Below are 72,089 nucleotides of genomic sequence, written 5' to 3'. Positions count from 1 at the left end.
GTGTTTACTTGAGAATTGCAGAGGATAATGGAGGCTATCCTAGAGGTCATTGAATCCGCGAATTTTTCCGGTCCCTAGGTATAACACTGAACGTCTTGATTATGTTTAATTCAACAGAGTTCTACAACAACTGCAAATTTTGTCACTGCAACAAAATTCTTTCATTGAAATAATTAGAGATTCCACAAAAAACTGTGAAAACTAAAGGTATTATCCCGAGTTATTTAAATTTTAATTATAATTCTTCAGTGACAAAATTTGTTTGGTTAAACATAATCCAGGAACTCGGAGTTCTATCTCAAATTCTTCCTCTATTATTTTACAATAAAAATATTGTTCATCTCAACTTCAAACACTTATAGGTACCATCCTTAGGCTGGGCTACCATATTATTTTGTCCTACCAAACCTGAAGCCTAAGTTTGACGGTCATATTTCAACTCACACTGTAGCTATGTTAAAAAAATATTTATAGTATAATTAAAAGAGACGCGGAAAATTTCTGTATTCGTCCCCTGTCAGGCTAATAACTTTATGTTTTGCTCTCCCAACGTATGCTTATTTTTATCCTCGTTAGTTAGCACTACCCTGAAACGCTTATTCTCTCCTAGTTAGCAATCGTTATCTCAAGCTCGCACAAAAGCCTGTCTAAATATCTACAGTCATAAATCTTCAACGTAGTGCATGAGTATAAAGACATGCCTTCTAGCTTGAACCAAATGAATATAAAATAACACATAATAAATCCATTTTTAACAACATTATTACATTTATGAATTGAAAATAATAAAATAATATATATTACAAAAATTATATATTATTTAACAAAAAAAAATCATTACGCGAAATTCCAAATCAAAACTATTTGAGGGTGAATTCGTACAAATATACTCGATTGAGTTTTCCAATACTAAAATCTACTACGAATCTTATTAAAATAAGTAAACTTTTATTAAAAATAATTATAAATCAACAATCATATTTTTTTCTTTTCGCCGTCTACTTGACGACCCTTATTTCAAGGGCCCGGAAAAATTCGTGTTTTCAAGACCTCTAGGATAGACACCATGATCCTCTATGTACTTGTGCAGATTACACCTGCTGATTGGCTACTGACTCGTTACACCTGTTAACCGGAAAGCTTGTGATTCGATTCTTCTTTTGTCGGACGTTTTTCATTGGTCCAGAGTCCTTTAGATAAACTGTGTCCCAATAACTGAAGCAGCATAAAAGGCAATAATTGTATTTGGATTCCAGCTTATCGCGAAATGAACCTGCGAATTTTTCAGGTCTGTACTTATTTCTGAACGTGGATAACCTGACATAACAAATAAACATTTTTTTTTTCAAAAGTGAAGACCGTAAAGCACGTGCATGCTGAGTGTGTCGATGAAGACCTCGAACAAGACTTGGCCACCCCTGCGAAGGCGGCCGGCTCGACCATCACTCATAACTTGTATCTGTCCCCATCGACCACGAGGCGTGTCGCGTCCAGGGGTGTCGCGTGCCATGCGCGCCCAAGGACGGCGATAGCGGCCCCCGCGCAGCTGTGGCGTGTACGACGAGCATGCAGATGAGGCCCGATACGGCCCGTAATTGTTTACAGCAACCGGGTATTACCCGCGATACAGCCGGACTCCCCCTCCCTTCGTTGTCGTCTTGCCGCAGAGACTCCAGCCCACCTCCTGTTAGCCGCAGTGACTCGGGTGTCACTACCCGTGGTCGCCTAGACAGCTCTACCACCTGGCCTCACCTCCTCCCTTGTCGTCTTGTCGCAGTGACTAGGGTGTCACTGGCCGTGGTCGCCTCGACAGCTCTACCACCTGGCCTCACCTCCTCCCTTGTCGTCTTGTCGCAGTGACTCGTGTGTCACTGGCCGTGGTCACCTCGACAGCTCTACCACCTGGCCTCACCTCCTCCCTTGTCGTCTTGTCGCAGTGACTCGGGTGTCACTGGCCGTGGTCGCCTCGACAGCTCTACCGCCTGGCCTCACCTCCTTCCTTGTCGTCTTGTCGCAGTGACTCGGGTGTCACTGGCCGTGGTCACCTCGACAGCTCTACCGCCTGGCCTCACCTCCTCCCTTGTCGTCTTGTCGCAGTGACTCGTGTGTCACTGGCCGTGGTCGCCTCGACAGCTCTACCACCTGGCCTCAACTCCTCCCTTGTCGTCTTGTCGCAGTGACTCGGGTATCACTGGCCGTGGTCGCCTCGACAGCTCTACCGCCTGGCCTCACCTCCTTCCTTGTCGTCTTGTCGCAGTGACTCGTGTGTCACTGGCCGTGGTCGCCTCGACAGCTCTACCGCCTGGCCTCACCTCCTCCCTTGTCGTCTTGTCGCAGTGACTCGTGTGTCACTGGCCGTGGTCGCCTCGACAGCTCTACCACCTGGCCTCAACTCCTCCCTTGTCGTCTTGTCGCAGTGACTAGGGTGTCACTGGCCGTGGTCGCCTCGACAGCTCTACCGCCTGGCCTCACCTCCTTCCTTGTCGTCTTGTCGCAGTGACTCGGGTGTCACTGGCCGTGGTCACCTCGACAGCTCTACCGCCTGGCCTCACCTCCTCCCTTGTCGTCTTGTCACAGTGAGTCGTGTGTCACTAGCCGTGGTCGCCTCGACAGCTCTACCACCTGGCCTCACCTCTTCCCTTGTCGTCTTGTCGCAGTGACTCGGGTGTCACTGGCCGTGGTCGCCTCGACAGCTCTACCACCTGGCCTCACCTCCTCCCTTGTCGTCTTGCCGCAGTGACTCGGGTGTCACTGGCCGTGGTCGCCTCGACAGCTCTACCACCTGGCCTCACCTCCTCCCTTGTCGTCTTGTCGCAGTGACTCGGGTGTCACTGGCCGTGGTCGCCTCGACAGCTCTACCACCTGGCCTCACCTCCTCCCTTGTCGTCTTGTCGCAGTGACTCGGGTATCACTGGCCGTGGTCGCCTCGACAGCTCTACCACCTGGCCTCACCTCCTCCCTTGTCGTCTTGTCGCAGTGACTCGGGTGTCACTGGCCGTGGTCGCCTCGACAGCTCTACCACCTGGCCTCACCTCCTCCCTTGTCGTCTTGTCGCAGTGACTCGGGTGTCACTGGCCGTGGTCGCCTCGACAGCTCTACCACCTGGCCTCACCTCCTCCCTTGTCGTCTTGTCGCAGTGACTCGGGTATCACTGGCCGTGGTCGCCTCGACAGCTCTACCACCTGGCCTCACCTCCTCCCTTGTCGTCTTGTCGCAGTGACTCGGGTATCACTGGCCGTGGTCGCCTCGACAGCTCTACCATATGGCCTCACCTCCTCCCTTGTCGTCTTGTCGCAGTGACTCGTGTGTCACTGGCCGTGGTCGCCTCGACAGCTCTACCACCTGGCCTCACCTCCTTCCTTGTCGTCTTGTCGCAGTGACTCGTGTGTCACTGGCCGTGGTCGCCTCGACAGCTCTACCACCTGGCCTCACCTCCTTCCTTGTCGTCTTGTCGCAGTGACTCGGGTGTCACTGGCCGTGGTCGCCTCGACAGCTCTACCACCTGGCCTCACCTCCTCCCTTGTCGTCTTGTCGCAGTGACTCGGGTGTCACTGGCCGTGGTCGCCTCGACAGCTCTACCACCTGGCCTCACCTCCTCCCTTGTCGTCTTGTCGCAGTGACTCGTGTGTCACTGGCCGTGGTCACCTCTACAGCTCTACCGCCTGGCCTCACCTCCTCCCTTGTCGTCTTGTCGCAGTGACTCGGGTGTCACTGGCCGTGGTCGCCTCGACAGCTCTACCACCTGGCCCCACCTACTCCCTTGTCGTCTTGTCGCAGTGACTCGTGTGTCACTGGCCGTGGTCGCCTCTACAGCTCTACCGCCTGGCCTCACCTCCTCCCTTGTCGTCTTGTCGCAGTGACTCGGGTGTCACTGGCCGTGGTCGCCTCGACAGCTCTACCACCTGGCCCCACCTACTCCCTTGTCGTCTTGTCGCAGTGACTCGTGTGTCACTGGCCGTGGTCACCTCTACAGCTCTACCGCCTGGCCTCACCTCCTCCCTTGTCGTCTTGTCGCAGTGACTCGGGTGTCACTGGCCGTGGTCGCCTCGACAGCTCTACCACCTGGCCTCACCTCCTCCCTTGTCGTCTTGTCGCAGTGACTCGTGTGTCACTGGCCGTGGTCACCTCTACAGCTCTACCGCCTGGCCTCACCTCCTCCCTTGTCGTCTTGTCGCAGTGACTCGGGTGTCACTGGCCGTGGTCGCCTCGACAGCTCTACCACCTGGCCTCACCTCCTCCCTTGTCGTCTTGTCGCAGTGACTCGGGTATCACTGGCCGTGGTCGCCTCGACAGCTCTACCACCTGGCCTCACCTCCTCCCTTGTCGTCTTGTCGCAGTGACTCGGGTATCACTGGCCGTGGTCGCCTCGACAGCTCTACCACCTGGCCTCACCTCCTCCCTTGTCGTCTTGTCGCAGTGACTCGGGTATCACTGGCCGTGGTCGCCTCGACAGCTCTACCACCTGGCCTCACCTCCTCCCTTGTCGTCTTGTCGCAGTGACTCGGGTATCACTGGCCGTGGTCGCCTCGACAGCTCTACCACCTGGCCTCACCTCCTCCCTTGTCGTCTTGTCGCAGTGACTCGGGTATCACTGGCCGTGGTCGCCTCGACAGCTCTACCACCTGGCCTCACCTCCTCCCTTGTCGTCTTGTCGCAGTGACTCGGGTGTCACTGGCCGTGGTCGCCTCGACAGCTCTACCACCTGGCCTCACCTCCTCCCTTGTCGTCTTGTCGCAGTGACTCGGGTATCACTGGCCGTGGTCGCCTCGACAGCTCTACCACCTGGCCTCACCTCTTCCCTTGTCGTCTTGTCGCAGTGACTCGGGTATCACTGGCCGTGGTCGCCTCGACAGCTCTACCACCTGGCCTCACCTCCTCCCTTGTCGTCTTGTCGCAGTGATTCGTGTGTCACTGGCCGTGGTCGCCTCTACAGCTCTACCGCCTGGCCTCACCTCCTCCCTTGTCGTCTTGTCGCAGTGACTCGGGTGTCACTGGCCGTGGTCGCCTCGACAGCTCTACCACCTGGCCTCACCTCCTCCCTTGTCGTCTTGTTGCAGTGACTCGGGTGTCACTGGCCGTGGTCGCCTCGACAGCTCTACCACCTGGCCTCACCTCCTCCCTTGTCGTCTTGTCGTAGTGACTCGTGTGTCACTGGCCGTGGTCGCCTCTACAGCTCTACCGCCTGGCCTCACCTCCTCCCTTGTCGTCTTGTCGCAGTGACTCGTGTGTCACAAGCTCAGACTGTTTTCGTGGCCAGACAACACCGTGACACAGAGTGTTGCTAACTGTGTTGTCATCATAGCGAATGCGGCCCTCATGGTGCGTATGTTCGAACTGGTCACCGAACTAAGCTGCCCGCGAAGAGTTACAGTCTGCGTAATGCCTCCTACTACCTCTATGTTCGAATATAAGATATTAGATTTAATTATTAAGTTTAATTATGTGACTGGTGGTTGCTCCCTGCATTTGGATACTAAGAGGAAAGTTTGGTTAGAGAGTCACATTGACAGAGTGTTGTGAGAAACACGCGAAAAATTGATTAAATTTGTTTACAAAGTCAAGTAAACCAGTAGTCTGTATTCTTAAAGTGACGCACATCTGCGCGTGTATACTGTGAGTACTATAAACAAAGAAATTTCAGACTTAACAGGTAGCAATTTTATCGTGAAAACAAACGGATTATTTAACTTATCATCATCATGAACGTATAATAATTATAATTACAATACTAAAGTGAAAAAAGTTAAAATACGATAGTAAAATAAGTACAAGTGACATAAAATTGTCTCATTCGAGCCTAAACACAACTTACTAAACATGGCTCCGAAATGGCAAAGGTTTTAACTACCCTAAATCTTAAATTAATAGTTGCTGGAAATTTTTTTTAAAATATTTAAGTTCATAACACCTGGCAACATCCTTAAGGTATGTTCGATGTGGGCACGATATGGACACATACAAAAGTCACACCCCTCGGGTTGGGCGGGCGATGGAAGAGCGCTTTAGAGGCGATAGCGCGCTAGAAGCGCCAGCGAGCGTCGCGCTTATCATCCAGCCTCACCAGCACATATGCACGGGTACCTTAACATCTTGTCACGTTTGTTTTATTTAAAGCTGAAAAAATGATTCGTTTGCTTTAAACGAGTAACAATCCTACCAGGATTTAAAAACAATTGGTTGTCTGTAAAGTCGGTTTACGGACGATAGTTTAACGTAAAACATCATAAAAAACATTGATGAAATGATTGCATGCTTTTATGAATAAAATTGTATCATTTTTATTTTAATAATAAAAGAATAAATACATGAAGTTTATACTAGTAATCAGATTTTTAAAATGCAAGAATAGTTAACCTTTATTGTCGATATTGTGGTTGTAATAAGCAATGAAAATCACATTTACTTTTCACTTCACTTTATAAACAGTCTCTATAAAGTTTAAATATGATTATGAACAATTTTTCATATAAACAAACAGTAATCAAATATCTATAATCAATTATATGAATCACCATAATTTTTTAGTCAATTGTAACATAACCTATTATTACTGCACTCGCCGACAGCGTAACGGAACACAGCGTAACGGAACAATGAGCGTAACGGGACACAGCGTAACGGGACACAGCCAAACGGAACAATGTGCGTAACGGGACACTTTTTCGTGCGTGTAGTCGGCGTTCATCGATTTATTAGACGTTGTCACGTCAAAAAAAAAAAAAACCGGGAGAGAAGTTGTCCAGTTGGATGACGAACGGTGATCTCGGATGGCACGCGGAGGACATGAGGGCAGTCGGGGAAGGGTGAACGCGCTCACCGAAGTTGTTCGGATCGCGTGACCCCGGGGGAAGGTTCGAAGGACCAGCTACGAGGAGGGCTGCAGGGATTTACGGTACCAATACACAGTCCCCCCGGAGCCGGGCAGCTGCGGACCCTGAGTGATAGGCCCGGCCAGGGCTGCAGCGGCCATTACCGCCCTTCCACCGCGGCGATGACCGGGCCTGTTATTGCAGGACATAACTTGCGGCCTGTGAACCCCCCCCCCCTCCCCCGGCTATCCGTCACGGCGGCACGTTGCGGCAATGTCCCCGCCCGAGCACCCTGGTGACATCCCACATCGGGCGCACTCACAACCCTCCGACACACCCGAGTCCGTCTCGAGTCCCAGAGACGTCGACACCCTGCGACCAGAGACCGTGAAAATAACTTTGTGCTTCTTCTGTACCTAATTGGTAGGGACCGGAAAAATTCGCGGATTCAATGACCTCTAGGATAGCCTCCATTATCCTCTGCACTTCTCAAGTAAACACGCGTGTTCATTGGTTACTAAATTGTGAGTCGTCTCCACTGGGTAGCTTGTGATTCGACGCTTCTTTGGTCGATAGTCTCTCATTGGCATAGAGAGCTCCAGTTAAACCGCGATCCAATAGCAGAACCAGCAGAATTATACACGTGTTTGAATTTCAGCCTATCACGAAATGAATCCGCGAATTTTTCCGGTTTCTAGTCATTGGTTCACGGTCAATCTGGAGGACTATGAACCAGGATTAAATAACTATCGAATCTCGAGTTAAACCAGTTGAGACGCCTCACAAGTCAGCGGCCGGAGAACAGGCGACGTTTGCCCGAGTGTGAAGTCCATACTGGAGGTCATTGAACCCGCGTTTTTTTATTTCTTCCAGTTCCTCCACGATCCTGTGCATACTTCGGCAAAAGGTCACCTGTTCATTGGCTCGAGGTCACGGTGATCGAGACCATGCGCTCCCGTGAGTGTCTGTTCTCACACCGAGTGTGACGTCTCGTCGACATCCGAGTGTGACGTCTCGTCGACATCCGAGTGTGACGTCTCGTCGACATCCGAGTGTGACGTCTCGCCGACATCCAAGTGTGACGTCTCGCCGACATCCAAGTGCGACGTCTCGCCGACATCCAAGTGTGACGTCTCGTCGACTTTTCAGTGTGACGTCTCGGCGACTTTTCAGTGTGACGTCTCGCCGACATCCAAGTGCGACGTCTCGCCGACATCCAAGTGTGACGTCTCGTCGACTTTTCAGTGTGACGTCTCGGCGACATCCAAGTGCGACGTCTCGCCGACATCCAAGTGCGACGTCTCGCCGACATCCAAGTGTGACGTCTCGTCGACTTTTCAGTGTGACGTCTCGGCGACTTTTCAGTGTGACGTCTCGCCGACATCCAAGTGCGACGTCTCGCCGACATCCAAGTGTGACGTCTCGTCGACTTTTCAGTGTGACGTCTCGGCGACTTTTCAGTGTGACGTCTCGCCGACATCCAAGTCCAAATGAGAACGATCAGAAACCCGTTTTTTTCCCCTTGTACTTTTGTTATTATGACGGAGTTCAATTATTATAGGTCGTTGCTGATTTTTCGTATTGTTTAGTAAAACTCAATACATTGTGGCAATTTTACGATTTCTCCACACCACCCCCCCCCCCCAACCCCTAACTTTTTAAAACTATTAAAAAAGCTTTTCGCTTTAACCTTAATGTAACTGAGGCATATTTTCTTAACCGAATTCTTGTTAAAGCCACTTTGCCATTTGTATTACATCCATGGTGGATAGCGATGAAGACAGAGTAATTAGTGCAGGAGGAGATATCCTAATTTGTGAGTAAAGTGATCCTCATCATCTACATATTGTAAAAAAAATTATTTGTTCAATATCGTGACGACAAACCTTACAGCTAAAATATGTTGCAGAACAATGAATAAAAATTTGCATTTGATAAGTATGCTTTGACGGTTGGATCACAGTTGTAATGACATGACCTGATGTATGTAAACTCCAGTCAGATCAGCTTCAGATAACTCGATGTAGGGACAAAAAAATTTGCTTCACACCGAAAAAAAAAAGTTAATTGTACTGAATATTCCGTTGGAAACTATTTTCCAAGAAATAGTTTCTAATACTACAAAAATACAATGTAACTTAGTACAACTCACGGCTGAGTATTTCTTTCGAAAATTGGCGTGCATCATTACATTTTAATTGTTGTTTCATTCAAGCATACTTTTTTTATCACGAAAAATGTAATTGAATATTCATTAAATTTTAAGATATTTTGTTATATATCACGTTTATTACGTGCGCAGTTAGTATTCAGATAACGGTTTACAAAGAAGGTACTGGTACAACTAGGGGTGAGCTGATGCCGATTGCCGATTTTGGTCATTTTGCCATTTGCATGATCGGCTTCATGCATGACGAACGATCCTTTTTGCCGATTACCGCTTACTAAAGACAAAAAAAATCTCTTTACGTAACACAAAAGCGCCGACATATTTTTTGCTTCAGAACTGTTGCTTGAAGTTTTTAAGTAACATTTACGTTACTTACGTGTTTTAATCTTTTCTGCAGAAAAAAAATTAAGTAAAGTTATTCTTAAAAAAATAAACATATTCATGAAGAGTACGTTTGTTTAAAAAGAGTAAAGAAAAGCACACCAAACCATTTAATAAGTCATGCAACAAAAACATTTTGTTTAATTTAAAATAGAAAAAAAGAAAACGCATTTCGTTGTTGTGTTGTCCATAGTAGCTACTTCTTATTTTCATCGTTGTGTTTGTATCGTACAACACTGCAAACACTATTTTGTAGCGATACAAATGTTTTCGTGTTAATTACAGGGCGGAGGTGTGTGTGGGCCGACGTGAAGTTCAGCCTGAGCCAAGACAGTCTGAGGAATGTCTGAGTTGAGGTCGGAGTGGGGGAAGCCTTCTTTTCACAGAGGAGAGAGCCAAACTCCCGATCGTGCATCTTCGGCTTCTTTTTGTTCATTGTAAATAAATATGGCGGTGTTGATAAAAGGAAACACCATAAACAAGGCAACGTTATTTATTTGTAATTGTTTTTAGAGGAAAATACCTAATTGAAGAAACGTACTTCGTGGATTCGTATATTTTTTCATACCGTATAAAATCTAGGAAGTCTTTGTCTTCCACAAATAATATTCTCGGGACGCCCCCTATTAAGTGAATGTTTATTTTTGACAACTCATGATAACTAATGGCCAATTAGGTTAGGTTAGCTACATTATAAATACTTTAAAACATTACGGACGGTTGATTCGGTTAGGATAGCTACATTAAAGATACTGTGAAATCATGTAAACGGTTTTCTAGCGCTGGATAGCTACATATTAAAAATTTATTTTCTAAGCAACCATAAAATGATTTTACAGTATTTTTAATGTAGCTATACTTACCTAATACAACCAACCATCCACAATGTTTTACAGTATTTATAACGTAGCCAACCTATCCTAATCGACCGCAAAATTTAATGCCACACCGGTTTGTACAATGAGATAGAACGAAGAGAAAAAAAAGGCGAGTATGAACTTCGGGGAACTTCGGGTGTGGCTCTCTCGTCTGTGAAATGACGGGTTTCCCTCGGAGTGGAAGGGGTTTCCTCCGCCCCGAGCGACTCGACGTCGGGAAAAGTTTTGATCGGCGGCGGGAGGTCGGGCCGCCGGTCCCGCGGAGGTCCCGCGATCAAAACTTGCTCCGAGCGGCGGCGGCCACCCCCTCTCACCCCCGCCCGCACCCTGAAGGCCCGTCGACGGGTGCCGACGAGGGCTCTCCTGTGACTCCGGGTCACGTGGCGTAATTACCGACCGCGACGGCAGCGCCGCTTTTCCGACCGGCTGCGCTTCTTTGTCGCGGGCCGGGCGCGCGCTTGTTCAGACGCGCGCCCGGCGCCGCGGGCAACAACCGACCATGTCCCTCCAGGCCGCGGAGCTTACGTGAAGCTGCTGGTTCTGCTATTGGCTCGCGGTTTAACTGGAGCTCTCTGGGCCAATGGGAGACTATCGACCACAGATGCGTCGAATCACAAGCTACCCAGTGGAGACGACTCACAATTTAGTAACCAATGAACACGCGTGTTTACTTGAGAAGTGCAGAGGATAATGGAGGCTATCCCAGAGGTCATTGAATCCGCGAATTTTTCCGGTTCCTAAGCATAGGTCATAGACACACAAACAGTGGGTGTGTTTAATCTATCTGTGTACGCCACACGGTCATACAGTAAGGTCTGACAACTTCCTATCCTTCTCCTTGGCGAGATCTCCGTTCAGTAGAGCTCGCGGTGGCTAGCGAACTAACGGCGCTAATAACAGTTTAGTTTTGAACTTTGTTAATGAATGGCCCGGGCAACGCCGGGTACTGCAGTTACTAGAGAAAAAACTCGCTTTTGGCTCATCCTACAGGCGTAGACAGATTTCGAAGTACCTATTTATTCTGGAAATATTTTGGAAACCTCTATAACCTCTGTAAATTTTTAAGAAATTATCGTACATAACATATTTACGTTCTCCAATATTGCAAAATGATTTGATTAAATATTTGCTCATTTTTCATGCAGTGAAAATATTACGAATATTTTTAACTATACGTATCCAGCATTGAATAAATTAGAACAAATTTCATATTATATGCCAACTAAGGTAATTATTTAATGCTTTGACCTAAAATCACTACTCTTCATCCCTTGCTCCAATAAGTTTGTCGTATAAAAATACCAAAACTCTTAAGATAATATTAAGATGGTTTAGAATAAATTTTAACCAATTCGATAATAAAAAAAGTTTTGATTTTTTTTTAATTTCAACCCCTGGTTTTCGGTGAAAATTATTTTCATCGAAAATTATTTCAGCCAAAGATTTAGATTAATTTTATGATTCATACAATAAATTATAACGGATTTGATAGTATTTCTATTTAAATTGTAATTATTATATATTTATTTACTTTCTTACCTTGTTATTTCCACTCCTTGCAGTAATAGTTGGTTACATAAAAATTTATATCAACAAAAGTTTTAATCAATATTTGGAAAGTTAAACGAATATAAGAATGGATTCAATAGTGAACATGGTAGGGAAGTTTTATTTGTTTTCTTATTCCAAACGCAGGTTTTTCAACTCTTTGTTATAATGGTTTGTATTATCAAAAATTGTTACGGATAAAAGTTTTAGATAAAAATTATAAGATTTACAATCAATTGGAACGAATTTGATAGTGTGCCTACTAGCGGAGTTATGCATTTTTTGTTATTCATCCCCTATTTATTCCACCCCTGCAGTCATTGGAGGACGTATAAAAAATAATTCAGACAATAGTTGTTGATAATAATTCAAGGTTTTACAGTAACATAGAACGAATTTGTTAGTGTTCATGGTTCGGAAATTCTGATTTTTTTTTTTTAATTTACACTTTTTTCAACCCCCTGCAGCAATGGCTCATCATATCAAAAATTGTTTCAGACAAAAGTTTTAGATAATATTTATATGTTTTACAAACAATTTCAATTGATTTAATAGCTTGCACATTAAGAGTGTTTATGATTTATTTGTCTTTTAACCCCTGTTATATTCCACCTCTTTCAGTTGTGGTTAGTCAAATAAAATATATTTTCGGACGAAAGTTGTAGACAGTATTTTTAGTTTTTACAATAAAATTAATGGATATAATAGTGTAGAAGGTACGAAAATGTGAATTCTTTGTTATTTTAAAACCATTTTTTTCAACCCCTTGCAGCAATGGTCGTATTATTAAAAATTATTTTAGACAAAAGTTTTAGATAAAAATTATGAGATGTGCAAACACTTTGAACGAATTCGATGGTGTGCCTACGAACAGAGTTATGATTTTTTTTTCCTCCAACCCTTGTTTTTTTCCACTCTTTGTAGTTATGGTTGATCGTATCGAAAAAGATTTTAGACTAAAGTTTTTGGTATTACTCCTACGAGTTTTAATACGTTCAAAAGTGTGGATTATTAATTATATTATGGGAGTTATAGCAATTTTTCCGTTTTTCAAAAATCTTCCCCATAAACGAGCTCGACCGAGAGTTTCCATGTTTATATTTTATGTATCAGTTTGAAGGCGATTTGTAAAAAATTACGATAGTTCTCGTGTTTCTAAAAAAAGTGATACACACACAAAGTTTTGAGTTGACGGTTTCAGGAACTAGGGACCATGAAACAAAAACTATATTAAAATTGTGCGGAATTCACACAATGGTAAGGCTACAATAGGTAGTATTTCTTCGAAATCTACCTAAAAGAGCGCGTGTAACTCAGTACACGTGATAGAAATGAAACTTCTTTGGCAATCCAAACCTCGACTTGTAAGGATATCGTAAGGGGTAAAACGGCAGAGATAAAGGAAGAAAGGAAGAAAGAAAGAGAGAAAGAAGATAATTTTTTTAATAAATATGAATTAACAAAATCATTATTCACTTCAAAATAACGGCTCAGGATATCAATATTATTATTATTAATCAGTCAATCCTGAATAAATAATAATAAAAAAATTCTCACTGTTGAGACTAAACTTCAGACTATGTTTTGGGCGTCTAGCCAATATGGTGCAACAGTTAGATGAAGAAAAATAATGGCTCGCACACTTACCAAGTAATCAGGCAGACGTGGTCATTCCCTGTGGAAAAATAACTCTAGGTTTACATTCATTCTAGTGAAGCAGTCTCAAATATTTGGAATTTAGAATGCGTGGACAGGTAACACATTCACTATCATTATCACATTTTCACCATCATTGACATACATTTCAACAGACATTGACACTGTTTGACACAAACATATACATCATGTCCAACAACCTTTTAACATTTTTGATGCAAAATTTGACACACATTCACAATAATTGGATCAAAGGCGCCATAATATTGAAATGCAGTTTTTGCACACAATCACCTTCATAGATACAAAATTGGACAAAACATTTTTGCTCACACTCGGGAATAAGTCCCTGTTATACATAGAAAAAAACAATTAGCAGAGAAAATTCTACAGAAGAAAAAACATGCAAAGAGTTTCAATGTATTTTTTATTCTTGAAGGCAAGTGGTCAGAAATTTTTATTCGCTTAGCAAATTTTATTTTTCACCCCGTCCCTACGTAATAGGTTTGAGACGGGGTTGCAAGTGATTCCTGTTTATCTTTTACGGTGAATTTTTGAAAGAGATTGGAAAACTCCAAAGTATGTCATCTGACAAGTTATCTAGTGAATATATATATATATATATATATATATATATATATATATGAGCGAGTCTTTCAATACTCATCAGAGTCGTGTAACATCTAACAACGTTAACGAGCGAATCCATGTGTTCTCATGTTGCAAATACACTTATTTTATGAAACTCTGACACTAAATTTAACGTACAATTCTTCAAAATAGTGCCGAGAATTACAAATACCCGAAAATTGTGTTTTCAACTGAATTTCTAGACGCGAATCACACGTAGTTTTGACGCTAGAGTTCGCTGCCGGAGCAGCTACGTCATCTATCGAATCATTCAATTCGCAGATCGAATCATTCGATTCTCAGAGCGAAAGGCTCCGAGATAAATCCGAAAAAAAAGAGTGAAAAAAAACTTCACCCCGGCTTAGGACCTGATTTACGACACAGGAATTTTATTAAAATACCGCACATCGTGTTCAAATTCACTAAGCACAGATGGCAGCACCTTGGTTAGACATTTCCGTTCCATTCGTCTTCCATTCCATTCCACGAGATTACTCTCACCAAAAACCGCCTCGTACCGAGAGCTAAGAATGTCACAGATACGATTTCACAGTCCCGTCGATGGGACTTTGCATGGCTGAGCATCAGCGAAACCGTGACTCAGATCATCTTCAGCATCATTTTGCGGGAAGGCAGGCGACATCTGGGCAAGACGCGACGGACATGCGTTACAAATTGGAGGTAGGATTTATTTTTAAATAATCGAACTGAGGAGTTAAGTATTTGGGCTGTATATATGGATTATTTATAGGGACCGGAAAAATTCGCGGATTCAATGACCTCAAGGATAGCCTCAATTATCCTCTGCACTTCTTAAGTAAACACGCGTGTTCATTGGTTACTAAATTGTGAGTCGTCTCCACTGGGTAGCTTGTGATTCGACGCTTCTTTGGTCGATAGTCTCTCATTGGCCCAGAGAGCTCCAGTTAAACCGCGAGCCAATAGCAGAACCAGCAGAATTATACACATGTTTGAATTTCAGCCTATCACAAAATGAATCCACGAATTTTTTCGGTCTCTAATTATTTAGAATTTTTAAAAGTATTTTTTTATTAATATTATATTAAATTATGGTTGCCGGGGTCGATGACGTACAAAATATCAATTTTTACAAATTCAAGGAAACGCCATCTGTTGACGGAATTTCCAAAACTGTAAATAAATAAAAATCCGCTTGTGCCGTTTTCGCCCCGACAAGCCGGCCCCGACTCGTGAAATGTTAAAGCATTCCCTGAGAGGAGAAATATATATACGAGGCGGGTAGTCTGCGGTGGATGACTGGCAATCCCGTTGAACGCATCGCCGGTCGCATTGAGAGATGTGCACTGCGCGCACGAGTCCCCCCTCCCTCCTCCCCTCACCAAGGGTGGGACTACCCCCTCCTCGTGGGGAAACCACCTCCCCTCCCCTCAGCAACCCCCTGCTGTCCCCGCATCCACGGCCATTTTGCGAGCAGGTCTGTTTGCCCGCAAGCCCTCGCTGCGAATATACATACACATATTTTTTTTATTTGTAAATGAAACAAATAAATACTCATGTGAAATTACAGATATTTGTAAATTCGGTACACTTACATGAAAAAAAAACCTTCTGTCACTGCCGAAATGGTGTACCGCAGCAGTTACTGGGTTCAGGAATTTTTTGTCCCAGTATCTCCAGTAGTAAAAAGTTATTTGTTAATCTGTCCCTGAGTATAATTCCAATATTAACTGCGCACATTAAAAAAGGCTTATTAAAATAAAACTAAAGTCAGATTATTAAATATTTGATTATATTTTCCGTGGTTTAAAACTTATTCATGCTTTAATGAAACGTCAATTTAAAATGTAAAATTATGAGCCGATGTTCGTGCATAAACAACCACAAGTTCGCAGTATCTTCCTTGTGGTATCACGAACTATTTCTTTGCGATTGGTTTGCCAAAAGGAATCGTTTGTGAAAGTAGAGAAAAAAATATTTCTGTGCTCTCGTTCCGACGACTGTGTCTCGGTTGGTCTCGCTCAAGTCGACCGCGAACCAACCACGACTTGAGACGATGCACAGGAGCATTCAGAGACGCGCTTCGACAATAGCATGACGTCAAAACACCTGTCACTGCGCGTTCAGAATTTGACCAAAGAATATTTTTTTGACGTGACAACGTCTAATAAATCGATGAACGCCTGCTGCACGCACGAAAAAGTGTCCCGTTACGCACATTGTCCAGTTACACTGTGTCCCGTTACGCTCATTGTACGCTTGTGCCGCATCTATCTCTCTATCTCTCTTCCACTCGATTGGAACAACCATCGATTTGACTTTTTCGAGGCACATTAAACTTGAAACAATCCCATTCGTTTCCTACTTTCCTATCATCGTCCTATCCTTAACAGAATAACACAGATTGGAAGAAGTTAAATAGCAAACATGTATAAAAGTTATTGTTAATATAATCTCTTCGTTAAAGTAATAAACATATTTGAATTAGTGAGTGCAAATAAAAGTAAATTTATCAATTAAATTGTAGATTTAATTTCACTCCTTCTTTGTATCCATACGGAATAGTGATAATTCAATAAAAATGATTCAATTTTATTCATACAAGTATGCAATCATTTCATCAATGTTTTGTTACGACGTTGTCACGTTAAACTATCGTCCGTAAACCGACTTTACAGACAACCAATTTTTTTATAAGCACCAAGAGTCCCGTTTAGCTTTGAGCCAGTCGGGCCTGGGTTCTCTTCGAGTCTGGGTCCTCTGGAACACAAGTCCGGTGTCGCAACTCGGAGACAACCCGCTCCATCAAAGTAGCAACTTCTGTACCAGCAATAGGACGATCCGCATGCAGAAAATGCTACGCCATAGATTTTAACATTTCCAAGGTTTTAAACAGCAATTGTGTGGAATCTCCAGCTGTTCGTATTGTTTTCTTTGCACTGATATACTGGAGGGTTGTGGGCACAGATTGTTCAATTCTACACCACTTATTTTTCTATAAATCTTGTACGGATTAAATGACTCTGTCTCCTCTGAGTTGGCGCGCAGTCTTCTCGTCGTGCACAGGACAAGGAAAAATTAGATTTTAATGGTAATCATAGCATTTCGTGTCGGAGAAATGAAAGATAATGATGATTCTGTAACGTCAGTTACATGCCTGAAACATTTTTTCTGAAAACACGCAATAAAAGTTTAAAAAACGAAACACGGAAACATGACTCCTCTTTTCCCTCGGCGTATTCCTAAAAGCTGTTCGTAAACGTACACCACAGGCTGATTTTTCTGAAACTCTGTATAACTAGAGACCGGAAAAATTCGCGGATTCATTTCGTGATAGGCTGAAATTCAAACATGTGTATAATTCTGCTGGTTCTGCTATTGGCTCGCGGTTTAACTGGAGCTCTATGGGCCAATGAGAGACTATCGACCAAAGAAGCGTCGAATCACAAGCTACCCAGTGGAGACGACTCACAATTTAGTAACCAATGAACACGCGTGTTTTACTAGTAAGTGCAGAGGATAATGGAGGCTATCCTAGAGGTCATTGAATCCGCGAATTTTTCCGGTCCCTATGTATAACGTATGGTGGTGCTCAGGTAGGCGGGGACTTTAATGATTTCATTTGACGCAGAGCTGAAGTAATTTCTGAGGGGGGAAATGTTTTTTTTTCCTGAAACAGTTTTAACATACTGATTGTTAAATGTATTCGTTTTGCTCAGTTTTATTTAATTATTAGTTTAAGTTATTGATAGAAGAAGCTCCTTTTTTTCCACGTTTTCCATGTCGTTGCTGCGGAAGGCAAACAGCCCGGCCACGTCGTGTGAGGCGCGGCAGGCCTCCCCCCGCGCGCGAGTGTGTGGCGGGCTGCGTCCTGCCCCCAGCCAATGCGGGCGGCCTGCTCATCAGGCGCCGCGATGCGCACGCGCCGCTGTCCTTCCCCCCTTCCCCCTCGCCCAGCAGCAGACAGCAGGGAGCATCTCCGGCGTCGGGGCGCATGCGCGAGGGAGGCGTCCCTGCGGGGTCGCGTCATTGGCGCTATCTCCTCCCCTCCCGCTCTCGTCCCCCGGGCTGCTCATCTGCCGCCGACAAGATGGCGGCCGGGCTCGAGGTCTCCATGTTTCACGTGCGTGCGGCCGGCGCGTGCGTGTGGAACCAATCAAATAAACCTTAAGTTAGTGCGCTATGTTTGTTATTGTTCTTTTAAACCTTTTTATAACACGTTGATTAACAACTAAACCTTTTTTTTCTCAGGGGAAGGGGTTAAACCTAACGAATATTTCAATATTTATTTTTTATTTGTAAATGAAACAACAAATGTTCATTTAAAATTACAGATATATGTAAATACGTACACTTACGTGAAAACAACCCTGTGTCATTGCCAAAATGGTGTTCCGAGCAGTACTGGGTTCAGGAATTATTGTTCCAGTATCTCCAGTAGTTAAAGTTATTTGTAAACCATTCCAATATTAACTGCGCACATTAAAAAGGCAAAATATAATAAAACTAAAGTCAAATCATTAAATATATATATTTATATTTTCCGTGATTTAAAACAAATTCATGCTTTAATGAAACATCAATTAAAAATATAAAATTATGAGCCAATGTTCGTAAGAAATACTAGGTGTGTTAAAGTAAAAAAATGTATTTCATATGTGCATAAACAACCACAAGTTTGGAGTATCTGCAAGAGAATTTTCAACTACTAGTTCAAACTCAAGTAGTACCACGGGATCAAGTTTCCATCGTCTGCAAGACGCTTATATTGGGAGGCTGAAATTATCTAAGGGCTTAAATCAATTTAAATCAACTCGGTTACACTCCCCAGCGGACTGCCGGCCATGCTATCACGCCGTCACGTGACCTCGCCGCTTGCTTGTGTCCGGCGAGCGGCTACTTTCTCGCTGATCCCTTATGCATTGTCGTCGACACGGCCAGTTCATTGTGTTCTTTCTGAAAACTCCTTTTTTTCATCCAAAACTGGGTTCTTATAAGTGTCATTCATTGTATTTGTTCAGAGCACACTAATGTTCCCTTTCAAAGGCTGAGTGGCTAATGAGTATGGACCGGAAAAATTCGCGGATTAAATGACCTCTAGGATAGCCTCCATTATCCTCTGCACTTCTCAAGTAAACACGCGTGTTCATTGGTTAGTAAATTGTGAGTCGTCTCCACTGGGTAGCTTGTGATTACGACGCTTCTTTGGTCGACGGTCTCTCATTGGCCCAGAGAGCTCCAGTTAAACCGCGATCCAATAGCAGAACCAGCAGAATTGTACACATGTTTGAAATTTCAGCCCGTCACGAAATGAATCCGCGAATTTTTCCGGTCTCTACGGCATCAGGCCTCCGTGGCTGCTCCCGGGTGCGTCTGCGCTGCGCCTATCAGCGCACTCGGAGCCGGCTCTGTGCCTCGCCGCGCGGCTAATCGCTCGCGGAAGAGCTACGGCCGTGCTATCGGACCGGGCCGGACGCTCCGAGGGGGAGGGGGGTAGACGGTGCAGAGGGGCGTGTAGAGGAGGGGTAGAGGCAGTTTCCGCTCGATACGAAGATGGCGGAAGCGGGGCCGATGACGAGAGGAGAGCGCGCCGGGGTTAAAGCCGCACCTCGGCTCCCCGAACCCAAGGACTCGTCCGACGACAGACCGCACGGCGTCGCGTGACGCGTTCCGTAACAACCTCCTGAAGAGATCCTCCTCATTGTCCTCCACGCACGTTTCACGGGAGATTCCTTCAAAGATTAGTTGTCAGGAGATTTGGTTATATTGCACATGCCAAATACGTTTTTAAATTATTAAAAAAAAAAGGGTTGTCTGTAAAGTCGGTTTACCGGCGATAATTTTACGTAATAACGTCTTAAGAAAACATTGATGAAAATTTGCATACTTTTTTTTAATTTTCAAATATTATTTTAAGTTTTTTTTTCAAATTTAATTAAAAAATATTGTTTAAATATAATACCACGAACAATTAAGTTAAAAAGCACGCCTTTAACCTGTTTAATATTATGGAAGAAATTTCTCGCACGGTGGTTGGCCGGTTCTTGCACTATAAGGCTCAGCCGGAACGTGACAATTTTTCGTGCGTGCAGCCGGCGTTCATCGATTTGTAAGACGTTATCACGTCAAAAAAAATAATTAAAAACCAGCATGTAGTTTCCCTCCCTAGGCAAGAGCCGCACCTGAGCACCAGCCTAGTGGATCCACTAGAAGCGCATCGTAGATTATACTGAAAAATATAATAATTAAATTAAATAGTATAATTTAAATTTTTATACAATTACAGGAACGAGGCTTCCGGATGTTCATTATTATAAGTTTATCGCACATTGATGTATTAAGTATGTCTTATAATTAGGGGCCGGAAAAATTCGCGTTTTCAATGACCTCTAGGATAGACACTACGATCCTCTATGTACTTGTTAAGATTACACCTGCTGATTGGCTACTGACTCGTGACACGTGTTAAATGGGAAGCTTGTGATTCGATACTTCTTTCGTTGAACGTTTTTCATTGGTCCAGACTCCTTCAGATAAACTGTGGTCCGATCATGGAAGCAGCAAAAAAAGGCAAATGCATTTGGATTCTAGCCTATCGCGAAATGAACCCGCGAATTTTTCAGCTCTCTACTTATAATAGGCACTTTCTACATAAGAACTTCATAAAACACGTTAGGATTAATTAAAACATTGTTTCGACCACCCGGAAAGTTAGCGCCGCCTGTTCTCGAAACAGACGCCAACGTCGGTGAGTCGAAGTATTAGCTCGAACTTCGCTTCCAAGATAGGGGCGAGACACGGCGTGGCTCCCAGCTCGACGCGGCTTGAAGTGGCGATAAGGGCGAGTCTGGCTGGATCGCCAGGCGCCACGTCGCCTCTTGAGAGCAAGATGGTCGACAGGACCTCAAGAGGATGTATGAAATAATTGTTTAAATACATTATTACCATAGTCATTTTAAATTTAAAAAAACACGCCCCTTCAAGTTTCCATAAGGGATGAACTGACTCAACACATGCTCTGTCGTCTCGAACTGCCTGCACCACCGGCGGATGTTCTTGCCACGCGGGGGATAATCACAATTAAAACTTTTAAACGAAACGCACGTTTAATTGAAATAAGAGATTCGTTCTTAGCAAACTGCAGAACCACAAAACGCTTTACGCTCAAGAGTCGAGAAAAAAAAGCAATAAGCGCTATTGCGCTCATCTAAAACCATCTGAGTTAATCTCTAATTGTGACCTTTAACCAGCACTGAAACATTTACAATTACCAGAGTTACGCTGTGTGTGTGTGTCTTGTTTTCAGCAGGAGTGAATGTTGTATGCCTGGAGATGTGTGACGGGGGGGGGGGGGGGGGGTTGGGGTCGTGATGGCACCGCCGAGCTCTGAGTGCGTGCGACGGAGAGAGAGAGAGAGAGTCGATGGAACAGTCGCTGTGCGGTTGGACCCCGAGAAGAACGTGTGCGTGTGTGTGTGCGGGACTCCGGGCCGCAGCGAGAAACACATCCCCCTCCCCCCCCCAGCCCCGGGAGCCTCGTCTTGTCCCGGTGTATCGATCCCTCCGCTCTCCGCCCCAAGGAGGCGAGGTCTCGTCTGCCTGCAGCTTCCCGCCGCCGCTGCTGTCCCGGGCCGTGCCCCTGCGAGGTGCGCAGCCCGCCGCGCGCGCCTGCCGCGCGGGTGGCCGCGCCCGCCCCTGGCGCTCCCCCGGCTACACCCGTGCCGACATGTGTGTAGGTCAACATAGTCGACTCAGACTTGATGTAAGTTTTTGGACATACGCCATTGCTAAACACTTTTATGTTGAATAAAACTAAAAACTAAAAAATAAATAAAAAAAATACCCAAAAGACAAACAAAAAAAACACAAATTAAGCAAAAATTGCTGTTGTCAACAGGATATAAACACCACAAAATATTCCGTAACAGGAATATGGTCAGAAAACAAAGAAAAATGTACTAAGAGAACGAAAGAAAACCCACAAATGATAACGACACAAAAATATTGAACCCAAAAAAATTCAGCACAATGGTTGAATAGTTAACTCAGCCATTTTTAACATGGTGAACATTGGAGACACCCCGACTGCAGCGATCCTGGCGGCTCAGCTCTTCAGCTCCTGTTATGTCCATAAAAAAGTATGTCCCAGCAATAAAATTTTAATAGTACCAACTGTAAACATCCCAGTGCTGGTTCAAGGTCACAATTAAAGATTAACTCAGACAGTTTTAGATAAGCACACAAGAGATTATTGCTTCTTGTTTTGTTGTTGTTTTCTCAAATCTTGAGCGTAAACTTTTTTTTTTGTGTTCTGCAATTTTCTAAGAGTGAACCTCTAAATTTCAGTTAAACGTGCGTTTCGTTTAAAAGTTTAATTGTGATTACCTCCGCGTGGCGAAAACATCCACCGATGGTGCAGGCAGTTCGAGACGACAGAGCATGTTTTGAGTCAGTTTATCCCTTTTGGAAACTTTTAAGAGGCATGTTAAAGTATTTAAAATGACTAGCCGCACGTTCATCAGGACATAACTGTACCCTCTGTGGCAAGGTCTGTACGATCATGTTCGATGAATAATGTCATGAAATATCCCACTGTCAATTTAACTCTCCTCTGTTTAAAAAAAAAACAACATACGTGTATTTGTAGTATCAAGTTGTCGTTCTTATCACTTCAAAAAAACATGGAAAAACTGAAAAGTTGAAGTAGCTCGGCTTCTGGGTTGTAGCCGTGTCCTTGACAGATAATTCACCGACGTTTCGGTCGACATTGCAGTCGCCATCTTCAGGGAGCAGTTTACCTACCCTGATGATGGCGACTGCAATGTCGACCGAAGCGTCGGTTAATTATTCGCCAAGGACGCGGCTACGACCCAGAAGCCGAGCTACTTCAGACAATGGCCTTGAAAGCCTGCGCACATTATAAAATGAAAAAGTTATCGGCACCACAATGTCACGCAGCTTTACGGTTTGCCTTCAGTGTTACTCTCAGTTCACCCTTGTTTGCAGAAGAACACCGGTAGACTCTTCCGACAGTAATTCTGCATGTTTGTTCCATCACCGGTCTTCATGGTGACGAAGACGTCAGGGGCATCCGCACCATCGGAGGTTGCAACTTCTTCGCTCCAGTCTGACCTAGCATCCACAACCTCGCTGGCTAGACGTGACCTCGATGGCTACGACGTCGACGACAGTGGAGATTCCGGTGGTCGGTGTGCCATCTTCACCGACGACGCCTGAGGAGACCTCTACCGGCGCAGTTACGCCAGTTCTGCAGTACCGACAACAGTACCGACCTCATTAGGTATCTACCAGTGCCGTTGCGCTATCACCACGTGGACTTGTGTACTGATGCATCTGCTGCGATAGTACTTTTGAACACTGTAGCGAGTGTAATAACCATGGACCTTATTTCTTAGGGACCGGAAAAATTCGCGGATTCAATTACCTCTAGGATAGCCTCCATTATCATCTCCACTTCTCAAGTCAACACGCGTGTTCATTGGGTACCAAATTCTGAGTCCTCTCCACTGGGTAGCTTGTGATTCGACGCTTCTTTGGTCGATAGTCTCTCATTGTCCCAGAGAGCTCCAGTTAAACCGCGAGCCAATAGCAGAACCAGCAAAATTATACACATGTTTGAATTTCAGCCTATCACGAAATGAAACCGCGAATTTTTTTTTTTTCCGGTCTCTATTAGTTCTTGAGAAATCGTGCTCCAGAGCAGTGTAAGTGTGGTACTCAAGTGTCGCGAAAAGATGTTTTGAAAAGAAATGCGAAGGCATACAAAGGACGAGTATAAAAAATCACGTGAAAATGAATGTATTATTTTGATGATGTGTATGATTTGTTTTTTTTTAATTAGAGTAGAATTTATGTAATAAATATATTTTTGATGAACGTGTTTTGTTTTTAATTTCTTTTACATGGAACCTAGGTTTTTATTTATTGTAAGATGTTAAATTGGGGCGATATTATATAAAATAAATGTGGTTATAGCCTAAATTATTTTTAAACGTCGACCTAGGATCGAACCAAGGACGGTTACCTATCGAATCAATCAATATATTAATAAATAATATATTATTTAAATGATTTCTGAAATCTATTCAAAATGTTTTGAGTGAGAGTTACGAATTTTTAAAGATGGATGCCAAGATGACCAACAAGATTGCGGACAGTACAATAGTTGACGATCTGGTGATTGAAGTTAGTGGGCTCCAAAGATTAAAAAAATTGATCAATATGGCAGTAATAATGCACTCTAAAAGACGAAAACATAATGGCTGATTAAATATGGCCATCATGAGTTCATAATGGCTGTAATAATGTATTAATTGGTGAAAGTGGTTGGGGAGAGACACCTAGTAAATAATGTGGGGGATAGGATTTATTTTTAAATAATAATTTTAACTGAGGAATTAAGTAATTCAGTATTTGGAATATATATTTTTGGAACTTTTTAAATTATTATTTTTATTAATATTATGTTAAACTATGGTTGCCGTGGTCAATGACGTACAAAACATCATTTTATAAAAAGATTCAGAATTTTTTTAATAAAATATTTTTTTCTGTTTTTTGTTGGTAAAACTGGAATTGAGGTGTCAAGTTACACAGGTGTCATATTTCAATCTTTATGAGTGTCAAAAGTTCACTATTCACGTTTAGCAGCTTCATTAAAAAAAAAATTAAAGTCTTAAGCTCCGTTTAGAACTTTTGAAGCTTTTAGTATATTAAAACGGTAAACTTTTCCTTAAAACCGGGTTTTTCTCTCCATTTAAATAGGGCAATTTCAGGAAATTTTGAGGATATTTTAGTCATTTTTGAAGAATTTTGTGGAAAAATACTCTAAACTTCCAAGATGGTGACCGCTAATTAACCTGCTCCGCGCTCTACAGCCTAAATCATGTCCCAGAATTCTTTATTCCTGACTACTGAACTCACTGTTCAACACCGATGATTTTGGCGGGAAAGGGCAGTGGTTTCTTGTGGCTTTGAATATATATACTGTATAGAAGTCGCCAGCCCAGGTTAAAATTTCTAATACGGTTTTGAGGTAGTTGGTTAATTCACCGCCGCAATCGCCACCATCTCTAGGGCATCGACTCGTGGTGGTCCCTAGCGGACAAGTGTCGAACTCTTCAAACACCCCTTCCCCCTCCCGTTGAACGAACTTGAGCTGCAGTGAATGATAGGTGGGGGGTGCGGGGGAATGACAGCGGGCGACAGAGCTGCGCTCTAACGTGTAAATAACAACTAAGACGATACAGGGCGTTACGGCAGCGCACTGCAGCGGTGAAGTTCCCAAGCTGCTCATCATACGCTTCTGAAAAACGTAGAGTAAATCCTATCCACTCGCGACTTCCATACAGTATATATATTCAAAGCTTGTGGTATGAGAACCTGGAACAGATTTCAGCGACTCATCTTCGTGACTACTGCGAGAAGATGGCCACCGCTGCTAGTTGGCCGCCTGCCTGCTAGATGGCAGCGCGCGCCGCTCGACCCACGAGCTCCGTATCGATCAATCGATAGTCATCTCTTCCTGTCCTGTGCCTTCCTCCCCCCACTCCACCCACTCCAACCGTTTTTTTTATTCCAAATACTAATTAAGATGGGTTCACATTAAAAAAATATTGGTTGTCTGTAAAGTCGGTTTACGGATGATAGTTTAATGTGACAACGTCATAACAAAACATTGATGAAATGATTGCATACTTTTATAAATAAAATTGAACAATTTTTATTGAATTATCCCTATTTTGTGTGGATACAAAAAAGGAGTGAAATGAAATCTACAATTTAAAAGATAAATTTACTTTTATTTGCACTCATTAATTCAAATATGTTTATAACTTTAACGAAGAGATTATTTTAACTATAACTTTTATACATGTTTGCTATTTAACTTCTTCCAATTTGTGTTATTCTGTTAAAGATAGGACGATGATAGGAAAAGTAGGAAACAAATGGGAGTGTTTCAAGTTGAATGTGCCTCGAAAAAGTCAAATCGATGGTTGTTCCAATCGAGTGGAAGAGAGATAGATGCGGCGCAAGCGTACAATGAGCGTAACGGGACACAGCGTAACGGGACAATGTGCGTTACGGGACACTTTTTCGTGAGTGCGATTAATTAGACGTTGTCACGTTAAAAAATAATAATAATGGTAAAAGTAACGGTAGGTCGTGTGCACAAGCTTTGACCGCCATGTTTTCGAACCTACTGACTCACAAATGCGAATAGGTCGTGCGCGAAGGAGGAAAATGAATATAGTTTATTTATAATACGGACGCACGATGCAACAATCAGTGAGAGAGGATTAGGGTTCCATTTTGGTAGGAATTTTGTTGAAAACTGTTTATATTTATCAAGCATGTCGAGATATTACAATACTGAGGGAATTCTTACTTAAAAATATATATTATCGCAATGAACGGTGACGTCCTAACTGGAACGCCACATGAAAATCTATGGTTTAAATAATATAGAATATTGTGTATTTGATCAGAAAATTATTATTAATAGTTCTCAAAACAGGAGAAATTCGTTCTGATATGAGACACGAACTAACTTATTAATTTATTAAAGATAAACTGTACTATACATTTCCGTTTAAACACTTTCAATTATAATACAATACACTGTTCCACGAGACAAAAACAATATACATAACATTTAACTCTAGTGTCGGATTCGACCTTACTTAAGTTAGTAGTGTGTCTTGGAAAGAAACGTAATAAATAAAATAAATAGTTCTGGTTGTTCTTCTACCAATATAATAAATTACGTAGTTCAATATTAGACATAAAATTTAACTGGGCGCTATGCTACAAACGTTTGGTTGGTGGGGGGGGGGGGGGGGTTAATTCCAGCAAACAAAGATCTGACTAAATAGGTCAAAAATCGCCAGTAAATTGCTTTGTCGCGGGTTTTACTAAGGACAAAGGAAAACCCTAACAAGGAGGAAAAAGGGACGTTTGCGGGTGGTTATGAAATTAGTTGCTAAGTTAAATTCGATCCAATAACAATTTATTGACAAACTTAATAACACCAAAAGGAATTGCATTGATTCTCAAACTGACACAACACTTAAACAAGTCGGGTTCTCGTGGAGACGAACTGCTGTGGTAAGTTCCCACTAGGACACAAAACGCAAGAATTTACGCTACGTGCTCGATTCCTAAACAATTAAAACAAAACAAAACAATACCCTTAATTGTGGCGAGCCGTGCGCTCGTCACAGCTAACGATCAAAACGCCGCCGATTTCAACTACTAAGGCTATACCATTTACAAAGTTACAAGGAACATACCTAATCTTAATATTACTCAATGTTACACGTAACATAAATACAGATAGTTAATACCAGAGGTTACAATTATATACACGCAACTAGTCGTGTAACGCTGTCAATATTTATAGGGAGGTTTTCGTTACTCTTCCCCCGGTACCGTGTGAAGCTCTCTCCGCATTCCCGTAGTAACGCCTAAGTTCGTTATCTTGTTCACTGTCTCTTGGGGCTACGATTCTTCGTTACCGGCGGTAGAGTTAGAGTCCAAACTGTGTAGCGATCTGTCGCGATAGTGTCCTGATAGTGTCGTGATTGTGTCAATGCTTCCGCTCGCTCGGCCCTCACGGAGTTTGCTAATGCCCGCCCTCTTTGCCCGTGTGGCTGAACCGTCGTTTTTAGTTAATGTTCGTTCTGAAAGATTTTATGCTTACTTCAACGACGCTTCCACTAGAACTGTTTATATCCTGGGTTACAACTCGGAGAGGTCTCACCCAGTCGATGTCTTGTCGGTCCTCGGGCGGCAGCAACTCCGCGGCGATTGACGGTGTAGGCCGGCGAGCGGTGTCGGAGCAGCGAGGCAGCCTGCCCGCTGATGTCCCAGTTGTTCTGCTTGTTGATAGTCTGGGCGCATGCCCTTTTATACTCGCAGGCTTCCCAGACGAGCTGGAAGAAGAATAGTCTCGTCTATTCGAGGTAAAATACAGTCAACTTAATTTCTAAAGTGGTAGTGTGAGTTAGTAACTTTCACGCATTTCTTGATTAGTATTGGGAGCGAATTAATTAGTTAGATATTTAAATTATGGGTTTGAATTTTCAATATTTTTTTCTTTATAATTTACATACTGTAAATTTTTCTCATATAATGTGTCTAATTCGAAGTGTGACGTCATGTGTGACCTCTAGATTAAACATCATTAGTGATCCTGTCATCGTATTCTAAACACTTACCAATAAAATTAAAAATATATTCTTAAATAGTCCTTTATATGAAGGAATGCCAACCTCAGTTTTTTTTAAAAGATATTTACGTACATAATTATTAAATTTGGATTTAAAGGTGTTCAGTGGACAAGTTCTAAAAATAAGTTCATTCCCTCTTCAAAAATCATTCACAAGAGTAAAGTGATTAAAATACTATCTTACATGAGTGAATATAATTCAAATATACTAAATTGAATAAACGTAACATATTCGCAGCATTCCCTAAATAAATTAATATACTAAATTTTGGCCAATATAGTGGTTAAATTAAAAAAAAAAGTATAATGTTTGAAGTTTGGACTGCCCAAAATTCAATGCGCGAAATTTTTCAGTCATGATATAGCCTTCACATTTCAGGCAGTTAAACTTAACTTACCTTTAATTTTCTAAGACTTCAGACATATTTAACGAGCAAGAAGAACGGAGTTAAATGAAAATTTTGCAAAACACCTCGAATTATATTTTTCTCTAATACACGTAGGACTGCAGAGTCCATCTGAAACAGTGACTGATTCAAGGGGCCTGAATAATATCTTCCCCCTTTTTTTTTTGTTTTTTTTTTTTTTACCCCTGATCGCATCTGACGCTGAATAAAATTACATTTTTCTGGGGGAAGAGGGAAGGGGGGAATACAAAAAAAAACTCTGTTTCTGAACAAGAGCTCCCCCTCATTGCAAGGAATCTCTTTATCCGCCACATGGAGGGTCATTTCCCAGTCCCTGCATACGTAGTTTTGGAAATCTTTCGCCGCGGTTGGGAATTAGCACCAGCGGAGGCGAGGCTGTTATTTACCCCCCCCCCCCCACAACCCCCTCGGCATGCGCTGCTTCTGCCAGCACTTCCGGTAACTTCTGCTGATCGACGGCGCGAGGGAAGACAAGCAAGCCACCCCCCCCCCTACTCCGCCCCAACAAGCGCGTGATGGAAGGAAAAGGGGGGGGGGGAGGCGGCGACGGGTGTGTTCCGACGAACTCCCCGCGCCCATAAATAACCGTTAACACCCGGGCGGAGCGCGCCGAGGTGGCAAGGTAACTAGCCAGCTCCCACGAGCTGCGCCCGTGTTGGAGATGGAGAGAGGGGGGGAGGTGTCGAATTACAGCGTTCCGAGAGAAGGTTCCCCCCCCCCTCCCGGACGATCGTAAATCCTCGTACGTTCTCGGCTGCGCTCGTGCGGCCAGGGTCCCTCGCGTGTCCGCGCGCTATGCTAATACTCCGGCCGCAACTTTAATTTCCGCCCCGCCGCGCCAGGGGGGAATTTGTCCGTGTCGCTTCTGCGCCACATTCAATTTTCGCCCCCGAGCTCGCCGTTGCGCCCCGGCGTGATTTATTCCACGGTCGTCATTAACATTCATTTAAACACTCCCGTTCTTCCTCGGACTTCGTTCGTCTTCCATCTCTCCCGCGCGCGATACTGGCGCGGACCGCTGCTTCCGGTCGTCCTTGGCAGTCGGCCGCCGGCTCTCGAGTGATTCATTCGCGGCCAGGGTTCCCCAGGCCGCGTTCCGTTACCTGCACAGCGGCGCGTGAACCACGCTCGCCTGGGGGACGCGACTGAACAGGGCCGTGCTGCTGAGACATGCCATCAAAAATTAAGATTCAAATATAGACAACTTTGAAATTTTTTTAACACACTTGTAAGTTTACAAAACAATATTAGTTCAGATTTTATGGAATGTTGTATTAACAGAATGACATATTGTGTTTAACTGCAAAATACTATGCTTTGGAATTTTTTTTTTTTGCAGTGTTGATTTATCTTGGCAGCAATGAAATAAACACAGACATGTGCAGAAGTGTGCACGTGTGTATTATTTTTTTTTTTTTTTGCAATTGAAACTGGAGTTATGATTTTCAACACTCATACTTTGCGGCTATGCAGTTTTTTTTAAGTTTTGGACCAAAAGATAAATCACTTTAACATAGTGTTCTGGTTGTTTCGTATTGGAAAATAGATAGTCTGAAACAGTTATGGTAAGATTCCCAGCAACGGACGACAAAAAAATAATAAATCAAGTTAGCCAACATTTTCTTTTCGAAAAGTTAAGGAATTTTAGTGTTGTTAGATAGCTGATTTCCAAAGAAAATAAGAGCGTTAGTTATAGTGTTGAGTTGCGACTCTTTTATCTTCCTTGCTTTGTGGTCCTGACATATCTCAGGATTCGGAACCGTTCCACGTGTCCCTTGCTTTTGATTCAACATTTTAGAGCGGTATTCCAAGACGTTTGGGTTAGGTAGCGAATAAGCACTACCTTGTTGGGATTCCACCATAACCTAACTCGCAGACCCCAATTCCTGTTAGTTAACGAAAAAAGCAACCGTTTTAATAAACTCTGCCCTGAAACGAGGCTAGAAGCTGGTTCCAACACATTCTACCAGATATTACGCAACCATCGATCCTATTGTTAGGGAAAACATACTAGAGATGGCAGCACTGTCGCACGAATTAAATGGTGTTATTGTAATATTCTCAAGTATTTTTAAGTAGAAACAATTTATCATTATAATCGTTAAAATGTAAAATAATAATGTATTCCAGGATAGTTTCGCTACCATAAAGTTTCATTTGGAACACCAATATGTTTGGTATATTCAAATTAATGTTGCCAAACTTGAGTCCGCCATTTGCACGAAATCACCGAAAAAGTGAGCTCTACGCATGCGAGGAATTTGGGCAACAGATAGGTCATGGATAGGACACAGAAATCCGTTCCCTAAAAATAACAGACTGGCCGTGTCCTAGCATGCACTAGGAATACGGCTAGGGTACAAGTGTAGCATATTCAACATCTAAAACCTTATCTTTGTGTAATAGAATACCGGCTACACACACTCTGATTCAAAGGAGTTCCTGTCACCGAAATCTTGAGGTCGATTTTAAACACACAAATCTTCCCACCAGAGGCCCGGCCCAGCAGTTTCTTCCATGTGAATGGCGGTCATCTTCGAGAAAATTCGTTGCCTTATTTGACTGAGCCACTCTGGACGCGTTTGCTTCCGCACTGAATCACTGTGATTGGTGTTGTAACATTCGACATAGAAAACTTACCCAATCACGAAAAACAGACGATGCTACACTATTAGACTATCAGCTAGTCTGAGAATCTTTTCGCAATATATATATGCATGCCCCTACTTAAAGGTTTGTGGAGTCAAACCTGATGGTCAAATATACCTCGAAATCTTAGAGCCTCTAGCTATATGTAAGGAATGGAAAATGTCAGTGGATTCAATTTTCTCGAGGGTAGGCTTCACAGTACCATGCATATGCAGGCAGCGTATCACTTTATCACTGGCTGTTACCTGCGAGACGACCTCCTGTGATTCGGCGCTTCTCTGGTTGAGGGTTTGTCATCCCCCAGGAGAACTGGTGGTGCAATGGTAAAGTGGGGGTTCGAGTTAAAGTCTGTCATGAAGACGATACTCGATTTTTCTGGTCCTGGAGAATGCAATGATCTGTGTCCTGCAGGCCGGAGCTCGTAGCCATGAATATAGTTGAGCTGGCTTGCTTCACTCGTTGCTCCTTTGTTTATTGGTTACCAGCCAGAGTACCCGCGCTTTTTAAAGACCTATTAGGTACTGTAAAAACTGGGGTTGAAATTTAAAATAAATACTAGCGACCCGCCCCGGCTTCGCACGGGTGTAATGCTGATACTAAATACCACTTACTAATTATAAATTTAAATATAGACTAAAAACAAAAGATAATCAACAAATATCAACAACAAAAGGTACATATTCTATTCAGTTCTTTTTTGAACTTAAATACCTTACCTCAAACTCGATTTTCGATAGTTGAATAAAAAATATTTTACTTACTATTCGTTCGACTAAAAACAAAAGATAATCAACAATTATCAACAACATGTAAGCGCAAAAAAATGTTTATTTACGACATCACATTAGAAACCTCTAAAATTATAAGTGTTTCTCTACTATATTATGCATATATTATACATATAAACCTTCCTCTTCAATCACTCTATATATTAAATAAAACCGCATCAAAATCTGTTGCGTAGGTAGTTATAAAAATCTAAGTATTCATAGAGACAGACAGACAGCGGGAAGCGACTTTGTTTTGTACTATGTAGTGATATATACAAGTTTGTTCCAATTTATTTTATACCATTTTAATGATATCCATAGCCTTGATAAAAAGCAAATTTTTTTATACGACCACGAATTAGTGCTGCGAACGGATTCGATGGTGTGCCTACTATCTACTCTTGTTTTTTTTCCACCCCTTGTAGTTATTTTGGTCGTATCAAGAATATATTTAGACAAAATCTTTTGGTATTACTCCAACAAGATATAATACGTTCAATTGGAGGCGATATTTGTCATATCATTGGAGTTATAGCTATTTTTATGTTTTTTTTCTTTCAAAAAACCTTTCCTATTTCTCTTTTTTTTGTTGTTGTGTTATGTCCATTAACGAACTCGTCAATCTTTTGAGTTGACGTTGGTTATGTGATATGACCATGAGACGAAAAACTGTATAAATATTTTCCGGAAGTAGCGGCATGGAAACGTCTACAATAGATAGTATCTCTTCGAAAAATACCTAAAAGGATTAGCAAGAAATGCTTTGTACGTACTACATACATTTAAAATCACGAACATATTTTACATACTTTATATGTTTGTTTATTAAATGGGATTCAACACCTAATTTTAGAACCTATTCATTTTGTTCATCCCTATGCGACATGCAGCCCGCACGAAGAACAACTCCACTAGCTCAGAAGGTTCCACGCTCTTAACGATGACCCGTGACCCATGAACCGGATCTCAGACGGTTCCGAATGAGGTTAGGATGGAATGACCGAGAAACGCGTAGTCGTTAGAGTAGGGGCGTATATAAACCTCTTGGCAGCTCTGAGCTGCACGGCTCTCTAACCGACCGACTGCCTACTCGCGACAGGTCAAATTGCAGCTCTATCCCTTCCTGAGTGTGGCCTGAGCCACCAACTTACGGTTAGTCATTTTAAATTAATTAACTCGTGTAGCTCCTGAAGCATAGATGCTGGAGCTAGGATTTTGCAAAGACAGACTGGATAATTTCACAAACTACCGACAGCATTTTACTGGCGACAAGCAACCTGATGCTCTATCTCATCTAGTGTGAGATTCGACGACCCAGCTAGCGATTTATTAACATAATCAAACTAATACTAGTATTTTATACTCGCTGAACACATTCTTACTTTCTAGCTATAAGCACATGCGCTGACTAGCAGCTTGCAGCGCGACGAGTACTGTTACTCGACACCAGGGACGCACATGTCACTGGTACACATCCAGATTCGCACAAGCAAAGCTCTAATAGCCTCCCGACCCCAACATGGTAGAAAGATTCTGCCCCAACCAACTATCTTCTTCCTGGACCATCCTTATCGTCCTGAACCGACCTGCTGAGTGCTTGCACTGTTTAACACCGCACACATGAGGCCAGGGCTTTCCCTGTGTCTATGCAGGTTTTACCTGGGCACAACCTAAATAGTTATAGACTAAAGTTCAATTGCTGCCATGGCTGGCCAATCTCCGAGCACAGCACATGATACATGCTACTCTTTCTGCAGGGATGAAACCCACCATGATTAGGCATAAAAGCTTCGACCTGGGATGCACCTAGAGTCTTCCCTAACCCTGTTATCTCCAAAAAATACACTTAGGTAGTTTAAGTTAGGTTAGGAAAAAAAATTAGCTGCACAGCACAATTACTACGAAACTGACTGAATGCAAAACCTTCACACTGCCGCTGTTACCTGTTCCTGTGATGTCATGCTGCCGAAGCTTTCGCCACCGCCCAAGGCTGACATCATGTAGCTGCAGTGGTAAGAAGCACCGCTCCCTAGGTAGAAAATTTACGTAATACTGGGGGTGTGTTTTTACCCCGGAAGGTTAGACTCGCGGGGCGAGTAAGCTGAGACGACACTTGGTGTTTTTGGAGTCTATGGACCATGAAAACAAACCTATATAAAAATTTTCCAGAAGTCGCACCATGGTAATGGCTACAATTGATAGTATTTCTTTGAGATATACCTAATTAACATAAACAAATAAACACACAAACAAATTAAGACTTAAGCATCTGAGGCCAGTGATATTGTTGGCAGGCGCATGCCGCCAACATGGGACATGGCGGACATTACTTGAACCTGAGCTTTAATACTACCCAAGGTAGTGGGATGTATTGTTTAAGCAATAATGCAGTTAAATTAAACATTCAATTACATTATACGTTCAATTAAAATTATACAATGAAAGCTTCTAATGTATGTAAAAATAACTTTAAATACTCGAAAAGCACTGTGAACATTACTTGAAATGGTTCAACTTTGTTATTGTCTGTGAACCTTTTATTACTTCATTTATCTAGACTTTTTCATTGTTTATTATATTTTCTTAATATTACAACAAAAATTTGTAATTCTATATTAATATATTTGAGTATGACTTATGTGATTTCGGAAAACAGCCAAAGTTTTATTTCCGGTTAGTCACTATTACCTTTCCTATTTGTTGATATTTCATCAAGGCGTAAGGTCGGCACATTTCTTGCAACATGGTAATTTGAACATTTTAAGATTATTTTTCATTTAAATGTAGATTGTTGTAGTTTAAGAATTACAATATATTTTTTTTAACTCTTAAGTGTCAATGTGCATTTTAAGTTCTGTCATACTGAAGCACGTGTATTTTGTTTAAAGATGGTTTCATTTTCACTTGAAATTTGATTTCGCTTGAGAAAAACTCAATACATGGGAGACATTTAAAAATTGACTTACAATATAGTTATATCTTATTCGTAACTTTTGAATGTAGATATTGAATGTTGGGTGTTTTATGTTTTTGAGGTTAGGTTACTTCATTGGAAATTTTCTTTGTGTTAAGTACTCATTCTACGACACTTATCCCTAATTACGGGTAATTCTGAAGTGGAGCTACTTTTCTGAATTGAAAGAACTGAAATGTTTGTTTTCTAACATGTTTTTCAAACATTCTCCAAGATGACATGATACTCAAGTAGTTTATCATCTAACAATTTGTTAGTTCACATATTAGAAATATTGTTAAATTGTGAGAATGACCGGTTAGGTAAGGTTCACTAAAAATATTTTACTATAGTTTGGACGGTGGATAGGTTAGCAATTTTTAAATATATTTTAAATTGTAGCTAACTTAATGTATCCAACCATCATTTTTAATTAAAACTCAATCATAATACGCTATACTGGGAAACGAGGAAACTTATTACAAGAAGAAAAAAGTAAGGGAAATAGTGACTTCATAGGGAGGACAATGAGGTTGGAATAGAGTGGGATTTCATATTAAGGAAAAAATTGACTTTACAGTGTTGTGTGGTTGTTTCTATGTTTGGGAAGTAGTTATTTTCGTATTATAAGTGTTTTTGGAACATATAATCACACAAATTTGCTTGTTACTTGTTAATCATCACTGGTAAGTACTGAAAGCATTGCTATAAAAAATTATTTTTCTGCTTGTTTGCCGTTTTTGCGGAAAATTACACCTCTTCTTTGCTTTTTGAGTTTGTGGCAGTAATTGAAGTTACAGTCTGTGTGTAATATGTAATGTTTGTTGTTTGAATAAAGAAAGGTTATGGAAAATTAAGAAATATCTGCAATGAATAAATACATTTAAATTGTTTATAAACTATGTTGTGATTTGATTGAAGAGGAACAATTAGAGGTGAAATTACTTCCAAATATAGGTCAGTCGGATATGTACAATCTTATGCATGGAAGAATCAAGCATGTATGTTGAGTGGACGTGTTGTAAGGGTTAGGTCAATTGTGAAATTTAATACGTTAGGTTAGTACTTGTTTGAATAATGAAAATTAGGTATGTATAAGTTTTGGGCATTTGATGTATAAAACAACCATACGAGAAGCATGGTTTTGGTTTTCAAAAATATACTTTATTAAATGAGGATAGTTTACAGAGGCCGTGGCCAAGAATATATACAATAAGAATAGTAATAACAAGAATAACAATAACAATGAAAAGCAGCAACACGAACCTTGCGTAGCACCTACAAACAGCAATACCAAACTATAAAGTCTCTTGCCAAAGGAAAAGTAGAATCAAGCAGGAAGAATACACAAGCAAAAAAAAACACTATACAGGGACATAAACACTAGGGGAAACATAGAGTAATAAACCCCCCAAAGCAAAAAAAAAAAACCAAAGTAAAAAACCTCCGGAATAAGCATGGAGTGCCCAAAGAATTCCTGCCACTTTCAGTGTTTGACCCTGGGACTTAATGCCATTTTAAATGTTAACTTTAGCAGGAATTGCAGCTTCTTGAATTGTAATGGCTATTAATTGGGAATTATCAGGGAATTGACAGGCTCTTTATCCTTATCTTCTCTGGTCGTGGAGAATATAGTGTTTCTCCCCAGCTTTGAGATGCTCAGCCTGGTACCATTACACAATCACGGTGCATCAAGGTTACGTTTCAGCAAAACTGTGACACCAACCTGGCCATCTTAGTGAGGTCAGGGTTAAATATCAGACAAGTGTCATTACCAAAACTTTCAGGAACAAAAAATCTATTTTTTCAATTTTTCCATACTTGCATCCCTATATTTCTCGTTATATTATCTTTAGGGGAAAGCCCTTTTCATTAAGTATTACCGTCTAAGATTGGCTGGCGTGTATTCACATACTGGCTTTTTCAAACACGTTCTAAGTTTGCTTCTTGCTCGTGCATCATATTTAAAAAAAGTAATTTCTGCAAGTGTGAATAGTGTAAACAATTTTAAAGTGTTTTAAATGTTATTCTTAACATTGCAATTTGTTTCACTTTATTTGTGATTGTGTAGTTATGTGGGGAAAAAAATGCTTACAAATTTTATTATTATTTCAATTTTTAAAAAATAAAAGAAGCCATTTGACCACATGTTTACATTTTTCAAAATGAACTTTTTAACTATGTATACAATTACTGTTGTTAACCTGTAGCAGCAAATTAATGTTGCTCTTTTTCTAGGACTTTGAACAGTTAGCTTGTAGAAGTACCCCTTTGCCTGTTACCCCTTGTACACGCTTGTTTAATGCAAATAATAAAATGCAGGTAGATGGATGTGTCCTCTGCAATTGCTTTGCTTATGCTCCTTAAGCAAAATGGCACAAAACAGGTCTTACTATATGGTTAATCAGGTAGATTTTTTTTTTATTTCCCTCCCCCCTCCCCCACCTAATGAATATTGTTTAAAAATTTAAATTTTTTTCTTAATTTAATTTTTAATGCCTAATAGGTGATGTTAAACACTTTCAGCTACTTGTGTTTTAATTTTTACAATTTTTTATTCATGGTAATATTTTGTTTAATGTAAGTTTATTCTCATTTTCTTTTGTTGTTGTTTGCATTTAGGATTTACTATCAATTTACTTTGTCATGTCAAATAAATAATATATGTTAAAAATGAGATAATGTTAAAAAAAATTTGTATGATTCCTGCCTTGTTTAGTGATTACTTTGTGAGGAAGGCTTGTCGAGGTTTTGCTGGCTGTGTTGGTCGTGTGCAAGGGAAAGTGCTAGTGTTGCGTTGGCAATGGGTAGGGACCGGAAAAATTCGCGGATTCAATGACCTCTAGGATAGCCTCCATTATCCTCTGCACTTCTCAAGTAAAACACGCGTGTTCATTGGTTACTAAATTGTGAGTCGTTTCCACTGGGTGATTCGACGCTTCTTTGGTCGATAGTCACTCATTGGCCCAGAGAGCTCCAGTTAAACTGCGAGCTAATAGCAGAACCAGCAGAATTATACACATGTTTAAATTTCAGCCTATCACGAAATGAATCCGCGAATTTTTCCGGTCTCTAGCAATGGGACCGGGAGTGGGAGGGTCTGAGTGTCCGGTGTGTCGCAGGCCAAGCGCACCAAGAAGGTCGGGATCGTGGGGAAGTACGGCACCCGCTATGGAGCCTCCCTCAGGAAGATGGTGAAGAAGATGGAGATCACACAGCACTCCAAGTACACCTGCTCCTTCTGCGGCAAGGTGGGTCCGTGCCGGAGCACTCTGGTCGGGGCGTCCAAGCCCCTAACTAAACTGTAACGGTAACGTGGGTCACAAAACTGTTATTCACGACATTCTGAAAATTTTAACAGCGCTATTTATTATTTTAAAGATTTTCGTGGAACTACCCCATTGCTGGTTTGTCACTATCCATCACCTCTGGCTAGCTCAAATTAGGTTATGAGTGGAACATACAGAATGCAGGTCACGAAGGAAGAAGAAATTTATAAACGGTGTTCGATGTATTGCCTGTTTTATTTATTTATGTAAATTTTATACTATATTCCGGACAGAGCGCACAAAAAAAGTTGAACTGTTCATCAAAAATATATATGACACTGAGCCATTGCCACGGCCTGCTTGGTCCGCCGCCCGAACAACGACCGCTCGGCCTGGCATTCGGACAATGACTGAATTTTACAACCTTCCTCTCCCTTGTGCGGGCATTTGTCCTGGGCTCGCCGACGAAATTTTCAGCCAATCACGGCACATGGTAACAGAGGCTTCCACTAAATGCTTACTTCTGTTCCCACGAGACAGAGATTTTGTATCTTTCTTGCACTCCCATGACCGTGACTCACACGCCTAGCATGTGAAACAAAGCCTCGGTCGTGGAAAATATGAAGGAAAATCACGTCAGCGTGCCTTCCCACACAAAGAAGCCAGCAAAAAAATACTTGAAATATAAATTTACGAAATTTAAAAATAAAAATAGTAAACCCGATGAAACACCTTACGTCTAACTTTGAAAAAGAAAAAAAAAACTTTACATCATTTGAAAACCTAACCTGAAATTTGACAAAAAAATTTATAATAAAAAATTATTACTGGATTGCATTAGGAAGGCTGTAATCTGGGTTGTTACAGGTTTTACTGTAATTGGCTGTCATAGAGAAACGCAAGAATGAACAAGAAAGGTGAACACGCGAACCCTCGGAAAACCAGCTGAAATCAGCCAAAGTCAAATGTTTAACACACAGATAACAGAGAAGTCAGTGGAAGAAATTAGTTTGAAAAAAATATCTGGGCTGATGCTATTTACTTTATAGATGATTAATTTTTTATTAGAATTATAATATCTATTGAAAAAAAATCATTAATATTAGTAGCATTCGGGATAATAGTCTAATACATTTCTAACAAAAATGAAATTTATTTGTGCGGTTAGAACCTGCACTACATAAGTATTCTCCAATGTAAGTCGGACACACTGTCGGCTACGCCACTGTGCACCAAACGCTGTCACAGTGGCTTGTGAGCACACGGGTTCGTCCCTGCTGCACACCTGAGACACCTGCTGTGGTCCGCCAGGCGAGCAGCAGAAGCTCACGGACAATATGATACATTGACACATAGGAAAACCGTTCAGCATGTGGCAGGATTTACAACCGAGTTAAGTGCAATCTAGCTTATCAAGTTGGAAATGGGACACAAAAGCACTGCTTTATCAACCATTGCTTAATCAAGTAGTAGATGTTTAAGGATTCATTGTGCGTGTAAATACGCTTGATAATTGATAATATTTATTGTCATTAGACACAGGGTGCAATAGACATTGTCATTGAAAATACATAATAATATATAAATACACATTTTTAAGTTTAAAGAAAAAACATCTTAACAATAATAGTATAATTTTACACAAACTTAAGGTCATTAAAATTTTAATTGTTCCATTCCTCTAGTGAGTATAAAGGATTGGATATGAACCATTGTTCTAAAGATTAGAATAGATTAGATAGATTAGAATAGATTAGGATTAGATTAGAATAGAATAAACACTACTCAATGTAGTAGTATCTGCCAAATAAGTCCCCAATTGTATTTTCTATTGGTGTCTATCAGTAATCAGGAAATGAGTAAACTTTTAATTACTTCATAATAAGTTTTGCAATATATATCACTCCTTATGTTACTTTTCACAGATTATTCACTTAATTTTTTTTTTTACTTTATATTTTTGTCCCTTGCAAATTAATATTTACAGATATTTAATTTAGATAAATATTTTTATATTGTGATAACTTTAATTTTCTCTTCATTGTAACATATCACAAAACATAGTCGAACAAACATGTGGTCGAGAAATGTTAAATGGCAGACAGTTCAAGTAAAGGGTATGCCATGGCATTTCTGACCTTTCAATATACCAAACTCATTTACCTGTAGGCTGTAACTTATGTAATTGCATGAAATAATGCCCTAGGATATTTTTTTGATCTGTTCATTAAAAGCTCTGATGTGTCGTTTCGCCATACATAATGTGTGGTGTTTGCCGTAGGATGTCCTTAATTAGTTTATTAGTGAAGTGTAATATATATGGAAACATCACTAACTATTTATTAATGTTTTTTTATATTTCATTATTAGGACTATAATTATACAATTTTAGTGGTATTTACTAGAGGAGTTTTTTGATGCATGAGATAGTGTTTCTGTTCACATACTAATGCTTTGTAAGGGCAAGAGATAGGGACTGAAAAAGGTTACTTTATTTCAACGGCTGGTAAAGACTTAACAATTTTTTGTAGCTTGTTGCAAATTTGCTTTCAACTATTCAGAGCACACACAATAGATTTTTCAACACTGTAATGAGTGACTTATCTCAATGGTTCTAAATTGATTTGTAGTCATTCTTTGAAACCGATGGTTTCACTAGAAAAAAATAATATGTTTATTCACTCATGTAAACCTAAAGCTTTCAGTTAAATTATTAACTGTGACTGGCGAAGAAAATTTTCAATTATGTGCAATAGAAAATGGTTACGACTTGAAAAATAATTTGTAAAGTGTAAGCGAGCAGTTTAGTAATCAATTTTTGGGTCCATAGTTCGAGTGTATTTGGCTAATCGAACTATAAACATTTACTCAATTTTTTTTGATGTGACGTCTAATAAATTGATGAACGCCGGCTGCACCGCATGAAAAAGTGTCCCATTAAGCTCATTGTACGCTTGTGCCGCATCTATCTCTCTTCTACTCAATTTGTAAAGTGTAAGCGAGCAGTTTAGTAATCAATTTTTGGGTCTATAGTTCAAGTGTATTTGGCTACTCGAACTATAAACATATGGCTCAATTTTTTTTGATGTGACAATGTCTAATAAATCGAACGCCGGCTGCACCGCACGAAAAAGTGTCCCGTTACGCTGTGTCCCATTACGCTCATTGTACGCTTGTGCCGCATCTATCTCTCTTCTACTCAATTGGAACAACCATCGATTTGACTTTTTCGAGGCACATTAAACTTGAAACACTCCCATTCGTTTCCTACTTTTCCTATCATTGTCCTATCCTTAACAGAATAACACAGATTGGAGGAAGTTAAATAGCAAACATGTATAAAAGTTATATTTAAAATACTCTTCGTTAAAGTAATAAACATATTTGAATTAATGAGTGCAAATAAAAGTAAATTTATCAATTAAATTGTAGATATCATTTCACTCCATCTTTGTATCCATAAAAAATTGTGATAATTCAATAAAAGTGATTCAATTTTATTCATAAAAGTATGCAATCATTTCATCAATGTTTTGTTATGACGTTGCCACGTTAAACTATCGTCCGTAAACCAATTTTACAGACAACCAATTTATTATTATTATTTTTTTAGTTATTAAAATGTTAGTGTTTTTTTGTCTGTCATTTGTGTATAAGTTATGGATTGTGGCCTAAAAAATGATTAGGTAGTTGGCATGGAAGCAGGGTTTGGCGAGTTCTGTCTGTCGTGAGCCACGGATGTTGCAGGACGCGATGAAGCGCAGCTGTGTGGGCATCTGGTCGTGCAAGAGGTGCAAGCGCACGGTGGCGGGGGGAGCCTGGGTCTACAGCACGACGGCCGCGGCGTCCGTGAGGTCGGCCGTGCGTCGCCTGCGCGAGGTCAAGGAGCAGTAGGCTCGCCCGCTCCATGTTCAATAAACGCCGTTGTTCACATCACGCTCTTGTTTGTCTGTCACTTGATTTCGAACCTGCGGCCGCCTCCGATCCTTCAAAGTGGGCAGCCTGGCATGCCCCTCTGCCATATCTACTGTAACTTGTGATACTAAAAGCAGATTTGAAGCTGCAAAAAAAAAGTCTTGGCTATTTATTGGAGAAAAAATGGTTTTGTTTGCTGAAACGTTTATAAAACTTAGATTTCCCTGGGGCGTGCAGTTTATTACGATTGAGTTGGAGAATCTAATATGTTCTGGTTTTCATATATTAAAGTGTTTATCATTAATTAAGTTTACATAATTATAAACATTTCAATCTGTGTAATTAATAATTGCCAGTAGTTACAGTTAGAAAAAAGAGAACACACATTATTTTTAAATTAATCAGTTATTTTTAATTATTCTGTGCTTAATATTCGAAATCGGATTCACATCTCAAATATTGCCAGGGATTCGAATTGAATTTGAACCGAACTGAAAATCAAGGATTCGCACATCCCTAAATATTATAATAACCCAGATGTTGGGCATATTACCCTCTTTATGAAAAGTGGTGTATAGTTCTGGTTTGGTTAGCAAAATGTATTTTCTGAAGGGATGAAAAATTTTAATTTTTATTCATGAAGAAATTTTGGTGGGAGAATCTGAGATGGAACACTATTACTCCGACTGACATAATGCACTGTGCCAATGAGACTTCAGCGTTCTGAGATAGTGGAGACCTCGTCGTTAAGTGCACATCACAGAGGAAGGCCTGCAAGGAGTGACAGATATGATGTGTCCACGGTTCCACTGCGAAATAACGAACTAGCCAGCATAAGAGCACATGGTGAGACCGTTTTTATAGCATCGTTCTCTCCAGCATTTTTAATTTAATATTATATTTCTGCTGGCTGACAGACATGGCACATTAGTAGTGCGTGCAAAACCAAACCAAGTTTTAGTTTGGTTTCACTTGTTAATAGGGTTTGTAGCTTCAGTTGAATTGCTTTGGTCACTTATTTTCTGCATTTTACATAACCCAGATGATATGTAAGTTTTCTCAGATAAAAAATCTAAGATCAAACTTTTGATTTACGGGTACTGCCTACTGAACTTCATACTTGTAATAAAATACAGTGGAATCCCGTAATTTAAATTTAAGTCCCAATTAGGTACCATTGAATGTAATGCAGTACTTTCCATCAAATTGCATTGGGGAAATTACTATCTTACAACTATTCACGTCTCGTATAGGTTGTAAAAACTTGTTTTTATTGATGTAAAACTCATTTAAGACGTTCTCACACAGTACAATTTCCCATTAAAAATCTTCAAATGTTTCATTCTTGCAATTTTCTTCATGAGATCTTTATTATTATTTCTCAGGTTGAAGTTACCTGAAAACTTTTTTTTTACATTGAAATCTATTATTTGTTACAAAATTACACGAAATTTATTTAATTAACAAATGATGAAGTCTTATGTGTCAACTCTCTTTCAGACATGTTTTCAATTACAGTCAAACCTCTATCTATCGAACTCGCATGTATCGATTGTCCGTGTTTATCGTATACTTTCTACGGTCCCTGCAAAATTGCCATACAACTAAGGTTTAAAAAGTCAGCTTGTACCGATGTTCGAATTATCGTTTTGTCCACATTGATCGTAAAAAATATGTGGTCCCGTCAATATAAATTATAATAGATGATCGTTTAACCACAAAGATTTTGCAGAAATAACCATTTCTTAGACAGAAACAGTCATAAAAACAGTAACGATTGTATACAGAAGTAGTAAAAATCACCTTAAATCTGCAGCCAAGTAATGGAGCACGTAAACATGAAGAAAAGACAAATGAACAAACACTTACCATGAAATATGTATGTACCATAACTACAGTACAAACCCAATTGTTATCTTACGATAATTACCATAAAAAGAACTATAGATTCTTTGTAGATACCATAATACTACAGAAGCACGATAGCTACCACATTTGCACTATAGTTACCGTAACAACCGAGATGTATATTTACCGTGATGGTAATGTATTTATTTATGACAAATTAAAATTAAAGAATATTATTGAAAAAAAAAAACATGTTAAGTTTTTATATGTACGGTTGGCACTTGTTGCGAAGAAATAATGCGATCTAAAAGAATGCAGTACTACTACGAAAAGTGAAAAAGGTACTCGTGGATTTTTAGGTTATGGCAGTCTTTCGTTTTTTCAGTAATATCTGCCGAAAATTAACAAGCATATCGGAAGTCGGCAGAAATGCTGATTCAACTAAATATTGGCAAAATCGGCTTCTTCAGTACAGCTCTACATTTGATGACATGAGTAAACATATTTCAGACTTCAGGATATTGAAAAATACTTTAATTTCCACGTAGGTTTATTGTGCGTATGTTTTTTTTTTTTTTTTGCAAGTGTAAATTGAATTAAGTAAAATGCTTCCATTTTTTTTTTTTCAGCTGATTAAACTTTAATGACAAGTAACTGATATATTTCTGACACTAATTTTGAGGTTGAAATATTTTTTTTCAAAATCTAAGAGTGAAGTCCACATCTATTGAATGTCTGCATCTACTGAATTTTTTTGTTGGTCCCCTGAAAAACGATAGAGGTTTGACTGTACCTGTTCTGTTACAACTGGTTGGCATCTTGTATAGTGTGTGCACATGTAGTTGAGTATCAATATTGATAGCTCGCCGATTAACATCAGCACGCTCACGGTTTCTCTTGCCAAGAAAACTATTTTTGATAGCCTGCAGCATGGTTGGAGTAGTTATCAGTAGGGACTGGAAAAATTCGCGGTTTCAATGACCACTAGGATAGACTCCACGATTCTCTATATGTACTCGGGCAACTATCCTATCACCTGGTCATTGGCTACCGACTTGGGACACCTGTTTACTGCGATTCTTATTATTCGATACTTCTTTTGTCTAGTGTTTGCCATTGACTCAGAGTCCTTCAGGTAAATTGAGGTCCAATCACTGACGCAGCATTAAGCTAAACGAGTTTGGCTTTCTGCCTGTCTCTAAAGGAATCAGCGAATTTTTCCGGTCTCTAGTTATCAGTACACTACGTTATTTCCATCTTGCATTTGGGTCACTTTTTTTTGGTGTCATTTTATTTCGATACAAAATTATTTTAAATTTTCGTAATAAATTATTTAATGTGTAAATTTTCTTTTGGAAATGTTTGAAAGTTCTCAATATTTTTATAGTTTTTGTTCAACCTTATAATACAAGTAATTATTTTTTTCAGTTAGAAATTTAAAACTATTTTTTTTGTGATCTGTTTTAGGTATGGCTTGAGTATTGAGGTGTATTTAGGCTAGTATACATTTAATTTTTCTTTATTGTAAAGTTAAATTATTTTTGAAGGAAAATTTTCTTGAAATGAGGTACATATATATTAGATGAGTTTTCCCCCAGTTTATACTTTCCTGAAATTTACATTTTTTCCTTCGTACCCCCCGAAAGGTGTAAATAGGGATTTTGCTGTTTTGTTTAGTCAAATTAGGTATATAATGCAATCATGACGAAGTACAAATTTTTCTTTGATTTCTATAACAAAGTTTTTTTTTTTTTTAAATAACATTGTTTCATAGGAAATTATTAAAATATAAAATGGAATGAAAATCACAGTGAACACAGAGTACCTCTTTAATGTTTGAATAACTGCATGGACTTTTACATAACAGTCTGCTTCTATATTTCATAATTTTTCTTAAAGATAATAGGATGTCAGTTGTATTTGAATTCAGTGAACTGCTATATCTATATTCTCTTAAAATATCCACCAATTTCTTCATAAGTTGTTCAGGAGTAATACATTCATGCGCATCTCTATTTTTTGGTATCAGTCTGGGGAACTGGTGAAAATGCCAACCAACCACTGAAAATTTTGGTTGATATTCATTCTAGAAAACATTTTGCTCTTGCCACCTCATGAGCTAGCTAACTTGAGAATAACACTTAGGTTCTGTGTTTTCAAAGCATGATTTGTAAACACCACAGTGCAAAAGTTAACAAATCGTAATAACCAAATGTGTTAACTAGGACACTGTTTAACTAGAATTATTGTAAATTTTTTTATAAGGGTCTAGTTTTATTCAACAAACACATGACACCAAAATGTTTGGTATGCTTCACCAAAAATTTAATTTTGATATGATACATGAAGTATTTACACAATAAATAAGCATATCCAGGACAGAATAACTAAAAAAAAAAAAAAAAAAAACATCAGAAATACAAATGGAGTTGATAATGTGAAAAGAAAATAAAAGTAAAAAAAAATGTTATGTTCATTTGGTCCATACACACAAATTACATTAATTTAATATAATATATTAAAAGATAACATTCTTATAATATGAGCTTGTGAGGTAAGTTTTATTAAAATTCTGATTAATTTCACAATTTCGATTGTTTTTCAGTGTTATGGTGTATTGATGTACTTTTGCTGTTAATTTGGTTTTGTCACAGTTCACCACAAAATCTTGTACCCAACAATTATAACATAAGTTTTAAACATGTCAGAATGCTGAGATTTGTTTGCTGCTGATGATTCTTCGATCCCACTAAGAAAAATGAACTCATGGGGGAGGAAAAAAATTTTTCTACAAAAACACTACCACAGTTTTCTACATGTTTTCTCCCCAAGCACTTGTAGGTCATGAACCTATCTAAGTGTTTTTATGATTACCTGTATTAAACCTGCTAATTTTTATTGGCATCTCACCCGTCATTTAGATATGTAATGCAGTCTTGGAAACTTTTAAGTTCTACATTGAATATGTATAACTTTTAATAGGTTAATTACACTAATAAGCTCCTGCAATTTCCTGCCGATACAAGCCATTGCATTAACTGTGCTTGCTGCTTTTGTTAACACATGTTCATGTAATAGGTACAGTGTTCTGCAGTTGTCTGGCGCTGCACACATTTGTGTTACTCATTGTAAAAGGAAGTCAATATGAAGTACACTGTGAGGAATATTCAAAACCATTATTAGTTAACATTTTTTATTTTCAATGAAAATCATTCCTTTAAAGCTGTGTCGTTATTCAATACTGACGGTCTCCTTAATTTCTATCTGTAGAAATCATCTCTTTGACAACTTATTTGTGAAGTTCAGACTTATTAAAAGATTGCGTAAGTGATGCTATCAAAGAGAATAATGAGACAAGGGCCTCTTTGCAGGGCAAGAGCCAGATGGCTAAAAGGAGCGTGAAGAATTGAGGTGGATAAAGCAGAGGAGAAACTGTAAAAGATGGACCTAAGGGGAATGGGAGAGGCTACGATCTAACCTTCAGACTGGAAACAGTTGTGAATGAGCAGTTTTTATACCAGGCATCTCTGAGAGAGCTTTGCACCCACAGACACTTTGCCCATAGTTTCTGTAAATTAAAAAAAAAGGATGGAGAGAAAAAAAACATTTTGTTGTGCATTACATTAGAATACTATGGAAATATATAACTTAAACCACTATTCTGCTTATTTTAAGGGTATTGGTGGATGAAATGTAAGGAGCCAAGTAATGCGCCCTGCAAGTGAAAATTCACCCCCTCTGAGAGCTAAGTGGAAGAAGCACTGATGGGGAATATCAAGGCAGCACCTGACCTTTGTGCACGCGAGAGTGTGGGCACGGATAATGTGTGGCAGTCGCAGGCCTAGCTACAAATTAAGAGGAGGGCAGATGACTAGGATTCTGAGTGTTTGGATGGAGTGTCTGCAATGTTAAATAATAGTACTCTGTTAAAATGTGTATCTAATGTATAGGGACCGGAAAAATTCGCGGATTCAATGACCTCTAGGATAGCCTCCATTATCCTCTGCACTTCTCAAGTAAACACCCGTGTTCATTGGTTACTAAATTGTGAGTCGTCTCCACTGGGTAGCTTGTGATTCAACGCTTCTTTGGTCGATAGTCTCTCATTGGCCCAGAGAACTCCAGTTAAACCGCGATCATATAGCAGAACCAGCAGAATTATACACATGTTTGAATTTCAGCCTATAACGAAATGAATTCGCAAATTTTTCCGGTCTCTACTAACTCTTTTAATATTTGTGAATTTAACGAATGTGGACTGCGTTTAAAAAAAAAAATAGAACTGATTAGGTATGTCAGGTGTGAACTGCAGTAGGTTATTTTATCGTTACAGTTATTATTTGTGTTGTCAAAAGTTGGGGTGAGTGGTTGGGGTAGCGTGTCACTCCTGTAGAACGGCCGACAATGTGTTGGGACTCGTGAGCCGCGCGGCGGGGCAGCTGCGAGCGTCGCGCTGGGCGTGCCGTGGCGACGACCACGTGGTGATTGTGGTTGTGGTGGTGAGGAGACCGGTCTCGTGGCGACCCAGCTTCCCCGTGGCGCGTCTACGCTGTCCGCATCGCAGGTACCTGCACAGATGCCGCACCGGTGCACTGATTCTGCCATTAGAGCTGTCCTTGTCTGGGTGTCAGGTTTGAGAAAACTTAGTAATGAAATGACATCGGAATCATTAAGAAATTTAAAAATTGAAATTTTTTTTAGAAAAAACATTGTACACTGAAGTGTAGCATGATCATAATCAGCAAATTTGCAAGAGCATCTGTATGGAGCGAGTGACTCGTGAAATTAGGTAGCTTTCCAAATCAGGTAACCTTAATTTAACTTGTGAATCTGGCAACTCCATCTAAACACACAATAAATATAGTTTATATTATTTTTAATTTAAATTACATAACTATTTTGGTTATACTAATTTTTATATTGAGTGGTGCCTACTTCACTACTGTAGATTTTTCATTTCAACATCAAATTTTGCAGTTAAGTAGGTTAGGTTAGCTATGATAGGTAATTCATAACCAATTGTTCAAATGCATTCAAAGTATTTTTAATGTAGTTAACCTAGCCTAACCGTCTACACTATTAAAAATATTTTGAATGTAGCCAACCTATTCCAACTGATAATTATTATAATTGCAATATAAAAAAGCTGTCTAACTACTCAAGAGTGGTACCAAACAACTTGAATGAGTAGAAATTGTCAGGGAGTAAAAATGCTACTTACAACTTTTTTTCAGAAAATATTTTCCTTTAGAATTACCAATAATTAATTTGAATGGGGTGAGTTTTACAGAGGAAAAACATGTAAGTGCAGGTGAAGTCGTTTGCTAGTGTTTCCTTCCGAGAAGAGAGTTAATCATGTAATTATTAATTTACTTTGGTATGAATATGTTTAAAGATTAAAATGGGACATTTGAAAGGCTTCAATTTTTTTTGTGTGTGGGGGGGGGGGGGGGTGTATTAGCATGGATTATATCCCAGTTAGATGGTGATTCGATAATGTTAAAAATAATAATGACCCATTTTAAGGCTATTCTAAAGCAGTTCTTGAGTCTTAAAAGTTATCTAACATGGTTTTTATTTTTGAAATATACAACTTTACAAAAAATAGTAGGTTATTTTTGTCATATGACCAGGTTATTTTATAAGTGATGTTTGTTTGGAGGGGAGTGACTCCCTCATCCCTCCAATAGGATAATAGCCACTGAGTTTCAGTTAGACAAACTTTTTTCTCATTGAAACAGTATTGTTGCTGACATTTAACAAAATTGTGTCTGAAAGTTTTTGTTTGTTACTATGAATTAACATATTTTAGTGGTGATAATGCATTAACTAGAAAAACCACGAGTCTGGAACTGTGCCCCCTAAGATATTATAAATTGAAAATCAAGGGTGCAAATACGTATGTAGTATTTGCAGAGGTGTGGGTGATCTAGACGAGGCATATCACTTGGCGGTCAAGGCCTTTATCCGTGCAATAAGCTGTAAACATTTTAGGATTCAACAAGTTTTCCTCAAAACGTAGTTGTGGTGTTAGTGTTACGTTTATCATCCTCGTTTTCACAGTTATGATTGCCTCTGCAGTTGGGATAGGGTGGGCCAGGCCCCGCTGGCCTCCTGGGATCTACGACTGTTGTGGTTGGTCGGCGCACCTGTCGAAGTGCTTGCGGAAGGCGCCGCTGACGCAGTACAGCGCGATGGGGTTGGCGCACGAGTTGGCGAAGCTGAGGCAGAAGCCCACCATGCGGAACACGTGCCAGAACAGGTTGTAGTCCTGCTCGGCGCGGGGGTTGTAGTAGAACCACAGCATGAACACGTGGTGCGGCAGGAAGCACACGGCGAACACGGCCACGAACACCAGCACCGTCTTGGCCACCTGCAGGGCAGATGACCACATGGTTGTTGCTGTAGCTCCACCCAGATGGACACTAGGTGGGACCATCTAGATAAAAGCCCTTATCACAAGAAGGAAGATTTTCAATGGCAGCTGGTGTGGATGGTTCTGTGGAAGAACCAGCAGAGCGCTGGCTGTTTTCATGGAAGTTCTTGTAATTGGTCATGTTCGAATTTCTGTGGAAAGTTTCGTATAGAAGGTGGACATTTTTAGCCATCCAATCTGAATGAAGTGGTAGTGTGAATCTAGTGTTTAAAACCATAATTTAATTTGGAGGGATTGAAGTTATCGTGATTATTGATTTGAAAATCTGTGAACGTTTGGTCTGTTGAAGCATTATGCAATGACTATGAGAAACATCCTCGTTTTATACAAACACAAATGCAAAAAGTGTTGGTGATCATTTGCATAATTTATGCCTACACCAGTCGCAAAGTCTGTGTGTGATAGTTTTGTCCATAGAAACATCCATACCGGCTGCCATGGAGGCTTAGCAAGTAGTTTTGCTGGAAACTTTTAGTGGAGTCTGTATGAAACCTTCCAGTGTGTGATACAGGCTTAAGACTTCTAGAGGATGCTAAATGAATTCATGTTTTGCTGCCAACTTGGCTGGATTCAAACGTGAAAAACTGACAATGAGCAGATGAATTCTTCAGAATGATTGCAGATACATCAGAGAAACTAACAATAAGGTTTTAATAGGAAAATATGTGTTTTAAAATAAGTTGTTTGAAGAAATTTTGCAAGAAATTACTGACAGCCGAGCCAAATTCACGGTTAACATTGAACAAATGGTTTTGACCGTGTAAAATCAAAACCCCTTTAGATTACTGCTAAGCGAAATGTGATGTGTCTTAAAGAGCAACAACACTTCTGGCGGCTTGTGCCATATCTGTTATCATGCAAATTACATTTTGATAAAACTTTGTGTTTCAAAAATATTCAATTCATTTATCAGTTTTAATTTGTCACAGGAATCAGTTCATTATGCTGGCTAGGGACTGTGCAAACACACTTGGTTACAATCCTGGCCTTTGAGTTTGAATGGCGTGCCGGGGGCTGTAGACCCACGAACACAGCTGTTCAGTTAGACTTGGACTAGCCTGGCACCCTCCTGAATAACTAGCAATCCAACACCAATACCATCACTAAGCCCACCCCAGGATTTGATGCCCAGACTCCAGGTGATGGCAACACACCATTAAACCATTTTAGAAAATTTAAGGTCATGTCTGGGGTTGAAATATCAAAATAATTGCAATCACTTAAATCAGAATCCCCTCAAATAGGGAAAATCTTGAAAATGGAGAAAACTCAGGTAATTGAAAATGTATCTTAAAATCCCTGGGAAATTCAGGAATAGTATTGGCAGAACTGATGTGGGCCTTCTTTGTTTGTGCTCAGCGCACCACCCATCTGGCTGTGTGATAACAGTTTTGTAGTGGAAGCTAGACTTCAAGAGGTCGGAGCGATAGGTCAAGGGAAACAGTTTTTGATCGATGAGAGGTAGGAGGCATTACATTAGACGTGGCTAGTGCGGCATACAATAGTTAAAAAGCCTCAACCCTGCATAGCTAAAATAGAAAAATTTATATGACATTGGTCTGTGTAGTTAAGGTGTAGATGGAGCCTAAAATATCACCTGGCGTACTCATAAAGGCAGGTTCCGAGCGATGGAGATAGCCCGGCCAGTCTCTAAACACTGCACTCCCAGCACCGGAGTGGGCACATGTGTTAGAATGTTAATACCAAACTGGATTGGTAATTTTTAATATCAGTATTGTCCTTTCTGTCTTAAAACCAGTCTGTATTTTAAACACTAATTCATGCCTAATGAGACACCAACTGTTTTAGTCACTGATTATAACAGATGTCAACAGTCGTACATCTGATCACCATAATGTAGTTACAAACATTTATAGTCAATTTGACATGTTACATGTGGTTGATAAGTATTTATATGTAGTTAGCTTGCAAGATTAGTAAACGACATACGAGAGGAAAAAAATTTTTTTTGTTGAGGTAGGGAAAACACTGGGAAATTTATTGTTTAGAGTACGAGTGAGAGAAGCTGGTAAATGGTTAATTAAAAGCATTCTTAGGGAACTGGCCTAGCATTCCTCAGTTGTAAACTTATCTCTTACAAAGTTTTTAGTTGGGTGGACCATGATCATATGCTCGATAATTCTGCAAACCCACTCCTCAAGCAGTGGCGGATCCAAGGGGGGGGGGGGGGGTGGCACCAGGGGAAAGTGCCCCCCCCCCCCCCCCCCCCTGAAAAACCAGTTGTCTGCTACATTAATATTGTCTACAAAAATGATTGTTTCTGAAACCAATAAAATATTTTAATATAATTAATGAATTTCTTGTAGAATCATAAGATCTGGTGGTTGGATGTTATTATGTGTAGTGTGAGTAGATTGAATACAAATTTAGTAATTTTAAGACATTTTTTTCTCTGGCTATTCTGAAATCTTAGAGTGCCCCCTCCGAGGTGAACCTCTGGATCCGCCACAGGACTCAAGCCTAGAAAAAGCTGGGCGTGAGAGTGTGGAACGAACAGAGATCAGATAATCACCTTCCGGCGGGCGCGCGCCTGGTGCGCCTGGGCGCGGCCCTCGCCCGGGATGGCGGCGGCACTGTGCAACAGGTGGCACGCCATGAGGGCGTAGCAGAGCGCGATGGCAGCGAGCGGCAGCAGGTAGTACACCAGGAACCTGCAGGTGACCACTGCCATCGGGTACAGCGGGCCCAGGTGCTCGGGGAACGGGTAGCACACCTCCAGTGTGAAGTCCTTAGACACCTGCACACCAAACAATTACCCAAGAGCTAAAGGGGTACACTTAAGGTTTGGCCTTCCAATCGGCCGGGTCTTCAATCAGTTTACATACGTGCGGAGAATAACATCGTCGCAACGTGGGCAGATGTTTGTGAACCGACAGTACTAACTCCTGGTGTGTGGGGGGAGAATCCAGGACAGGTTGAAATTTCTCATTTCAGAATGTCGCTCCAAACTGTGCATGTAAGTGGCCCCTAACATTTGACGACACCAGATGATGCTTCTATCCGCACATGCCACCATGTCACATCGCCGCATTGACGGGTAATATGTATCAGTGTACACAACCAGAATGTACCTCGAGTGCAGCACAGTGCAAGGCTATGTACAGCCGGCACAGCCACTGTCGCCCATGCTGCAATCGACGAGAGTTTTTTTTTTTGTATTAAATGTGTTATAATTAAAAGTGAATGTTTATTTTAAGCCACAGGCATTTTTTTAAAAAAATATTAAAAATTGTGACTTAGCATGATGATGCTCAAAACATAGCTTGAACTACTATGGAGTTCACTGCATGTTTTGTGTGGAAAGCTGGCTCCTAGTAGTGCGTAGCGACTAGGATATCCGCTAGTTTTAACATCAACCATCCCTGAGGCTAGGCATGTTTTGCACTGCTGGGCTTCTCAAATTTTGTTCATCACTGACCGTGTTTTGAGCAATAGTGTGATGTCGCCAGCAGTTTAACACAATCTTTTAGTGTCCCACACAAGAATTTTTGTTGTCGTACATAATTCATCTACCCGGTTGTGGAACGTGGCTCGCGCCTCACTAACAATCAACAAGTCTCAAGACTTTTCATAGCTACGTCAGCACAGGGCTGGGGATTTGGCGATCATAATAATATCAATGAGTTTAGTTACGGCCATGGACTTACAAGGCCTTTTCCCGTGTCCGATCCACATGGTCGTTTGCATTTTTAAAGTGATCCCTTCGACTTTCAGATGTTTGTAATGGTAGTTGTATTTCAGGTTTAAACACTTGGTCGTATTTTGCTAGCACTTACCATGGCACATTCTCATTTTATAGGTTAATTTGTTATCTGCGACAATAGACCCTGAGAAGAGTCTCAGTTCTAGGTGTGGACTTATTTGCAGGCCCTTATTTAATTAAGTCAACAACTTCTCGGCAGAAGGCAGCAGGTCATCACACTATTATGGCGAATAACCCCAGAAAAATAATACCTGTTCAATAATACAAAAATGAGAGAGCATGATCTCAGATTGAACAATTTTTTGGTTATAATTTTTTAAAATCTTTTATTACTAAAAATATCTATCATTATCAATTAAATCTCAATCATTTCAACAGGAAAAAATATTATTTGCAGCCAAGCAAAGACTATTCCAGGCATGTAATTCATGTTCTCTAACTAAACTTACATTTTATTAGTAAAATAAATAAAAAAAATCCCATAAATGATTTTGATGTGTTGGTATGTACTTAGTTTTGTTTTAGAAAAGGGATCTAAGAATGCAAGGCGATTCGAGGCCCGTGTATGCAAGTAGTGTGCAGCACCGACCTTGAACCGCCTGATGAAGGAGTTGGCGGCGGCAGGGGTGGCGCAAAGTAGGGCCAGCAGCCAGATGGCGGCGGCGAGACGCGGGGCGCGGGAACCGCCCCCGGTGCGCCGCCTCATGGGCGCCACCACCGCCAGGCAGCGGTCGGCACTGAGCGCAGTGAGCGTGAACACGGACACGCCGATGCTCACGTCCTTGGCGGCTTCGCTGAGCTTGCAGACGAACTCGCCGAAGGGCCACGACTCCAGGGTGTACACGGTGGACGTGAAGGGCACCGCCGCGAGGCACACCAGCAGGTCGCCCAGCGCGAGGCTGAGGATCTGCGTGTTGGGAGCGCTGCGCATGTCGGCGTGGCGCGCGAAGATGAGGACCAGGGTCCCGTTGCCCACCACGCCCACGGCGAACACGAGCGCGAACACGGCGGGGATCACGTACGTCTCCGGCCGCAGGCTGTACTCGGTGTAGGGCACCAGCGTCGAGGACTCGCTGCAGTTGTCCATGGACGGACCTCAGTTGTCCCTGGCACGAGCATCACCCAAAGTAATCTGTTTACATAACAGATGCTTGTTGACTGTATATTACCATGTTATGAATGGAAACATTAGAAAATATGCAGGTATCAATGATTTGCAGGAAAACAAGTGACAGAAAGATCTTTAGATGATGCGGTCGAAAATAATGCATTTCAAAGAAACCACGTGAGGTATCTGACATGGCCATGTTAAAGAACCATTTCAGCAGGGGCGCAACAACTAAATTTCCAAAAGGGGGGGGGGGGGGGGCCTATTGAAGCGGGGGTCCGGGGGTCCTCCCCCGGGAAAATTTGTATTTCAAGGTGGAAAATGGTGCTATTAAGCAGTTTTATTATCTAAAAATTGATTACACAGCATTTTGTTTGCCCTCGTTTGCCCCCACTTCAAGGTTTCAGAGGGGTGATACCCTTGGCCCCCCCCCCCCCCCCCCCTGTTGTTGCGCCCCTGCATTCCAGATTGCTCTGAAGGGAATCACATGGAAAAAAAGATATCAGGATGGCTGGATCCGAATTGTGCCCACAAGAGAGAGTATCCAGGTTTTAACGTCATTAGAAGTTCTGTATGTTTTCAAATTATTATTTTTTCAGTCGAATTCTGACTTATTCTGCATACAACGGCCATTCGCGTCTGACCTTGGTATCGTCCAATGAGCACACTAATGTGGCTTGATTGTGGTTATAAAAGCTGAGCCTAGCTATGGGTTATTCTTTCCGACACGGTATACATGAAGTAGAGCTCTAGGGACTAAATATATTGGCAGGCTCAGAGCCATTCACAAGGAATTTTAAGGTACATGGGTATACTTTTGGCATGCAGTTCTCCAATAGCAGAAGCAGCACAAAGATTTGAGAGTTTCGAATTTAATGGGTCTTGAAAGAAAAACTACTAATTTTTAGGTCACTAAAATCAAAGATATGGTTTTTACCCTATTTGTTTTCCCTTGTGAGTTTTGGCTCGCAGTTTAACTGGAGCTCTCTGGGCCAATGAGAGACTATCGACCAAAGAAGCGTCGAATCACAAGCCACCCAGTGGAGACGACTCACAATTTAGTACCCAATGAACACGCGTGTTAACTTGAGAAGTGCAGAGGATAATGGAGGCTATCATAGAGGTCATTGAATCCGCGAATTTTTCCGGTCCCTAGTTCGTATTATTCACCCACTATATTCACCAAGGTATCATTCGCTGTGCGAATTGCAAGCACGTGATGTCAACAGGGAAACGTGTCAAGTTAAATCACCTTCCTCCTGCTGAGGCGACGCCCGTGAGAGTGGAGCAGACTCGCGGTGTCATGTTATCATCGCAGTCTTCAGCCAGCAGTCGGTCGGGAGTCGAGGCTTCCGCCCTGCCTGTCCTCCCAGGGACGCCGCATCTTCGTCACAGCTGCCACCTGCGTCGCACACCCGGTCCCCTGGAGAACAAGACAGTGCGTGTGTGTGTCACGCTGCGAGGGGAGGTCACTTGGGAAGAGATGGTTTTCTCAGGGCAGGGCAAACAGGCCAATCACTCGGGGGCACCACGCAGGTGCTTTTCATTTTTGTTTTACTTGTTTTTCGAGTTTCCAATTTAAAAAAAAAAATTGGTTGTCTGTAAAGCCGGTTTACGGACGATAGTTTAAACGTGACAACGTCATAACAAAACATTGATGAAATGATTGCATACTTTTATGAATGAAATTGAATCATTTTTATTGAATTATCACTATATTGTATGGATACAAAGAAGGAGTGAAATTAAATCTACAATTTAATTGATAAATTTACTTTTATTTGCACTCATTAATTCAAATATGTTTATTTCTTTAACGAACAGATTATTTTAACTATAACGTTTATACATGTTTGCTATTTAACTTGTTCCAATCTGTGTTATTCTGTTAAAGATAGGATGATGATAGGAAAAATAGGAAACGAATGGGAGTGTTTCAAGTTTAATGTGCCTGGAAGAAGTCAAATCGATGATTGTTCCAATCGAGTGAAAGAGAGATAGATGCGGCACAAGCGTACAATGAGCGTAACGGGACACAGCGTAACGGGTCAATGTGCGCTACGGGACACATTTTTTGTGCGTGCAGCCAGCGTTCATCGATTTATTAGATGTCACGTCAAAATGTAGACATACGAGAAAAGGAAAATTAATTAACATGTAAATTCAAGTGCTGGCCAATAAAATAACTGTGCCTGTGGTTTCCTCGCATGCGAGAACTGAAACTTCCTGCTTAATATATTACTAGAAGGTTGTTAGGCACCCGTTAAAAAAGTAATGAACACAAAAAAAACTTTTATTTTATATAAAAATTTGGTATTAAAATTTAAAATTATTTTAATAATGTGGAAATGAAAATTATGTCTGATATTTCTGTGCTATTTTCCGATAATTTTAACACCGAGAAATCAAGTGATCAATAAAAGAAGAATAAATATAATATAAAAATTCAAAAGGGTGTTACTACAAAATAAAATCTGCCAAAAAAAAAAACTTTTGTTTGTACAAATATGTATACAAATATGTGTATGTAAAATACAAAGAATACCAACAGGTTTTTAAAATAAAAATATAAATTTGAAATATTATAAATAAATTTTAAATATTAAACAAAGATTTTGATAGGGCATGAGTACATGATGCTGACGTCGCAGGGGCTTATCCCGTCGGTGGTGGTTGAAGTACCGGCTGCTCAGGATGGGTGGTAGAAGGGTTGACGGGGGGGGGGAAGTCGAGCCTTGTGACCTGGGGGGGTCAAGCCTAGCGCAGGTGTGTCAAGGTCCTGCTGGGTGTCACTATCCCGCTGGGTGTCACTGTCCCGCTGTGTGTCACTGTCCCGCTGGGTGTCACTGTCCCGCTGGGTGTCACTGTCCCGCTGTGTGTCTCTCCCGCTGTGTGTCACTGTTCCGCTGGATGTCACTGTCCCGCTGGGTGTCACTGTCCCGCATGGTGTCACTGTCCCGCTGGGTGTCACTGTTCCGCTGGGTGTCACTGTCCCGCTGGGTGTCACTGTCCCGCATGGTGTCACTGTCCCGCTGGGTGTCACTGTCCCGCTGGGTGTCACTGTCCCGCTGGGTGTCACTGTCCCGCTGGGTGTCACTGTCCCGCATGGTGTCACTGTCCCGCTGGGTGTCACTGTCCCGCTGGGTGTCACTGTCCCGCTGGGTGTCACTGTCCCGCTGGGTGTCACTGTCCCGCATGGTGTCACTGTCCCGCTGGGTGTCACTGTCCCGCTGGGTGTCACTGTTCCGCTGGGTGTCACTGTCCCGCTGTGTGTCACTGTCCCGCTGGGTGTCACTGTCCCGCTGTGTGTCTCTCCCGCTGTGTGTCACTGTTCCGCTGGATGTCACTGTCCCGCTGGGTGTCACTGTCCCGCATGGTGTCACTGTCCCGCTGGGTGTCACTGTCCCGCTGGGTGTCACTGTTCCGCTGGGTGTCACTGTTCCGCTGGGTGTCACTGTCCCGCTGTGTGTCACTGTTCCGCTGGGTGTCACTGTCCCGCTGTGTGTCACTGTCCCGCATGGTGTCACTGTTCCGCTGGGTGTCACTGTTCCGCCGGGTGTCACTGTTCCGCCGGGTGTCACTGTCCCGCATGGTGTCACTGTCCCGGAGAGTACCGCACGTTCCCGTCGGATTCCGGGTGTTGGCCTCGACTTTGTCGCCCGGTGGACAAAGTTATGTAAATATTTTACATATTTATTGAAAAACATATAATTACTATCACTAGGGACACCTGTATTTCGCGAATACATTTCGTGTCAAGGTGTTTCACAAAATACTGCAGCTTTCCTCCTGTGGTTATTGGCTGAGGTCGGTGAGAGGTGTCGTCCCGCTCTTGACGGGGCCAATGAGAATGTGGTCACCGTACTGCTGCACCCTCACAATTTGCCATGACTCTTAGAAAAAGCTACAGTGTTTTGTGAAATACCTTGACATGAAATGAAATCGCGAAATACAGGTGTCCCTGACTATCACTACAAAATATTACGTAAATAACATTAAACATGTTACATAATAGGTATGTTCTTGTTCCGTCGTAACGTTTTTGATACACAATTAACACAACACAGCACTTAACACACTGCATGGGGCAGGGGTGGATCAGGGGTCGGCACAGCACAACGGTCTTTATGAGCAGGGGGGAGACACTTGGGTCGACGTCAGAACGAGATGACGACCCTGAGAAGTTCCCTCGCCGTGGTTGCGACCCGCGGCGTCCGTCCGCGAGCCACGCGCCTCCTGCTGCCTCCAGCCACACTCCCTGTGCTGCTCCCCGCGGCAGCTGCGCGACTTGCGATCCGTCGTCTTACTGCCGCGCGCGATCATCCAGCTCGCGAGACCAGGGGCGCAGCAACTAAATTTACAAAGGGGGGGGGGGCAATATACCTTTTTATAAAGAATCATCGATCCCCCCTATTGAAGCGGGGGGTCCGTGGGGTCCTCCCCCGGGAAAATTTGTATTTCAAAGTGGAAAATGGTGCTATTTAAGCAGTTTTATTATCTCAAAATTGATTACACAGCACTTTATTTGCCCCCGTTTGCCCCCACTTAGAGGTTTCGGACGGGGGGGGGGGGATACCCTTACCCCCCATCACTGTTGTTGCGCCCCTGCGCAAGATTATCTCTCCCCACACTCCCCTCTTCTTGGTGCGTCTTGCCGGCGTTCCCACAGCTCTTTCATTTAGTTAAATTCCCCCCCGTTATCAACACTTTTATTTATTTATTCAGTTTTTGATCTGTAGATCCCACATGGAGGTAAGGACTCCGGGATATAGAACAAGTCAATTAATACAAATATATACATATATACAAACATACTGTAAAACCACAAAAACTAAATATTACAGAGTACTTTTACATTTCAGTAGTAAGAAAGAAGAAGGAAAAAAAACATGGGTACATAATAAATTGTATAAAACTCAAGTCTAAGGCTCAGAGCGAAGAGTTAGTTTACAAAACGTCGCACAAATCTACCGCGGCAACGTCTACGAAGACAGTCCAGTGAACAGCAGTCAGTCTCTCGCATCGCCGCTACCCGCAGTGCAGGCAAGTAAAGCGGGAAGCGCGCACACAAGGGGCAGAAATCACGTAAAAACAAAAAAAAAAATTTTTAATTTTGTGCCAAGAAGAATTATCAGTCTGCGCCTGAGGACGGGAAACAGATCTCAGTTCCAGAAACGTCGCAACTGTTGTCCGACGAAGCGCAATGTGTTCGCCTGCGACATCGTCGCTGTGGCGTGTGGGATATCTGTTTTTGTCACATCGTTTAGTTTCGCTTGTCCGTCTTTGTGTTGTCCACTTTGCCTGTTTAGTATCACGGTCTGACTCGTCTGTTTGTCGCTGTGTTGGCCAAGGTCTTTTTTTTTTGGTCTGCATTTAATGTTCTTGTCGTCGTTAGCACAATGTGTCCGTCTGTGCTGTAATAATATTTATGACTAATATTTTCCACAGAATTTTCTGTGCTTTTTCAATTTTTTTGACATCGGCATATTTTGGATTGTTTTTCGTGTTTGCATTTCAATCTTTTATTTTTCGTTTTTGAGATTTCTTATGATATATTTAACAGTCTAACAAGCAATGGTGTTAAAACAAACATTGACTCCACAGACTTGACGGGGACGGCAGAGTGTAGTTGCTGTCCCCGCCGCCAGGTGGCAGCTCACACCAGCAGCACGCGGCGCACGTCGCGCTGCAGCTCGCGGTACAGCTGCGCCTCGTACGAGCTCGGCTCGTAGACTCTGGCGCTCTGGCCGGGGTCCGGCACGAGCCTGCCCGGAGGGTTCCTGGCCAGGTAGCCGCGCGCGTGACGCAGGGTGGACCGCGGCCGGCAGAAGGCGAGGCAGGGCTGCAGGCAGCAGCAACACCAGCCCTGCGCGGGGCAGAGGTGCGGGACACTCACCACCTGGCGCGGGACACTCACCAGCTGGCACCAGCAGGGCGGGACACTCACCAGCTGGCACCAGCAGGGCGGGACACTCACCAGCTGGCACCAGCAGGGCGGGACACTCACCAGCTGGCACCAGCAGGGCGGGACACTCACCAGCTGGCACCAGCAGGGCGGGACACTCACCAGCTGGCACCAGCAGGGCGGGACACTCACCAGCTGGCACCAGCAGGGCGGAACACTCACCAGCTGGCACCAGCAGGGCGGGACACTCACCAGCTGGCACCAGCAGGGCGGGACACTCACCAGCTGGCACCAGCAGGGCGGGACACTCACCAGCTGGCACCAGCAGGGCGGGACACTCACCAGCTGGCACCAGCAGGGCGGGACACTCACCAGCTGGCACCAGCAGGGCGGGACACTCACCAGCTGGCACCGGCAGGGCGGGACACTCACCAGCTGGCACCGGCAGGGCGGGACACTCACCAGCTGGCACCAGAAGGGCGGGACACTCACCAGCTGGCACCAGCAGGGCGGGACACTCACCAGCTGGCACCAGCAGGGCGGGACACTCACCAGCTGGCACCAGCAGGGCGGGACACTCACCAGCTGGCACCAGCAGGGCGGGACACTCACCAGCTGGCACCAGCAGGGCGGGACACTCACCAGCTGGCACCAGCAGGGCGGGACACTCACCAGCTGGCACCAGCAGGGCGGGACACTCACCAGCTGGCACCAGCAGGGCGGGACACTCACCAGCTGGCACCACAAGGGCAAGGCGACGGCGAGCCACACGAGCCCCCAGAAGGCGGCGACCCGCGCCAGTCTCCCGAGCAGCCGCCGCCTCCGGCCCGCGGAGCGCGCCGCCCCCAGCTCGCGCCAGAGGCACAGCACGGCCCGGGGCCCGTAGCCGCGGCCCGCCGCCGCCGAGCAGTTGCGCGGCGTGCGCACGTCTACTATCTTGCCCCCTGCCGCCGTCGCCACCGCCGCCCCCGGCACCGCCGCCTCCGCCCGGGCCGTCTCCTCGTATTCCGCCCTCAGCCGCTCGTAGTCGTAGTGATCGGCGTCGGAGCGCTTCCTCTTGCCACCCGGTGACTCTGCAAGCCCCCCACCGCCACCCTTTTCAGTTTCTGACAACCGCCTGGTCAAGTGACGGCCTGATTGGAATCCACACGCTCTGTCCACACTTGAACGCTTCTTGTCCATTGGTTGTGACTGGACAATGAAGTTTGTCCCACAACGGGGAATACAGAACAACTGCAATACAGAACGTATATAGTTCGTCCTTAAATAACTTAATAAAGGTTAAATATTAATTAAATATATATTTTTAGTGAAAATGTATTTCAAACGGACTATAATGTATACCATATTATCTCCTAGCCATGTGATCAATAATAAATAGTAAGTAGTGTAGAGAGTTGCTGTCGTTGATGAAACTCACATAACAGTTCATAACATATGCAGTGCAATACAATTATTAGTGCAGTATTCTGGCATCGATATTCCATTGCATGCGCCCCGCGTTATTTTTTTTTTTAAATTTAAGAATCTTAGTATTTAATTCATAGGCATTAATAATCAACAATCATACATTTTAGTACATTTTGTATGGGGTTAGAAATCTCAAAGGGTTTGCATTACTCCTTTAAGGGGCCCGCCTCGTCAGGGGTGTATGTGTGTTAGTGAGGTGGGATGATAAGCGCGACGCTCTATGGTATTTGTAGCGCGGTATCGCCTCTAAGTGCAAGGCTCTGAACTGGCGCGCAGTCTTCTCGTCGTCACAGGATAACTGTGAAATTTGAGCGGTGACCGCAACATTATATGGCCGATAAATGAAGATAAAGGTGTAATGCAAGTCCCGTAAGTGCTTTTAATAATCTGTACTGGTTGTTTTACGCCTAAAAATTACTCTGCAAATATGAGTTTTAGCCATTTTAACTCTTCTAGAAATACAGTTTAAAAACATGATCCAAAATTAAAAGTACTTTTCGGGCCTCAGCGAACTCGTAAATGCTTTTCGTAAGCAGGCCCCGCTCGGATATCTTGAGTAGTTTTGAAATCGCGTTGTTTTTCCTGAAGCTCTGCGCACCGTCTGTGTGACCAGGTAGGCGGAACCCTTAACTTCGTTTCTCCTCCATGTGGAGTTAGGGTCGCCGCCCCCCGAACTGGCCGGACGCCTCGACGCCTCGACGCACCTGGGCCGCCCTCCACCACGGCGCCGTACAGCGGCTCGTCGCCGCCGGCGTAGTACGTGTCGGGCCAGTCCGCGCCGCCCCCGGCCGCCGCCGCCCCCTTGCCGCCGCCGGCAGCCCCCCGCTCGCGCGCGAACGCCCGGTCCAGCCGCAGCAGCCGCTCCGGACGCACGCCCATCTCCGCGTCCGCCGCCGCCTCCTCGCCGGCCCCCACCGCCTCCGCCGCCTCCCAGCCGTCCAGCCGCACCTCGTCCAGCAGCTCGGCGGCGGCGCGGGCCGCCCCCAGCAGCAGCGCGCAGCACAGCGCCGCCCCCACGTCCTCCCTGGGGCTCATCTGCTGGGACGAGAACCGCGAGTCTGTCATGAGAGACCTTAGCAGGGGCGGTGGGGGGGAGTGACCCCCGTGGGAATTTGCGCGTGTGATTTAACTGACACGAGTCATCTCTGTATACTGTGAGAGGCATGGTTCCACAGAGGGGGCCAGCTCTGCAGGTGGTCTGCGGGCGGGTCGGTGGGGCCGAAGTTGGGATGGGTCTCCTCAACCTCTCGACCTAGCCGTGCGCTCACCAGCAACATGCCGCGATTGGAAATGGCGAATCGATTTCCCATGTTCTCGGAACCCATGTTGGGCACCGGCAACAGTGCCATGCATGTAAAAGACCCATCTTTCTCCTAACCAGGTTTACGCCCCAACGGGATTATCTGCCTGGGGGAGTCTTGATGAATTGATGAGGTGTGAACCTATTGTACATGTCCATATTTTGGGCCTGTTAGCCACCCAACATGTGCAGAACATTTTCCCACAAAAAAACATAGTTTTGACTTTTACATTTATCAACCCCGTTTCACAGTCACGATTTCGTAACGTAAGCCCCTCCCGCAGCCCTTTCCGAGGAACTACGCCCGTACCAACAAGTAATGCGATACGTACAAATCGCATTCAGAATCATGTTTGCAATAACGTTTACAGTCTTCAGATAATTTTTTTTAAACTGTAGGGGTTTTAAAAAAAATTTAGTTGTACATAAATTAACAGGGAGAGAGCTTGATAAAAACTATGTGGGCCCCGGGAACTTCTTTTCTCTCGGCGGTCTTGCTACTGTCTAGCGCCGGCCGCATAAATATCTGGTCGATACGGACTCCACAAAACTTGCGCGCACGACGACTAAACACCCTATTGGCGACTACAAAGTGGACTATCGACCACAGTAACATGTGTTGCTTTCGCAAACGAAGAGACTACGAAATTATCCTGCAGTGACCACGAAATATGTGTCAGGGGTTATATCGAAGTTGTCAAACTCACTGAATATTTTTTAAGCGAGCCAGAACGGTCTGTAGATAGCACGCTTCATAATTTTTTTCAAGCCAAAATTTATAATACACATTTAATTAATAGCAATTATCGTTTGTTGCTTTTACTCGTCGCTCGGGTTGAGCAAATTATTTAAAGAAGGAAAGTAAAGTATGAATAAAAATTCATATTATTATGTTCATACTTTTTTTCACATATCTAATAGACGCGTCAATAAATATCATACAATAATTTACACAAAGAGTACAAGATTGAAGTATTCTACAATAAAATTTACGTTATTATCCCGCATTAGCTTTTAAACATTCGTTTGATTTATGTTGGCACGGATGTGGCACAACTGGTCTATATTAACAAAATAGTTATGTGGCACCATGGAGGTATTTTGTCTTCTATGGAGTAGGTGTCTGTTCTGAATTTAAAGTCTTATCAGCTGGTTAGTAACTGGATAGCAAAACAAATCTTAGCTGTATGAAGACTAATATTCTGCAAGTTCGTTTATAGTTTGAAAGGAACTTGCAAGGAAGAATCGTCGAAATACCATCAGGCAGTGAGTATTTCTAAACATGATAAGCAACAAATCTGCAAGGGAGGTTGAAACCTCATTATAAGCTAAATTTGTTTTTCTATGCAGATAGAAAAAGGAGGTGGGGGATCAGTGCCAAGAGTTTTTATTATGTGTTTAAGAAAACGTTTAGCTATTAATTATTTGAAAATGTGATTTTGGGGAGCATTTGTAAGGTTACATAAAAGTTGTATCAATATTTTTTTACAAGGAATATATATATATATATATATATATATATATATAATTTTCATGGAAAAATAGAACAAATATAGTGTTCCGAACCTGTCAAACTGTGACGATCTGTGAATGAACTATAGACTTAGGATTATGACAGAATGTGCGCTATTATCTGCCATGATGTAGGACTCAAACTCGAAATGTTATTTGCCAATATAACTGCGCAAAACGTGTCATGGCGGTCGTAACTGACACATTATTGAGGTTATTAAATTCCGTATCATTTTGTTTGGCTGATATACAATGCAATAAATGTTTTATATATGTATGTGAGCACTGCATTAAATTCATGGAATTATTATTAAAATACACCCTTGATTAAAATTTTTAATGCGTAAAGAATTCGACTAAAAGCATGTAACACTTGTAAACAAATGAACATATCATTATTTACATTTTGAAAATTCTATAGGTGAATCGTACCCCAATGATCAAGTATTACGCAGAAGACAAGAACTCGCTTTATCATCACTAGTATATGGATTGGACGAATACAAAAAAGAGTTGATTTCCCATGAAATACTTTTTTTTGGCGACTATGTACTTATTTTATTCTTACTTTTTTATGTACACATAAACGAACATGATCTTACCTTCAATCCAGTACGCACTGCAGCAGCTAAAAAGGTTTTGTTTGTAGACACGTCCACCGAGGTAAGAAGTGAGTAGTAGAGCAACCGTGTCCTCTTTGGTGAGTTGATATTCCACTATCCAGCATCTATATAGTCTTCTATGTACAAAAAAAAAAAAAAATCTATGTACAAAAAAAGAGGGGGCGGGGGGTTGTCTGTAAAGTCCGTTTACGGACGATAATTTTACGCCATAAGAAAACATTGATGAAAAATTGTATACTTTTTAATTTTCAAATATTATTTACAGTTTTTGCAAATTTAGTTTAAATAATTTACTTAAATATAATCACGAACAATTAGTTAAAAAGCCCGCCTTAACCTGTTTGATATTATAGAAGATTTTCTCGCATGGTGGTTGGCCGGTTCTTGCACGCTCGGCTCAGGCGGAACGTGACAATTTTTCGTGCGTGCAGCCGGCGTTCATCAATTTATAAGACGTTATCACGTCAAAAAAATATTCCGAGTGTGATGAAAATATTTTCTCTTGACAGTCAAATCAAGAAGGAAAGCCACTGTCTACATAAGATTTCGGAAACACACCACATTCCCATTTCCCGCCATCAAAACCAAGTTTAAGTACTTCTTGGAGAAATTCTGCTTGACGTTCAAAACAAGAGGAAGTTACTAACTGTCTTCATCTGATTTCGAAAAACCTATCCCCATAAAGACTTCTAAAAACCACATCGACCTTTTTTTTCCCCCACCATTGAAAGTGGTATTTTGTTACTTCTTGATGAAAATTAGCTCACTTTCTAAGTTCAAAATAAGTGGAAAATTACTGTCTACATCTAATTTCGAAAACACTTTATCATTCACCTAAGTCACTGTTGAACTTATTCACTCTTTTAGAGGGTTAAATATTATTTTCGAAAATAATAATAGTGCCTAACACATATGAAATAAAATTAAATTTCTTACAATACTTTTTCAGTATTGTATTATTTTAAAGAATAACCAATAAATTAAACACGTGGTATGTAAAGACTAAAATAAAAAAAATATATTAAAATTATTCACAAAAATTAAAAACTTTAGTATAAAAACATTTACCACGAAACAAAATATAGATTGCAAATATTTAGATAATATTTTTCAGTGTTTCTTTGAGAATGTTTTGGCTTCCGAACAGTGTCTGCTGACAACAGACGGCTAACACATGACATTGTACCTGACAATTATTTTATATATATTTTTTTGGACATACGTCATTGCTAGTTACATTATATGTCATAAGAAACCTCAATAACGGACCAAAATAAAGATGAATACACATAGAAAATAAGCCAAAATCATCCGATGCCAAAAGTTAAAAACATAGACTGCGCAGAAAATTTCGTGGAAGTAATATTATTCAATATGAAAGATATTCCACTGAATTTTTAAAACTGACTAAAAAGTACGAAAAGTAGCCCCATACCGTCCACGCACACACTTTTATTTTTTCAGTTCAAAAAGGTTAAGGAGGGGCGTATAGGACCACCAATGTTCCTCTCCCCCTGGTCATAAATATAATCAAATATATACATGTATAGATATATTCTGTACTCGTGTCCCTGGTCAGTAAATATTTTATCAACCCCATTATCTCGCCTTCACCCCCGACAAAAGCGAGACTCTGACATAACAATTGGGGGGGGGGGGGGAGAGTTTATCTGCCTTGCGGTTGTCGATACCTGCTGGTGATGACGGAGGGGTTGGTACGGGGGCAGGGGGTGGTTTACGGGGGGTGGAGAGGTGTAGCGATACGCCCTATCTCGCCGCTGGAGATAATGCGCGCAACGGCGCACCGATGGTATGTCCGTGTTCTCTCCGTAGTATTCCATATCCATAGCGGCGCGCTGATGAAGATTCATTGTCCACACACTGAAATACGGAGATTCGAAGTTCCGCGTCTGCATGATAAAAAAAAATAAAAAATGCTATCTTCAGTTAGCTAATAATTCTCCGTTATCAGCAGAATGTCGTCACTGCAGCATTCACTTCTTGACTCCATCCAAAATTGTCGTCTTAATTTTCGTGTTACTGTTTTATCAAAACAAACAAGCTTTCTTTTTTAATTGGCTTCCAGTGAGTTGTTTTTTTTTTAATTTTTTTTAGCGGTTTAAAGTTGTGCACTCTAGTTTATAATCCTGCCATCTGTGAAAATTTCCCCGACATACATGGAATAAAAGATAATTGCATTATACAGTTCATGGGGCAGCCTTTTAAGTTGATGGGGCAACATTTTCAGTTGATGGGGCAGCCTTTGAAGTTGATGGACAACCTTCGACTTTGATGGTGAAACCATTGAAAATTTCGAACGTTATAGAAAATTCCTCAGTGCGACTTCATTATACGTACAAAATTTATTAATTATGCTGCTTTGATTTGCTCTAACCATTTCAGTAATCTCGGACGGTTTAAACGGCTGCTATTTAGAAACAGAAGCTGCAGTCAAGTGGAGGAAGTTCTGTTGAAACGCGTCAGTGAAACGCGATGTTGAATATTATACGGGGCTGGATGCGTCGCTTCTTCAACCGCCACGTTTTGCGAAGTGGCTGTCTTGGATCCCGGTAAAGGAGGAGGGGGGGGGATATGTTAATGAACTCCCTGGCGCTGCGACGTCTTGCAAAAGAGGGAAGAAAAGAAGACGGTTCGCGAAAATCCACAATTTTGGTCGGTGCTCTGGGAAGGAAGCGGAAAAAAGGGATTAGGAAGGGAGGAATAATTTTGTGTCTGCAGACGTAGCAAAGACGCCACCAAGGTCCGTTTATTCAGTTCCTCGCGACGTCAAGGGGGTTGGGAGATGGAGAGATTCACTACGTCTCGTACTGCCTCGGGAGCGGAGTTCACCCAGCGGGCGGCGCTACGAGCTACGCCGCGTCGCTGCTACGAGTCGCAATGGTCGGCTACTGCCGGTATATCGCAGCCTGACGTCGTGTCTAGAGGACGGGTTAGGTTTGCTGGAAGAAGGAATGTTAGTAAAAGGGAAAGAAAACAATCCACCCTCGTGGATTCAACAGCTTTAATGTTGCAGCAACGTCTTGTACACAAATTTTTTATTTTAATTTTAAAATTCTACTCCGTCAGAAACATTTAATAAAATTTTTGAGTCATCAGTACATTTATATCTGTATTTAATTATTCTATACATACGCACAACCAAAACTATAGGTATAATAACAAATGACATTATTGTACATTTACAGTGTGGTTTATGAGTCCAACGAAGGAAAATTTTCGATGATAAATGATGAACAAATTCTTCATTTTCAATTCTCTCCTCTCGTTGAAGCGGGCTCCTGGCTGACTGCTCCAAATCTGTCCCCACTGTCCCTACATTGTCCCTGCATTGTCCCTGCATTGTCCCTGCATTGTCCCTGCATTGTACCTGCATTGTGTCCGTCTGTCGGTGACTCCGCGGTCAGTGAGACGCACAACCCAAGTATTAAAAGAAAAAAAAATATTTGAACGAGTCTTTTAGTACTCGCCATGGATGTGTAACGTCTAACCTCAGGTAACGAGTAAATTCATATACTTGTAATACGAAACTCGGATACGAAATTTAATGCAGAATTCTTTAAAATACCTAATGCCGAGCGTGATAAATACTCAAGTAAATTGTGTTTTCAACTACATTTCTTGAAGCGAATCACACGTAGTTCCCGCACACGCCGCTAGAATTCGCTGCCGGAGAAGCTACATCGACTATTGAATAATTTGATTAGAATACCGAGATTTTAAACTATAAAATGAAACGGCTCCGATAAAAGCGAAAAAGACTTAAAAAAAAAAATACTAAACCTCAGTTTTGGACCTGATTTTCGAGAAGGAATTTCAATAAAATACTGCAAAAACCATTATTCTTAAAATCCGTTAAACAGTTAATTCTATAAAGTTTCTCTTTGGCTTTTTGAACTTTGGTTTGCGCTAACCGCAACAGATGGCAGCACCATGGTTACATTTTTTTCGTTCCATGCGACATCCGTTCCATTTAAGAAATTACTCCTACCAAATTGAATATACAGAGAGCTAAGATGTTACACATATAAAATAATAATAATAATAAATGTATTTTTCAACTGCGAAATCATCGCTTCTGATGTCCCTAAACACTAAATTTTTTCTGAGTTTTGCGAAGGCGAAAATTGCCTTTAAAAAATAACAACTAAATTACAACATCAAAGCCAAAATTAGCCAAAAAAAGGCGAATTGGCGACGAGACCTGGAATAGACATATTAATCCCGAAATATGTGGGACTTGAGACCTTTGAAATGTATTCAGGAAAATATTATTCGTGATTTTCAATCGAAGGTTTATCTTTTATATTTTTATGTTTAGTGGACAGTTTTACTGTTAAGTATTAGCTGTTTTTAGTCTTGTGAAAAGTGTTATTTTTTTTAATAATAGCCATAGAAATAATTTTTTCATTTAATGTTTTAACTTGCTGGGCAAACGCTTACAAGACGCTAGGCCAAAGGAAGTGTAATTTAGGATTTTGAAATTACGTACCAAGAAAGAGATCCTAAAAATAACTTTAAACGGCTTCGGGGTCGCAGGAGCCCTCGGTGTTAAAATTAATTTTGAAGGACTTTGCTCGTAAGAGTTTTTAAGAGCTCTTTGATCCCGGTGGGAATATTGTTTTCGCGAGCAGACCCGAACTGCCAGGGAATAATTAGAAAACGTATTATTATTTTATTAAACGCTATCCGTTCAGATCTTTTATCCCAGACATTATCAAGAGTTTATTCCTTGTAGGTTTGGAAATATTTTTCCTATGAATCACACAACTCAATACGATTTCTAACTTGAAATTACGTAGTTCGAATAAAGTCGTTTTGTCCTAGCACTTGAAAACATTTTTATATGCAACGACTGAATTTTCTGCCATCAAATAACACGTGGCGGGGAATGCAGCGTTAGATGTTGATAGCGTGGCAAAGAAATTTGTGTTATTTACAAAGAAATATATACTTTGCTTGGGATGTCATAATAACTGTATTTTATTTTTATCACCATAAAAAATGTGTGAGGGTATCTTTTTGTCGCGCAATTTGTAAAAACACGTACCATTTGTGTACTTTTACGCGAGGAAGCGACCTGCCATGAAGCTGGATACGAGGAGGCGACCTCCGAGGAAGAGAGATACGAAGAAGAGAGATACGAAGAAGAGAGATACGAGGAGGCGACCTGCGAGGAAGAGAGGTACGAGGAGGTGACCTGCGAGAAAGAGAGTTACGAGGAGGTGACCTGCGAGGAAGAGAGATACGAGGAGGTGACCTGCGAGGAAGAGAGTTACGAAGAAGAGAGATACGAAGAAGAGAGATACGAGGAGGCTACCTGCGAGGAAGAGAGATACGAGGAGGCGATCTGCGAGGAAGAGAGTTACGAAGAAGAGAGATACGAAGAAGAGAGATACGAGGTGACCTGCGAGGAAGAGAGATACGAAGAAGAGAGATACGAGGAGGCGACCTGCGAGGAAGAGAGATACGAGGAGGTGACCTGCGAGGAAGAGAGATACGAGGAGGCGACCTGCGAGGAAGAGAGATACGAAGAAGAGAGATACGAAGAAGAGAGATACGAGGAGGCGACCTGCGAGGAAGAGAGATACGAGGAGGTGACCTGCGAGGAAGAGAGATACGAGGAGGCGACCTGCGAGGAAGAGAGATACGAGGAGGTGACCTGCGAGGAAGAGAGATACGAGGAGGCAACCTGCGAGGAAGAGAGATACGAAGAAGAGAGATACGAAGAAGAGAGATACGAAGAAGAGAGATACGAAGAAGAGAGATACGAGGAGGCGACCTGCGAGGAAGAGAGTTACAAGGTGACCTGCGAGGAAGAGAGATACGAGGAGGTGACCTGCGAGGAAGAGAGATACGA

The 72,089-nt window shown here is 41.8% G+C and overlaps 3 protein-coding genes across 4 annotated transcripts; 1 reads left to right on the top strand and 2 right to left on the bottom strand.

Moving 5' to 3' along the window:
• Positions 1-34,804: 34,804 nt before the first annotated feature.
• On the top strand, positions 34,805-42,306 carry LOC134543319 (large ribosomal subunit protein eL43). Its single transcript, XM_063388262.1, has 3 exons — positions 34,805-34,894; positions 38,224-38,352; positions 42,118-42,306. Exons 1-3 carry the CDS (start codon positions 34,892-34,894, stop codon positions 42,262-42,264), a joined length of 279 nt encoding a protein of 92 aa, XP_063244332.1. The 5' UTR covers positions 34,805-34,891; the 3' UTR covers positions 42,265-42,306.
• A 3,638-nt stretch (positions 42,307-45,944) lies between these two features.
• LOC134543318 (neuropeptide CCHamide-1 receptor-like) lies at positions 45,945-56,741 on the bottom strand. Of its 2 annotated transcripts, none has more exons than XM_063388261.1 (5): positions 56,654-56,741; positions 54,883-55,399; positions 53,103-53,327; positions 50,283-50,506; positions 45,945-48,701 (listed from the first exon to the last, which is right to left on the bottom strand). In XM_063388261.1, the coding sequence occupies exons 2-5, from the start codon at positions 55,378-55,380 to the stop codon at positions 48,515-48,517; spliced, it is 1,134 nt and encodes a 377-aa protein (XP_063244331.1). In that variant the 5' UTR covers positions 55,381-55,399; positions 56,654-56,741; the 3' UTR covers positions 45,945-48,514. The 2 variants fall into 2 exon arrangements, with proteins under 2 accessions (XP_063244331.1, XP_063244330.1); XM_063388260.1 differs by having other exon boundaries at positions 54,883-55,425; positions 56,654-56,730.
• A 1-nt stretch (position 56,742) lies between these two features.
• LOC134543237 (foot protein 1 variant 2-like) lies at positions 56,743-63,841 on the bottom strand. The gene is made up of 3 exons (XM_063388139.1): positions 63,481-63,841; positions 60,993-62,379; positions 56,743-56,824 (listed from the first exon to the last, which is right to left on the bottom strand). Exons 1-2 carry the CDS (start codon positions 63,839-63,841, stop codon positions 61,058-61,060), a joined length of 1,683 nt encoding a protein of 560 aa, XP_063244209.1. The 3' UTR covers positions 56,743-56,824; positions 60,993-61,057.
• Positions 63,842-72,089: the final 8,248 nt, after the last annotated feature.

The sequence above is a fragment of the Bacillus rossius genome, assembly GCF_032445375.1.
Source record: "Bacillus rossius redtenbacheri isolate Brsri chromosome 9 unlocalized genomic scaffold, Brsri_v3 Brsri_v3_scf9_2, whole genome shotgun sequence".
Taxonomy (NCBI): domain Eukaryota; kingdom Metazoa; phylum Arthropoda; class Insecta; order Phasmatodea; family Bacillidae; genus Bacillus; species Bacillus rossius.
The sequence above is the reverse complement of the archived record's forward strand: the minus strand, read 5'-3'. Positions and strand labels throughout refer to the sequence as shown.

Excerpts from the sequence above, each read along its gene's own strand:
- LOC134543319 (XM_063388262.1), top strand. Across the intron at positions 38,353-42,117 it reads CCTGCTCCTTCTGCGGCAAG|GACGCGATGAAGCGCAGCTG; the intron begins GTGGGTCCGTGC and ends CGGATGTTGCAG.
- LOC134543318 (XM_063388261.1), bottom strand. The coding sequence starts at position 55,380 with ATGGACAACTGCAGCGAGTCCTCGACGCTGGTGCCCTACACCGAGTAC. Across the intron at positions 50,507-53,102 it reads AGGCGCGCGCCCGCCGGAAG|GTGGCCAAGACGGTGCTGGT; the intron begins GTGATTATCTGA and ends TCTGCCCTGCAG. Across the intron at positions 48,702-50,282 it reads TTCCGCAAGCACTTCGACAG|GTACCTGCGATGCGGACAGC; the intron begins GTGCGCCGACCA and ends GCATCTGTGCAG.
- LOC134543237 (XM_063388139.1), bottom strand. The coding sequence starts at position 63,841 with ATGACAGACTCGCGGTTCTCGTCCCAGCAGATGAGCCCCAGGGAGGAC. Across the intron at positions 62,380-63,480 it reads CGTGGTGGAGGGCGGCCCAG|AGTCACCGGGTGGCAAGAGG; the intron begins GTGCGTCGAGGC and ends GGGGGCTTGCAG.